Source organism: Hermetia illucens, chromosome 2 (genome assembly GCF_905115235.1).
Source record: "Hermetia illucens chromosome 2, iHerIll2.2.curated.20191125, whole genome shotgun sequence".
NCBI classification, from domain to species: Eukaryota; Metazoa; Arthropoda; class Insecta; order Diptera; family Stratiomyidae; genus Hermetia; species Hermetia illucens.
The window spans coordinates 106392893-106453840 of record NC_051850.1 but is presented as its reverse complement, the minus strand read 5'-3'; the positions used below and the strand labels follow the sequence as shown (position 1 = coordinate 106453840).

The window sequence follows — 60948 nt, the reverse complement described above, 5'->3', positions numbered from 1 at the left end:
ATTCGTTTCGTCAATTCGATCAACTTATACTCGTACATACCAACCCACTTAAAAACCATCCCCACTGTGAAATTTCTGCTACACAAATATTGCTATCTCGAATTTTGCCCGAGAGATTTTTAATCCTCGCTATAACTTCCGAAACAGTTGCAAGCACTCATACCTTCATTTAAAACATCTGCCAGGCATTCAAATTGTTGAACATCTTCCCAGTTCCATGCATCTTCCTTCAAATGAAATACAGTCATATTAGGGGGATACTTTTCGGCATGAAAGATGTCAACCATGTCTTGAGAGCCTTTGAAATGAGTGTGAACGAATGGCTTCAAAAATATAGAACATGAAGATTTTCACTAAAACTAGGAGCACTATCCTTGTCCTTGTGCGATGCTGGTTATGCAATTAGAAGGCAGGAAGGAAACGACGACAAGTATCATATTGGTTCCTTGCAAATTTCTTGCAAAGTTCCATGTTTCCATTTTAATTGCTTGCTATCTTATCAAATAAATTTCCCAGAAACCTTTTTTCGAATAATAGAGAAATTGCCTGCAAAGACCAATGTTCCTGCGGTAAATGTGAGGGAGAAAAGATAAAACTGGAAGTGTCAATGCGTTGTCGTATAGCCATGAATGAAAAAAAACTTTTCGATGGACTACGGATACAACGCTTCCATCGTCCTATAGTCCTTAAAGCCTCAAGTGAACGACTTTAATTTCATCACAGTCCAGCCAGCCTGCACCGAAACGGTCACAACACCAAGGGTGAGCGCGCTCTTCGATAATATGAAGGGACTGAATGAATCCATTCTATACGAAGTCCTTTACGAAGGATCCGGCTGCTTGGGTGGAACCCTCGTTCATGTCAACATCTTTCCTAGAAGAAAACAAGAAAACGTTGTACGTGTATTCCCTACTTATTCCAACAAATTTTGCTGCCTGAAAATGAAGAGTGAAGCGCTACGTATTTTAGGCTTCCAACACTATCGACTCATGTTTGCCGGCGGTCCTCATTTTAAGGGCTCAGTCGGTCGTTTGGGTAGCCAGGATACGTACGAATCTTCGGTCGACTCCGCTAGAGTTAGTTCTACGACGTTGCCACAAAGCGTACATTCAGGCGTGTAGTTGGAAAGAGGAGTGTGTTGGTAAATCGATATCACTCTCTACGGCTTTGCGGCTCTGCGAACCTTTGCGGCATCTGTGTAGTCGTTGCGGAAAAATGGACGAGTTGAGCAGTATCTCGCACATGTTCGAAAGAGGAAAAACATTTGATGTAAGGTTATTTGGAAAAATTATTGATAATTATATGATGGAGCATATTTGGTTTACTTTGCAGAGTTCCGGTAACGTTATACGGAATAGGTTAAATCTTGAGCAAAGGATCAACGTATTAAGGCAATATGACCAGACCCCAGACATTCGCTTCTTGGCAGAGAAATTTGAATGCGGACGGAGGCAAATCAAGACTATTTTGCGCAAACGCCAAAAATACTTGATGATGTGGAAGCAGACTAAAAAGCGGACTCCTAGACCGGACTCATCTTTTCTGGACGCTATTGGGATAATTTTGTACGAATGGGTCAAGCGGGCGCGATGTTATAATATAAACATCACGGATGATATTCTACGGAACTTTGGACAGGAAATCGCTGACCTCATCAAGTTTCAGGGGTTCAAACCGACCAGCGCTTGGCTCATTCAATTTAAACAAAAGTACAGAATTCTCGACATGGAATTAAACATTAAACAAGAAACCGACATGAACCCTGCAGATCGAAAACCTTTGGGTGTTAGTATTATAATTGAAGATTTACGTCAGGAATATGGAGACTCCCTGATTCTACCTGACGGAGACTCGAACGAAATTGAGTTTCCCGATGAAGACTCACAATCTGAAAATCCTACTATGGAAAATTTCCGATCGGAAAGCATTGATTCTGCAATACAAATGGACATCGAAAAGGACCATATAGGAACAGAAGCTGCTAATGAAAATGACACAGAATTTGCGAAGGAAATTTCGAACTACCGCGAAGCATTGAATCAACTTGGACCATTGGAGCAGTTTGCTTTGCTGAAAGAGAATATTCGAGCGGTGGGTCTCATCAACCAACTAGAAAACCTTTTCAGGGAGGAAATGCTAAAGGATGAAATGGATTAGACTTGAGAATCGACGTCCTTATGATGTACGCCCCATGGATTTGTATAAAGTTTAGGTTTAGATACCAATAAAGTTCTGTTTAAGATGGCGCCTTTGTTTTCATTCCCTCCTCGTCAAATCCCAGTGTTAAGAGCACTTTAGAATTATTGCGACTATCAGCTTTCAGGTCAGAGTTTCGAACGGTATAGTTGCTTTTGAAAGGCTTATGGAAAAGCAAATGAGTGAATGGATAGACATTGGTGAGCTTAAATTTTGCTTGATATATCAGGCTTGGTGTGTTTTGATAGAGCGAACATACAAACATGCTTGGTAGAGACTGAATAAATCTGTAGAGGTAATTTGTCTGCAGAATATCGTGGAAATATTGTGCAATATTGTCGGCTTATGCTTGTTTTGTGTTTTATTGATTAATAGCTATTTGGAGCTCAATTATTGACTCCTCACCCCCACATATTTCCAAAGAAAGTGCCAGGAAGCTTGAAATTGTTGGGCGTTTCAAGTTAGTTTTTATTATTCATGGCTGAGATTTACATTCACGAGTATAGGTGAGGTCCTCAGAGATCCTTGGCTTTGTTTGTTGCGTCAGATCAAAAGTGAATATTTTTACTTTAACTATTCTATGTACATAAATCACTGTTCATTTTTAAACCAATTTACTGTCTGTCTGTCTGTCCGTCTCTCCGTCTGTCCGTCTGTCCATCTGTCCGTCTGTCCGTCTGTCTGTCTGTCCGTCACACGCATTTTTCTCCGAGAGGGTTATAGCGATTGACATCAAATTTGGTAGAAAGGTGGCAACTGTGAACGCTCAAGCATATAGTGAGTTATAATACATCCTTTTACGACGAATTTAAGGGGGGGGGGGTCCCCATACACGCAAAAGGGGGGTGTACATTTTTTTTTCATCAAATATAGTCATGTGGGGTATCAAATTAAAGGTCTCGATTAGTACTTTTCGAAGCCGGTGTTAGTTTTGACTTTTGTTGAAAAGGTGGGGAGTGCGGGGGGTTGAAAGTAGTCATTTTTTTAACGAACCCATTCTCAGAAACCACCAAACCGAAAAATCTGAAAAAAATCAGGGGGCTGCCACCATATGGTACCTAGGTTTCGAAATACCCTCCATACCGATACCTGTTCAAATAAAGTTAATAATAGTACATTACTATAATTTTTAGTAATTGACAGGAAAACCCCCCTTAAGTTCACTCTAGAATCACAATATAGGTTACAGTATAGAGCATGACCCTGCCAAATTTAGTGAAAATCGCACTATTACTAACAAAGTTATGCTAGGCCAAAACTGTCGCTCCTCTGCAAAGTCAAGAGTATGAATGTCAATATCACTTGAAAGTGGCCATTTTCACATAATAGTTTTGCCACCCGCAATGAACCGCGTCCTCCAAATGGTAACGGCGAAGAAAGGCCGAGGAATCATCAGTAACGGACTAGGCTCCTCACGGAGGGGGATGCAGGTCACGACGGTACGGTTACAGCGAATCAGTGGACGTTGGCGCCAGGAATGATTCTCTCAGAAAGCAGAAAAATCGCCTACCTCCCGTCTCTAGCTTATGGTCCTAGAGGATTTAATCAGGAGCCTGTAGTCGATCATTGCGTCGCTCGAGGCAATTATTAAATCAGCGTGCGGTGGCCTTAGCCCCAAGTAAAGCTATTGCTTCACATCAGCACTGCAGCCGAACTCAGCAAGAAGCAACAGACTCCAGCGCCACCGAAACAGCAACACCTCGGAGGGAACAGCTAAGTACCAGGATTTCTGCTATTGTTGATGTTGAACTCACGAAGAATTTCAGGGTTACGCAGACTACCATCTCCATTGTCGTCACCACGGATGAGAATCAGGAGGCTGTAATCATCATATACTCCTTAAATCCAAAGAGGGGTCTACCGCTTCGAAGATTCTTCTCGTGGAAAACAAGGCGAAGTTTTCCAAGTATTCTCTCGATGGTTTATGGTTCGGATCGGAGATGCGTCTCCAACGTGCTGTCCGTTAAAGTCTCCGGCACAAGGAAGGTGAAGCAAGAGGGTCGTAGAGTAAGTCTGTAGTTAGTCACATTTGTCATCTCATTTGAGATCGGTGATCTCAGCCTAGCTAAGGCGATAGATTTGCTTCATGCGCCTAAAGATTGGACATGCAGCACTAAACGGCCAAGTGAGAGCGTCATGAAGCCGGACGAGAGCCCCAAGTGTCTAAACTGGGGGCAAGCGACTACCCCACCTACTATCGTAAATGACTTTACTTCGTCAAAATGATGGTGAAGAAGAGCGCCCAAAAGCAGGCCCTTTCAGCTGTCTGTTCGCCGAGCATTCCCGGATTTGCTCAGTGCTCTGATGAACATTATGGCATCCAGTCATGGATGGTAGGGTCATTGAGTTCAACATCAACTTGATAGTTGGTTGAGCTCGTAGACACGAGCACGAATTGTTTCTAAGCGAGCGAAATCCACAAATAGTGCTCTTAGGTAAAACCAGGCTCTACTACGTACAGGCAGGCACCATCCTAACAAAAGTTCCCCATATCTTGGCGGAATCACCGCAACACTGAAAAGTTCCTTACAATACAACTGTCAATGGCCTAGAAGTTACCATCGTCCCAATAGAAACCTCATCCGACTTCGTATATATTGTTTCCCTCTATTATCCTCCTATCCTTTCCTGAGGATTAATCCCGCCCATCCTGCAAATCGTGGTCCTTGATTTTAGGAGGCAACTTAGATGCCAGATACAATTCCTGTTTTGACACGGCATCAATAGGAATTGTTGCAAACTGCACCGCAGGCTGCCAATATATTCCGCTGCTAATAATATTTTCCATGTTAGCCCGGCAGACGCTACCAACAATGCAAGGTACAATGTCCCGTTCATATGTCGACCATTTCCTGATAAGTAGCAGTATCGATGTATTTCATCAAACCGCACTGGTCAAACGGGAAGAATAAAGATAGGAGGATACAACTTTGAGACCGTTGATAATTTCTCCTATCTACGGTCGAAAATCACAACCGATAACAGCTACGATGATGAAATCCGCGCACGGTTGTTGACTGCCAACAGAGCCTATTTTAGCTTACAAAAACTGTTCCGCTCGAAAAGTCTCACCATAGGGTCAAAGCTCTTACTGCACAAGATCTTGCCAGTCCTCATGTATTCCTCGGAGACTTGAGTTCTTAGCAAGAAGAATTGCGAACTCTTGGCTGCGTTCGAGAGAAGAATCCTCCGAAGAATTTTTAGCCCCCTGTATGAGGATGAACGCTTCCGTAGCCTACATAACGACGAAATCTATGAGCGATACCATGACCGTCCGGTTGTGGATAAAGTCCGGCTCAATAGGTTACGGTGGGCGGGTCATTTAATCCGTATGGATGAGAATGATCCCACCCGGAAAGTCTATAAAGGCAATATCTATGATAGAAAAGGAAGACGAAGCAGACTCTGCCTGTGATGGAGCGATGGCGTAGGTCAGGACGCCAGACAGCTTTTAGGGATATCGAATTGGTGGACCTCGGCGCAAAACCGGGATGTCTGGAATTCCTTATTAAGGCAGGCCTAGACCGGATACCGGTTGTTGCACCGTTGATGATGATGATCGATGTATTTCCGAATAGCGTGCATTTCCTTAACGTCCTCGATGGAGCCATTCGCACACCATTGTGGCAGCCCTCCTCATACGCCAGCAAAGACTTCCACCAATAATTGTTTCTGCGGAGGTTCATAGATCAATCTCTGAAATGCAAACTGTCTCAGTCCCAACTCACAGAGAGTTTTCAATAAGACAATTACGTACGATTCGTCAATTTACTGAAGCAATTCAAAGGCGTGGATTGAGAATGCGGGGAAGCAAATCTTTCTCCTTTAGGGTTGAGCTACTTCGTTTTTTTGTGCACCCATGGTCCACGAAGAAGGCACGTGCAGTGTTAAGGCCCCCATGATACCATACCGAAACCACATAATATATATTTTTTTTTTTTTTTTATGGATGGAGGTGGAAATCTTAGAAAGACGCTGCTGCGCCAGGTTGCAGCAGTGTGTGGGATTCACACCCACTAAAACCACCCCCACTCTTCCGCCCCTCCCCGCGGGACCACCGTGAAGTATTACTTCGCGGGGGAGGCTCTGGTTCGCTATACCAGCTCGTCCATGTCACGTCTCCGTCGCGCCGCCTTCCGAGCTCGATCCAACTCCAGGAGTTTTGTCTGCACCACGGCTACTGCCTCATTTACCGCCATCCAGTTTTCCTCCGACTTCAACATCTCTTCCACCAGGTTGGAGGGCTCGATGTCCGCCCCTAAGATGCTGTTCAACCTCCTTTTCTGCTGTAGAAATCTGGGACAATAGAACATAACGTGCTCCGGGTCCTCGAGTGTAGCACCGCATTCAGGACAGTTGGGAGACTCGTCCAATTCGAAGCGATGCAAGTACTTCCTATAGCCACCGTGTCCCGTAAGGAACTGTGTCAGGTGGTAATTCAATTCTCCGTGCTTTCGGTTGACCCATTTCTCGATGCACGGGATCAATGTATGGGTCCACCTGCCCTTGTCGGAGTTATCCCATCGTTGTTGCCACTTGCCACACAACTCTCTCCTGATGGCTTTTCGGAAATCCGCATTCACCTCGGCTGGATTTGCCTTCCGTTTTTCGTAGAGCCAGTGTGCCTCGCTCGCTAGAAGATCTATAGGGATCATTCCTGCGATAACACACACTGCCTCCGTCGACGCCGTCCTAAATGCGCTGCACACCCTTAGCGCAATTGGCCGGTATGCCGAACATATCTTCCTCCGGTTGACAGCGTGGTTCAACGCTCCCGCCCAGACAGGGGCCGCGTATAGCAGGATCGACCTCACCACTCCCGCGATGAGTAGCCTGCGACTATACTTCGGCCCTCCCACGTTAGGCATCATCCTTGCAAGGGATAAGCTGGCATTTGCTGCCTTTTCTCGCGCATAATCCAAGTGTCCCTTGAAACTCAGCTTGGCATCGATCATCACCCCCAGGTATTTGACAACCGATTTTGAGACGACCTCACGATTACCAACCCGGATGGTAACCGTGTTGTTCTTCCCACGGTTGGTAATGAGGACCGCCTCCGTCTTTTCGTCCGCCAGGTCCAGCTTGGCCATTCGTAACCATGACTTGATGGTATGAATGGCTTCATTTGCATAAAGCTCCACGTCCTCGGGATACTTTGCAATTGCAACTACCGCCAGGTCGTCCGCAAAACCAATCAGCATTGTCTCCTCTGGCACGCGAAGGCCAAGTACTCCCTCGTACATTATGTTCCACAGCAGCGGTCCCAATACAGAACCTTGAGGCACACCTGCTGTCACAATGTACTCCTTCGGCCCGTCGTCCGTCTCATACCAGAGAAGTCTATCCGAAAAGTAACTCTCGATGAGCCGAGCCAAGTAGCTAGGAACACCCAGTTTGGCCAAAACGCCCTTAATCCAGCCCCAGTTGGCTGAGTTAAAAGCATTTTTGACGTCCAGCGTCACCAGAGCACAGCATTTGCCCATGGCCATCGCATTTCGAGCCAATTCCACGACCTTTGCTACTGCATCGACCGTAGAACGGGCTCGCCGAAACCCATATTGCCGCTCTGAAAGACCACCCGCAAGCTCGATGAACGGGAGCAGCCTGTTGTATATCACCCTCTCCAACATCTTTCCCATGGTGTCTAAGAGACAAATAGGGCGATATGAAGAGGGCACGTCGGGTGGTTTTCGGGGCTTCGGTAGCAAGACCAGTTTCTGCCTCTTCCACTGGGCGGGGAACACTCCTTCCGCCATGCACGATTCGAATGTGCTTGCGAACCACCTGTCTGGCCTTGACTGCCACCTTCAGAGCCCTGTTCGGAATTCCGTCCAATCCCGGAGCCTTGCTGTCCCCATTACGTCTGCAGATTTCCCAAAGTTCCTCTTCGGTAACACCAGGGATCGAGAAGACGTCCTGCTGAGCTGCCAGTTGGGGTTCTCTTTCGTCCTGCTCCTGCTGCGGGAAAAGAGTTGCAATTATTTGTAACAAGAGCCGTGGGCATGTCACCTGAGGTGATTTTCGCCCGCGGATCTTCTTCATTACAACTTGGTAGGCTGTACCCCACGGATTCGTATTAGCCTCCATGCAGAGCTTCTGGTAGCATTCCCGCTTGCTTCTCCGAATGGCCTTCTTAAGGTTGCTTCGCAGATCCCTGTATTCCTCCTCACGCTCCTGGTGCTTCGGCCTTCCTCTTGTCCTGTGGGAAAGTCTCCTCGCTCGGAGACAAGAGGATCTCAAGGCAGCGATCTCCGTGTTCCACCAGTAGTTTGGGCTCTTGCCGTGGTGCAAACGTCGTCGTGGCATCGTAGCGCCGCATGCTTCAGTTACACGCTGAGACAGCTGTGTGACCCTTTCCACCGCTGTTCCATCCGGATCATGGGCTCCCTCCAATGCGGCCAGGAATGTCTCCTCGTCGAAAGCTCCGATAGACCAGCCAACCGCCTTAGCCTTTCCACCTCCAGAGCGTCGTTGACTGCTTGCTTCCCCGGTTCCCAATGTGGAGGAAGATGGCCTGGTGGTCACTGTGGGTGTAGTGCTCACTCACTTGCCAAGCCATCCCCCTCACCAGTGAAGTGCTAACATATGTCAGGTCAATGATCGAACCCGACCCTCTTCCTCGAAAGGTGGGCACGCATCCAACGTTGGCCAGCACGATGTCCAGCTCCGCAAATGACTCCAACAGAATTTGACCTCTGGTGTTCGTCGATCGGCTTCCCCACTCCAGGGCCCACGCGTTGAAATCGCCCGCAATGATTTTAGGGCTGCGGTCTCTAGCATCCAACACCAGACTGTCTAACATCTCCTCATATTGTGCTAAGGTTGCACTAGGAGGAGCGTAGCAGCTGTAAATATGGACACCGTTGACCTTCGTCCTTATAAAACCGGTTGCCGGGGGGGCCATGACTTCCTGAATGGCCTGTCTTCCGCACGCCCAGATTGCGGCGTTGCCAGACGCATCCACCGCCCAAGTTGCACCGCCGTAGTTTCTGTATGGCTCGCAAATAACCGCGACATCGACATTCGACTCTCGAATGGTTTGCGAGAGCAGGTCCTGAGCTGCCTCACAGTGATTGAGATTGATTTGTATCAATCTCATTTTCCTGTGCGGTTCACCTCCCTCCTATATACCGGACATCTGCTGCTTCCCGCAATATGCCGGCCGTCCACGCCCTCTTTCCCACTACATAACATACACCGTGGATCTCCGGTGCAATCTTTGATGAGGTGGCCCTCTTCCCCACACTTCCTGCAACTCCTCGACCTATCATGCTGGCTAGTGCATGCCGCCGCAAAATGGCCGAAATCGAGGCATCTGAAGCATCTCTTTAGAGAGATTTGTTCCCTGAGCCTGCACACGACCCAACCTACACTTACCTTGCCCGCGGTAATCAACTTAATAGCTGATTCCGCCGGCAAACTAATAATAGCGGTCTGTGTGCCACCATATGCCTTCTTCATCCTTTTTATGGCACTCTGGTCTATATCGCCAAGGTTGAACTGCTGCTTTAGCGCAGCACAGATGTCCTCCCGTAAGGTGACTTCATCTAGGTCCTTGCACTCAACCACTATCTCCTGTTTCCGAGCTCTTACCTCAGCTTCCTCTCCAAGTACACTTTCCACCTTCCCACGGAAGTTATCGGCCGACTTGTCGGCGAATTTACTTAACTCCAGCATCAGATCCCCTTTCTGTGTTCGCCTAATACGGCTCACATTATCCCCCAAATCCTTCAATTCCGGGTCTGACTTCACCTTTCGGAGGATGTCGGCATAGGACATATTTCCCTTCTTGGAAATAATTATTATTTCCGGGCGGAGCTTCTTTTTGTCCTTTTTCCTCTTGTTGCTCACCTTAGTCCATTGTTCGGGCCTCCGGGCGTTGGCTTCTTCCACTTTTGTAGGTGTTGTGGCTGCAATCGTGAGATTACCGACTTTCGCGGGTACTCTCGCCGACTCCGCCTTCTTTGGTGAAGAGGCTTTTTTCTTCTTCGGGGCTTGCTGTGGTCCAAGAGGCTCGCTGGTACCGTCTCTAGCCCGTTTTCCTGTCTTCCCGCCTGCTTTATCACGGGGAGGCGTCACCTGCGTTTCCCTTGTGACCTTGCCAACTGACGCTTGGGAATTCTTTTCTTCGAGTGCCCTGATATAAGACAATTTAATGCCTCTTATCAAGGCTCGAATATTTTGATGGATATTCCGCCTCTCCTTGATGAACTCACACAGTTCATTTATTCGTTCCCCAAGTGTAACGAACGCCATTCCGGTATGTTCCCGTTTGCTTTCGCGCCTTGCGCCACAAGGAATGATCTCGATTAAGGGACTATTCGTATTTCTTTCAGAGTCCCGCGACGAATCTCGACTACCAAAAAGAACCATTGTTCTCGGTGGTGATCTCCCAAACTTCGAACTCCTCCTAAAGGGATCCGGTGTGGACCTAATTTCCACTCCACCATTATCTCTTGTAGCATTAGATGCCACAGTAGTCAAGTTTCCCACTACTGAGGCACTGCGGTCGTTGGATATCGACGGCCGGGAGCCCGCTTGCTCACTCCCAAAAACCGCCGGCACTGGGTTTCCGAAGCCCTGCACCGTAAAAAAACTACTTTTCTCTCTCTTCCATATTTGGTTTAATTTCTGGGTGTCCTTCCCATAGCCAATTTTTATCCACGGGTGGGCGTTTACTTCCCACCTACCCGGCCTGCGCATAAGCATGCCCATACACGCACATCTCCGGATGCGTGCATATGCATGCCCATGACACATTCGCCGAGCATTCCCTTATCCGCACGAAGGGACGCGCCTGATGGGAGATTTGGCAACTCCGCACAGGCACATAATATATATAAATAAATAAATATATGCATATATTATGTGAGAGTATTCACTTCCGGGTGATATTGCCATTTATAGTCTTGAATTTTCAAAGAAGCAACAAGTTTGACGTATTATAACTTTGTTAGTAATAGTAGGATTTCCACCAAACTTGGTAAGGTCGTGCTCTGTGTTATAGCCTATATTACTGCAAAATTAAGGGTAAACTTAAGAGGGGTTTTGCAGTCTATTTAAAAATTATGGTAATATACTATTATTAACTTTATTTGAACAGATATCGGCATGGGAGGTATTTCGGAGCCCAGGCACCATATAGTGGCAGCCTCTTGATTTTTCAGAGCTTTCGGTTTGGCAGTTTCTGAGAACGGCCCTCTTAAACAAATGATCACTTTCAACCCCCCGCACTCCCCACCTTTCTAACAAATGGCAAAACTAAGAGTGGCTTCGACAAGTACCTATCGAGACCTTTCATTTGATACCCTACATGACTATATTTGATGAAAAAGAAATTTACATCCCCGTTTTTCCAGGAACCTCCCTTAAATTCGGCGTAAAAGGATGTAACTCACTGTATGCATGAGCGTTCACAGTTTCCACCTTTCTACCAAATTTGGTGTCAATCGCTATAAATTGGAAACAGTTCCTTGCATCGGACCAATACACGACACAATTCATCAGAAACCAATTTTCCCGTCCCGGAGGCAAATCTGAAAATGCCTCCACAGGAATGTAATCAGGTCCGACGGGAGATGGGTGGAAAGAGGGGGATTCCCCGGGGGACTGGAAAAGAAATTTCTCTCCATAAATTTTACCCCAAGCCCGTTTGATTTTCATCCCGGGCCCGGATGTCCGCGTAATTTTCACCCCGGGCTAGCATCTCCCTCTACGGCCCTAAATGTAGTTTATTTTTCATGGCTGCATACAATTTACGAATTCTACGATGAACGCTTGACAAAGAAATGAATTTTCCATTGGACTGTCAGGCAGGTTTTAATATGCCTCTCAAGGAATGTATATCGCGAGGGCATTTTTTGCTGCTGTGCTGCTGTTGTTCTGTCAAGCTGCTGTTGAGAAGCAACATTTTGAAGCGTATTATGATCAATACAGTAGTTTCCTCTGTTATTTGTCTGTCACTATATTTTAATTAAGTAGGGGAAGCAATGCTTCCCTTACTTCCAATGACGCCACGCCACTGTTCAGGAGGTATGCAGGCCCAAACTCAACGGCGGAGTGACTGCGCACTGAGAGAGCTATCAAATGAAGTTCATTGCCCGGACCACAGTAGATCTACTATAGGCAGTACCCACACTAAAATGACCCGACTTGCGCATGTGCTGCAGAAGCTTATCTGTACACATCAGAGACGCCTAACAAGGAAAAGGCATAATCTTCGTCAAATCGTATTGGTAAGAGGGAGATCGGTGAGCTTTTACTTGCCGATCTCACCAACACATTGGCAAGTCCGGGCGGTATGTCAAACACAGCTGATCGGGTTTCCATTAAATCTCGCTCATGCTCAAGGGCAAAACAATTTTAAATCGTGCGTACTCGCACTGATTTCCCCCCTTGAGGGGCAAGGGGGAGTGTGGTAGCTGTCTAGTATCTAACTGTGACCCGGACTTGTATGAGGCAATATACAACTAGTCCGGTTTGCAATGCGGCACGCAGAAAAGTTTGGAAAACCGAACTTTTGCGATGCGTGAGAGAGAGTTTGTTGCCTCATTTGCAATATGGCGGCAGTTTTCGTTTTCAGCTGTTACATTTGAATGGAATTATTTGACATGAGTTCCTTTAAAAAACTGTCGAAGGCACTAATTGAATTACAGGTGACAATTAGGAATGTCACTAGCATTATTTCCGAATCTTCCATTCATAAAAATTGAATTTAAGCCGGAGGTAAGTACAGCTGCTCCCCTCCGCGTTCCGGACGAAACGGAATTGTGTTTGGGCTGACGAATAGCGCCAGCCCGCTGCCTCAACTTTTGTAACCTTATTTTTCTCCCGGACGATCTCCTGCAAGACATTCACTACATGAAAACCCTATGACGGAAATTATTTACCTTCCTTCCTACGAGATTCATGATCGCGATACCTCAATCCGTGAGAAGATCTTGACCCAGCATATTAACCACCTCTGCAATTGCCTTTCAAATTTTTAGCTAAACTCAAACACATTCAGGGTGCTCAGGTAAATTTGCATGCGACTTAGCGAAACTACCAATCGTAATGACATCCTTCCACAAACTATAGAGCCTCCTGAAAAAGCAAATGTTCTTGCTAACCATTTCATGAAACCCCATCACTACATACTTCACGTGCTTTACCAACTTTAGATCAGATCTTTCTAGCACTCTCTTCTTCCAAACAAATGCACTTGCTCAATCCGAGTGAACTTCGAAAAACTCAGAATGACCGCAATGTTCATCAAATAGAGTAAGAGTAAAAAGTCGACTGGACTTGACAAAATCCCTTCCATAATCATTAAAAGGTATTCTGAATCCATCAGTCCCTTTCTGTTAACATTATCTAGTCATTGCTCTCTGAACCCTTATTTTCCTTCAAGCGCTTTTGCAAGTTAATCCTTAGTATCCTAGAAGGACGCCAAGTAAAAGTTCAGCAATAACTGTCCTCCCTCTACACAAATCCAGCTGGGATCCCGCATGGCTGAGTCCTCTTCGACACCCTTTTCTCACTTTTTACTGCAGGTATCATGAAATCCGCTCCCACATCCGGACCAACCATGATAATTCATCATGCCGATGATCTCATCGTTGACATCCCCATCATAGAACCTGACAAGCCCCATCTGAATTTATACTTTATACTGATACTTCACCAAGTAGAAACTATAATAGTACAATCACGAATAAATTGAATGTGTCAGACTAGATAAAAGCAGCAGAATTACTCTCGAGATCATTCAACATTCACAACAGTGTCAGGGAAGGAGATGTTCTATCATGAATCAAGGATCACTTTTCCAGGCCAGGTTAGGCTTGTGATCCTTGATTCTGATGTAAATGCGAGAGGCGTTATCTTTTCTAAATTTACCTAAAGGTCATGCTGATAATATTGACATCATCTGAAGATCTGCCCGAGCTGTACAAACTGCTTTCATCCAGACAAAAAGATGGCGCGAGTTCTTGGGTTGCACATTAATGAAAAGAAGACAAAATATACATTGCAAAGGTCAGCATAAAAAAGAAAGAACAATATCAAATAGCACTGGCAAACCGCAAATGATAAATATAAGCAAATACAACTTCGAAACCGTTGATGATTTCTACTATCTAGGGTCGAAAATAACAAATAATCAGAACGGAACGATGAAATCCCCGCAAATTTGCGCTTAAAAAAACTGTTCCCCTCCCCTGCAAAACAACGGGGAAAAACTACAAACTCCTAGTCGCCTTCGAGAGAAAAATCCTCCTAAGCATTTTCACTCCCCTTACATGAGGATCGACGATTTCCTAAGCTAACGGCGAAATCTCTGAGGGATATTAGGATCATCTCTGTCTGGATAAAATCCGGCTAAATAGGTTGCGGTATACTTCGACCCTTTCCTGTTGTCATTGAGCCAAGACATACGCTGTATGCTAGTTTTGAATATGATAAACGAGTATACTATACAGTTTTCCACTTGAACTGAGTGCTGCGGTCTATATTTAGAACATCAAGTCTCCAATCATCAAGCTCGGAGGGTTTGTGCATTCGGAGTCTAGTTCAGACCCCTATGGAATACCTTCAGAGAATCCTTGCGCGTGCAGTAAGTGCCATACTAGACCTGGTTCTTGACCTCCGAGGACACCAGCGAGTTCACCATCGTGGTATGCCGATATACTGGCACTGCTGCCATTCGGGTGAGAAATAAGGTCAACTTGCATGTGATTCAGGAGATAGCGTTGTTTGGGTTCGTTGTGCGAAAGTGAGTTTTTCCATTGTTTACCTCATACCGAACGCCCGTTTTACGGAAAAAGCTCGGCGTGGTGAAGGATGAGATGGAATGCCTAATACGATAATCTGTTATGATTCGAGATGTCTAATGAATCGGATCTAGTCGGATACGCGAATTGGTGGTCTCACGCACGGTCGGACAAGTTCAGCGCACACTGGGAATCGTAATGGGGCGAGTCAGCAGATGAATGATAGAACATGTCCATAGTTCTCCTTATTAATTGTAGTGAAATTACGGTCGGAACCGCCGGAGAAAACCTCGGCATCATTATAGACATGGAGAAGAGCTTCTTTAACGAGATTCTTAACATCGCTGGCAAGGAATGTATGCGATTTGCCGGCTAATCTTCAATATCGGAGGTCCCTTAAACAGTAGGTGCCGTTCGCTTTTGAGTGCGGTTCAGTCCGTCTTTCTTCAGGGTTAGGTTGTTGTACAGCAAGTGCCTAGCCTAAGTGCAACGACCAGAAGGTTTGCTAGTTGTGTCCGCATAACGGTGGTAATGGTAATAGTAGGAGGTATTGCGATCGCCTTTTATACTGCAGAGTGGAGGTCTATATACCTCACAAAATGAACAGAAAATAGGGCAGCCGCCACTTGTGAAGGGAGAGCCCATACTCTCAGCGTGCGGCCATGGTTCAATCGAAAGAACGGTGAGGTTGACTATTACCTAACTAGCTCCTTAGCGGACATGGGTATTTTCACTCTTACTTGAACATAATCGGGAAATTAAGGTCGTCCGACTGCATTTACGATAGTATAAAATGCAGAAGCTGAAGGACTCTTGCTATTTCCTGTTGATGGAAGGGACACTATAATTGAGGCGGAGAGACAGCAAGGTAGTTGAGGCCCTTCAAACTATAGAGTATGTGCTTCTACACTGAATAGGTGTGAGGTAGGTAGGTAGGTAGCTAGGTAGGTATCAGTGGCCGCTTCGAGGAGCCCAATTAGCGCAGTAGTGGCCGTTTTGCGCCACAAACTCTTGCTGTGACTGCTGTTATGAGAGCAGGGAGGGAGAATTGGGCCTCGCAAGCTATAATGTAGAACCCACTGACCTGAGAGGAATCCAAGCAGGGGATGAATCCCTTGTGTTTCCCTTCGGTATCCAGGAGATGCTCAATGACCATCTCCGACAGCCTGCCCTCAACATTGGTCCACATCTCCAGCGCTAGTTTGCCGCCGTTTCTTAGTTGGTTTCCGGCGACCGACTTTCTTGTCGATTTTCACTTTTGAGGGATCCCCCGACTTCCAGGGTTTCGGGTAGGAGTAATATGTCTGGTACTCGCTACACACAGTTTTACGGCAGAGGACTCCAGGCTGGAAACCACTAGTCTGTCTGCCGTCTTGCTTCGGGAGATCCCTGTGGTTGGTTTCTGCACAGCGGTGCTACAACTGACATCGAGTGTACTGCTCTCGACGGCTACTGTCTCCTGCTGGATGCCAGCAGCTCTTCCTCTGATGATGCGCCTGGCATCACCTCTCTCCTTCTATCGTCGGTTTTTTTTGTTTTTAAAATTGCGTTCATGTCTTGGTCCCAGAAGTAGTCTGGGAAGAATGTCCACCGGCCACCAGGGAAGGGTGTTTTTTGGAGCTGAAGTTGCCCAAGGTATTCAGAATTCGTATACTAAAGACCAAGCTTCCCATTGGCCACGCAGCTTTCGGCGTATGCTCTTCCACCTTGGTAGAATTTCTTGAAGTAGGTGTTTAGTTATGCTTCTTTCCAACTGAATAAAGGATCAAAATGGAGATGTTAGATATGTTTCGCGTCCGCTGTTATGAATTTCCAGCGTGCCCTGTGCCTAGACTCATCTTAAAATGGATGACTTCAAAAGGTTTTGCGTTTGTGGTTTTGTGGCCTGGACACGCTGTTGTGCGGTATTATATAGGTAGGCTTCCCTTTGGTAGTTTACTTTGAATAGATCCAATCATGGAATTGATCGCAACCCAATTCCCCTGATATGCCAAGATCATTCTCTGGTGCTGGTGGTGGAGGTGGGAATTCCAAGCGCCGCCGGTGGTTTACCTATTGATTCGAATGCATTTCTCAAGTCCAGAGACACCAACACGCAATATTAGCTAGAATTACCGTTTCGGTGAATCGTGTTCTTGGCTAAGGCGGTACCCAATTTGATGGCATCAACAGTTGATCTGGCTTTACGGAACCAGTACTGCCCACCCAATTTTTGGAGCTTCTATGCTGCAGAAAATATCTCCTCTTAAAACAATTCAGTGAACATATTCGATCTGAATTTTAACGTTTTATTTAATATGCCGTCCAGGCCCGGAGGATAACGCTCCGAATTCTATCGTAGATCTCTAGTAGCTCATCCCTCATTACATGATCAGCGTCACATCCACAGGTCGAGAGGTGGCAAGTTCACTATTCTATAAGCAGTTGGATGTTCTATTGAGGAGTGTGCATCTCTTAGGCATATAGACGCGTCACATGTTTCGGTGATGCATGTGTCGCATGAAGAGCTCTTTCCTTGGAAGCGTCTACTTAGTAGGTTGGTTTAATCACATCTCTATGATAGTCTACTCATCAGCTTTATTGGCCAGAACTATATCTAACTACGTAAACGTTTATGCAGTTTGTATTTGTTTCTCTGATAGTCTTTTCGAGACTCATGCGTTGAAGAAGATGTTCAAGCATTTCCCCAAATTTAGACAGCGGCAGATTTGGTGGGGCGTGCCAACTGTACACATGTACACCACTTAATTTCGTTAATACATCATGGTAAACTGTATGGCTTAACGACTGCACGCTCATATCGCCGTTGCACCGACTGAATTTGTGACCTAGCCATTACCGAAGTTTTTATAGGGCTAACTCATGACGCAATTTCCACCTCAGATTCGTATGAGGTCCGCGACTGGAAATCCTGTGTGACCTTTATACAATATGTATTTGGAGTCACTATTGCTCTCTTTGGCAATATGTCCTTCCTCCCCACATCTACTGTATGGATCAGACGGCAGACTACCAATTTGTTCAGATGCTTCCACTGGTGATCGTACTACGGCCGTTTGAATATCGCCATAGGCTTTTCGCAAAATCCCAACAGATTCCTCCACAAATTCCACTAACTTGAATTGTTTGTTCAAGGCAGCACAGATTTCTCTTTTCGATGTCACTTCGTCGAGATCTTTCCACTGTATATATGTTTGTATTTTAAAAATGTAATAATACACTATTATTAAGTTGATTTTAGCAGATATCGGTATGGAGGGTATTTCGGAGCCTAGAGTCATATAGAGGCATTATCGTGATTTTCTTTCGGAAAGTTGGCTGAGATTAGACCCCGAAAACAGGAGATAACAATCGCTTGCATGCGTCTTGATGGAGTTATAACCTTTTCGGGTTCTGTGGTCTATCCACTGGGAATGGTCGTGCATCTGACAAGTAGATGGCCGTTACCAAATACTGCGTAGCGGTGACGCTAGATAGCTTTCAGTTGGTGCTAAACTTCGGTTTCCTGTTAGGAGTAGAAATCAACAAAGTAATACCAAAAATTGGGAAAGCAGATTAAAACAGTGCTTGCATCACTTCGTCGGCACTAACCTCTTAAAATAACCTTAGAGAGAGAATTGCTATTGAAGGTCATGAAGCTCTGAAGAAGAGTATAAAATCGCTCCTCTGAGCGTCCTGCAGCTCATCAATGCGGTTCAAGGGAAATTGATCTGGAAACAAGGATTTGGGCCGCATGACAACGGGTGACGTTTGCAGTTTACTGTCGATTTCATCACGGTTTTACTGGAGCACCGAACCTGCCGTAAGGAAGTGAACCGAGGCGCTGATATCGCACTCCAACGACATCATCACTTGTTGATTGACCGCTTTTTCTTGTTCGACAAGATTGCATTCTACCGCTGTTACTACACCTTCGCGTATTCGATGGTATTCTTGATAATGACTTGGCCGAAGGACCTGGAGGACTCATTGGACCATAACAATATTCCACACTTACCTCGACCACGCCGACCAATTCGGCTGCATTCAAACTCCAAATAGCCATTTGGCCAAATGAATGCCAAATGGCTATTTGGAGAAGCACAGTCCGATTGAAGATAAATACCAAAAAAGTTAACACTGTCAGTCTGACTGGTCATCGCACTCCTCTTATCATCACTAACGGGCAGAACATTCAAGGTGTCAATCAATTGTTGTTGTTTTGGTAGGTCTGCTTTTGTTGAATGTGGCACTGTTGTTGTGTTAAATCCATCTTAGCTGTTTAGTTCAAAATCTAGAAATGCGCGCATGAAAAGTAGTAAATCTCAAGCTTAGATCAACTGATGTCTGATTGTGTCTTCGGGGTATTCTGGCTTGCGGCAATAACAAATGAAGACCTACCTTAAAAATTTCAAAAGCAGTTTGCTTTGGCTACATTCGTTCATATTGAAGAAGCGCTAGTTACGATGTCCATTCGCCGTTGTTCAATGGGTTCTGCAAATACCGACATTTTGCTACGGTGTTTTGTCGTCGATACCTAGTTGCGACTTCAGGAGGACTTTGTTAGGCAAGCATTTGTAGACGGTTAATGGCGAATTCGTGGCTGCAATTATAATAGGTGCAGGAATCCAGAGGCTTGGTTGACTATATGTTACTGGGGTGATAGGAACTTCACCGTTTGATGCACTTGATACTTTCCTAAACCGGCGAAAAATAACTAACGATGGAAGTAGACCAAAATCAACGGAAGTATGAAAACGCGGCAAGAACTTCCTAGGCGGCTAAATTATTCTTAGATATGTCTACGAAAATATTCCTTAATAATAATAGATCATCAGATGGCAATATTTTTTTGTATTACCAACAACCTCTGTCGTGAAAGAATATTTTCGAAAAATAGCAAAAAGGTATTTTGCGGACGCGAAAGAATGACAATTTTTTTACAGTAGAGGAAAAGTCTGCAACAAAACTGATAGCGTCATGTTTACTTATACTCGGTTAACTGAACGCAATGATCCCCATTTTCAATAGGTGCCAAGGCAACACGGTGTAATTGCAAAAGAAAAGACTATCAAAGACTGTCAGTTCAACAATGGTATAAGGAGAGCCCGATTTGGCATCATGGTTTTCGCTGTCAAGACTGTTGAAAGGCGAAGCCCTGAGGATTCATTCAATCGAATTTTTACTGATAAACGAACGTCTTTCATAATTAATTGGATGCTGCTAGAGCGGCATCCTTAGGCCAAAAATATACATAGTGATATGTCAGAAAGCTGTATCTACACCTTTGACCTACCCAGGTAGATTGCAACTAGAATTATTTTTCAGCTCTTCCTCGCTCGCCTGTTCAGGTCAAACCGCCTGTAAAATTTCATCGATATTAGGTTTACCTGTTGAACGTGAGAAGGTCAAATTTACAGGTAGATCGTTACATCTATGGCTGCACTAACTGTTCCTCAGGGAAAAGGGGCTTTTAAAACCCCGTTAGAGCTTTTACCGACACATTTCTTCTTAGAATTTCATGTCGAAAAATCGGAGTAGGTGACTCTTCATTTTTCAGGCAATATGTGGGTGAAGTGGGCACCAGCTTCTAAACTGAGATGTAGTTTTCGGCTTCTTTGGACATAACATGAAAATCCTTTGGAGACATCATAAGACTCGCTGAAGCTTAAAATCGGAAACTGTCCAAATATTTACATTACAGACAATAGAATTGACGCTTTGCAGCCTGAGCATTCGAAATTGATTCATCTAGTGGGAGACACAAAAAGTCCGGGGGATGCTACTTGAGGCATGAAAAGGGTAATGCGTTATGCTATTCACAATTGTGTCAGTTATTCCTCCAGTGAACGCTTTAGCATACCCACATGAACGTTCTAATATACCTGAATAACTCTGAAAGTTTAAAGTCCTCGTCAAGTGGACCACCTCATAGTCAAAAGCGATACACCTGAGGAATTTCCTGCACTCGTTTTCATGCTGGTACCCAAGTCAACTATAAGATATTTGTGGGCTCTTTGCTACTTCTTCTCTATTAGGTCGTTGGACCAAAACCGTATATCTCAACTCATCGCTTCTGGAAAGGCCTAGACTCCTTTGATAATCACAATAGAAAGACCAGGACAACAAAAGAAAGAAAAACTAATGGCCCAATCGCGGCTTCTGAAGGACTGACTCTACGTAAAAGGGAACCACAATTATAGTTATACTTAACTAAAAAGCTTAGCATATTATCAAGGCAAATGCCTTTATATTTGCACCCTTGGTAGGATTAATTATAGATTTATAGAGAATTTATTATTCATTATACACCATATAGACTGATTGCAGATATGGTATGTGCAGACAGCTTTTAGCATATCACCGAAGGATTCGATCCAAACAATATGCTTCGTTATTAAGATAAACTGAATAAGAGTGTAAGGTTATTTCAATTCATAGGATACTTTGGATAAAGATCGGAACGTCATTCACACTTTTTCAAAACTTTCCTGTTCGAAGCAACCAGAACTTTGATTCAGTCAACCTAGCCAATCAAAACAACTCTTCTTTTGTATAAAAAACACAAGTGCCTGTGCTTTGCCGTAAATTGTGAATACAAAGCATAAAGTTGGAAGACAGGTAAACTTTCCAGCACGTCAGTATTCACTTAAAGACGGACATATTTCGAAGGACGGGTAGTCCCATTTACACAGTCCTTAAAGCCTCAACTTTAATTTTACCTCCCTTGCCCAGCCAGTGCCGTAATGAAAATATCATACCTGCTTAGGGTGAACTTGCTCTTTGGGAATTGCAAGGCACGGAATGGATTTCATCATGACCCGAAGTCTTTTCGAAAGACCCGGTAGCTTCGAAGGAACCCTCGTTTATCTCGATGTCCTTCGTGGAAGAGAGCGATGTAGGTATATTCGCTTCCCATTCCATTTATTCCTTCTGAACGAGTTTTGTTGCCTGAAACTGAAAAGCCCATTGTGTGCGTTGGGGATTTCCACGTCATGGATTTATGCTGGCAGGCAGTCCGCATTTTAAGGACTCAGTCGGTCGTTTGGGTTGCCAGGATACGTACGAATCTTCGGTCGATTCTGCTGGAGCTGTTCAATCCGCGTTCACATAAATTCTGCATTGAGAGTGCGGAGGGAGACGGTGTGGGAAAGTTTGCGAGTTAGTAAATCGATATTTTCTTTAGCTCCGCCAACCGTTGTTGTACGAGTATCTGGGTAGTCACTTGGAGAATATGGACGAGTTGAGTAGCATATTGCACATGTTTGAGAGAGGGAAAACATTTGATGTAAGATTATACGCAAAAGCATATTGATAATTATGAAGTCAAAGATGTTTTATTTTATTCACAGAGTTCCGGTAACGTTATACGAAATAGGTTGAATCTTGAACAAAGGATCAATGTACTGAGGCAATATGAACAGACCCCAGACATTCGCTTCTTGGCAGAGAAATTTCAATGTGGACGAAGGCAAATCAAGACTATTTTGCGCAAACGTCAAAAATATTTGATGATGTGGTCAAGGACTAAAAAACTGACTCCTAGATCGGATTCATCGTTTTTGGACACTATTGGGATAATTCTGCACGAATGGGTCAAGCGGGCGCGATGCTATAATATAAATATCACGGATGATATTCTACGGAACTTTGGACAGGAAATCGCTGACCTCATCAAGTTTCAGGGGTTCAAACCGACGAGCGCTTGGCTTATTCAATTTAAGCAAAAGTACAGAATTCTCGACATGGAATTAAACATTAAACAAGAAACCGACTTTCACCTTGGGGACAGAAAGCCTTTGGGTGTTAGTATCATAATTGAAGATTTACGTCGAGAATATGGCGATGCTCTTATTCTTCCTGATGGGGACTCGAATGACGTTGAATTCTCCGATGAAGACGCTAGAACCGAAAGTCTAATGGCAGAAAATTTCCGATCGGATAGCATTGACTCTGCAATACAAATGGACGTTGGAAAGGACAATATAGAAACAGAAGCTGCTAATGAAAATGATACAGAATTTGCGAAGGAAATTTCGAATTACCGGGAAGCGTTGAACCAGCTTGGACCATTGGAACAGTTTGCCTTGCTGAGAGAGAATATTCGAGCGGTTGGGCTTATTAATCAATTAGAGAATCTTTTTAGGGAGGAAATGCTAAACGCTGAGTTGAAATAAATGTTTGTATGGATGATAATACCTTTACCAATAAAATGGATGTATGAGTAAAATGAATGAAATTGTACATAGTTTTTAATTCTTATAATAATAAATTAATGTTTAAAAGATTTGTTTGTTTTTTCTTACAAAATTTCAATATATGTACAAACTGGTCCTAACTCATTTATTCTCCAAACGAAAAAAATAATTGTATCTTTTTTCCAATATTGCTCTAAATACTGCTTAGACAATAGTGAGTGTGAGGACAGAAAACATGCGTGAAGGAACTATAGCCGCAGGGCACTTGAACTGGAAAACCTGCTATAGAACAGTTTCTAAAGAGAAGGGCGAAGGTAATTTCAGGATAATTCCAAATGAAAAAATGTGATTCAAGGGACTTTGTTGGAGCGAAAGTAAATCGCATTGGTAGAGTGAATTTGCGATGCATTGAGAGTATAGTGGGAATTCAGTGGTGAATAATGTCATCTAAATGGTGCACAAGAGATAACAAGTGGTAAAATCCGGCATTTGCCGAGATTGTGACAACTTGAAAACAGAATAACTCCGCAGTAGTCGGTCCCAAGCCCAGTTGTGAATGGAGGAGGGATAGATAGCTTCAGCCTGAATGGTTGTACGCCACCGCAGCGTCTCAGGGGGAGGTGAGGAAAGTGCAGGAGATTTGCAGTCTTTCAGATTACTTACTGAGGAACCTATCAGGTATAAAAAGCAAATACAAAAATGAGGAGAATTTTTAGGTCCGGTACGGATAACCGGCGGGAGTCTTCTGTCCGCTTTACCGATAAGAGCCGCAGGCAGTACTTGATAGTTCTGCTTACAGCATGTTTTGGGATCGGAAAGTTCTAACTGATCGCCGCATATCGTACAATAAGCCTGACGTACTGTGAGTTGACAAGACGGGTCCCTTCGCGTCTATTATTGATGTTGCTATCCCCTACTATAACAGTTCTGCATTAAAATACGTGGAAAAGAAAGTGAACATAAGCCACTGGCGTGGGAAACCAAAGAAATTTGATGAGTCGAGTGGGGGGTTGTGATTCCCATAACATTGTCAGCTGCAGGTACCTAAACGCCTCACGGCTTTCCTTGATGTCCTGGGACTCTAACACAGTCTGGGTCAACCCATGCATAAGTACACCATTCTGCATACGTGTTTAATGTTGCGGGGAGTTCTCGACGGATTCTCTCATTAATCTACCACCGGCCACCGGCACCAGCGCCACTTTATTTCTTAAGTATGTAGGATCATCCGAGGCAGAATCCTTGGCACTTAGTGCTGGTATTAGGTAAAATTCTGCGTCTGCCGAGATTGTGACAACTCGGAAAATAAAAATGTTTGGGTACACCGGTGTTTCATTTGTACGTATGTGTATGTATGTGCTATGTCAGACTATTAACTTTAGGTTGATATTGATGGTTGAAGGTACAGCCTAAAAAGAATATCAATTTTCCTTCGATGCAGGCAGCCTAAAATAAATATCAATTTTCCTTCGATGTAGGCAGCTTTCCACCTCAGTGATGCTTCCGGCCATTCTAAAGATCACCCTCCTTAAGGTGCGGCGGAGTTAATCCCAGAAGGACTTTCTTGGATGCTGCCGGGTATGTGCTCATTACCGCACTGATACTTACTCCAACCTGTTGCGCTGAGTTTAGTCTTAGCTTGTCGATATGTGTTTCCAATATGCGCCTTACAGAGTAATTTTGGGTCTAGTTTTATTCCCAAATATTCGGCTCATTTTCTCGTTTCACCTCCATATCATGTAACCTAATGGCTCTCAGGTTATCAAGCTTACGCTTTCTAGTGAATAGTTCTATGCCAGCTTCGGCTGGATTGATGCACAGTCCCGACTTCCTGCACCAGGTACTAGTAATTCTTAATCTAGTTTGGATTTTATCATATAGGGTCGTTCTCATATTTACCCCTACAGAATAAAACAATGTCCCCAGCGTAACCCCGGACTCCTGTATTCTAGTATTTGTTAACTCTCCGAAGAATTGATCCACTACCATACTCTACATAATAGTTCTATTTTCCTACTCTCTAACATTTTGGCCATCCAGAAGGTCAGTGTGTTCCCCACTCCCTTGCAGATCAGGGCAACTTGTATCCCTGTGTGAGACGTGTTATCGAACGTTTCTTCGATGTCCAAAAACGCATGCAGTGCTATTTTTTTTGTTTCTATGGTATCCCGTATTACATCACCTAGCTGATATAGGGTAGTTTCGGTTGCCGGTCCTGCCCGGTAAGAGTATTGACACTGAAAAAAGGAGTTGCGCATTAAAACGTTAGCCCCGTTAGCCCTAATATAGTTGTCTATGACCTTCTCCATCGTTATATATGAGCTATGAGACAAATTGATCTGATAGATTCAGGGTGAAAAGGATTGACCTGCTTTCGGAATAATACGTATAGATGAGCACTATGGAGGCCTTTACCACTCTTAGACGAGATCCTAAGATGATTTCTAGGCCTCTCTGGAGCAGTACTGGGAAGATGTCAACTACTGCGGATGATTTCAGTGGTTTGAAAGTTTGCAATGCCTACCTTATCCTAGCTTCCGAGTGTACCTCTTTTGCTAGTTTCCAGTTCTCCTTTGTTCCCCTTCTGCTTGTTGCCACTTGCCGCCCTGCGGTAGTATCCCGAGAAATGAGTTCCGAGAAGCAGATGTAATCTGCCCACTCATCCTTGGGAAATGTCCCATCAGCTCTTACATGGTGGAGGTTTGCCTGGGTTAAGAGTGTCGCTGTCCATCTTGAGCCTAGAAGATGCAGGTCTAGGTCGTCCGGCTTTTCCTCCTCACTGGGTGGTAAGTCTGCTTCTCTGCTTGATCTAGTCTTTTCAGCCTCCATGTCGTCCTGGATTCTGTTGGGGATTTCGGTATTTTTTCCACCCCATTTTAAAGAAACGTATTTGCTCAGAAGAAACTGCGCCCTCATTAAGGGCGAGGAAAGTTTTAAAATTACTAACTTACGCTAACTTAATCTAACTAAACCTAACATGGTTACTTGAAAACTATTTTCCACAGTCAGCACATTATATTTCCAGTGCTTATCCTTTATGCACTTCCAAGCAAGGAGAAGAAGCAATGAAAAAGAGAATTTGATATTTAAGGATGGAATTCACTATTTGGCAGGCCCAAAGAAATCTGGCCAGTCGGGTTATTTTACCCTGCTGATGCAGTCTTCTAACGTTAGGATTTATATGGTTCTTTCGAAAAGCCTTTCCATGATATTGAAAATAAATTCTCTGTGGTCTAACATTTGCTCGCTAATATACTTCGGTGTTCCGACCGCACATGTTGCTCTTCCCATTGTATGACAGTCCAGTGTAGTGGCTTAGTATCTAGCGTTCGAAGGCCGTACACTTTTCCATGGCTTCCGATGAACATGTGATGCACGTTGGGGCTCCGTAACATATGATTGATTGCATCAGGGTTTTAGATCAATCTTCTTACGGAGAAAAAAGTAGATTCTATGAAACGCACTGCGTCCCTTACTGATTGCGAGGTTAAGCTGAAGCTTGAACTTTAGGAATGCATTGAATTGGATTTCTAAGTGTTTTATCGATTCTAGCTTGCTCAGTAGGGTATTCTCGACTTTGAGTTTTAAGCGTCCAGCATTATTGTGGGTGGGCCTAGAACCAGGGTATCTAGATTTTCTCCGAAAGATACAGACCCGTGTTTTGCCTCGTTTATTTTTATTCCCCATTTTTGTTAGTATTTTCAGAGAAGTACGATGTAATCCTCGGTTGCTTTAGCTGCCTTGTTAAGCCGGAGGTCTGAAGTATAAATTAATCTGTCATCGGCAAATTGAATCAGGGCAGTATCGATTTCAGGGGACGGAACGTCCACTGTGAAAATGTTATCTAGGGTTGGGCCAGAGACGAACCCTTGCGGTGCTGCAGATCGGAAATTTCCTTTCCGAAGCTGAAATCGAAGTGTCTATCTTCGGAAAGGCTGATAGGAGGGCTTATAATGGGGATAGTATCTTGATTGAGACCGCGGGGAGGTTTCTTGGGACGGAATTTGGAATTTCGTTAGGCCCGGCTACTTTTTATTGTTTAACGTTTTCACCCGGAGGGGGGGGGGGGGTTGAGTTGTGGTAAATCCAAAAAATAGGTCGAGAAAAAAGTGGTGAGTTTGTAGCAACTTCTCCAGGTTGATTGGTGATTGAACAGTCATAGTGAAATTTGGGTCTTGGTGTGGAGGAGATACATTCAGCTATCACTCGAAATATTCCGCAAGGATGTATGGACCAGCGGATGGGTTGGTATTGGACTTCATCGCCTGTATGACTACAATCGAGATTCAATATTTGTCCGTGATGGCAGAAATTTCGAATATTTTCCGCTGAAATCCATTGGAGTTAACTCGTTGAATTAAAATGATTTTTGTTGGTTCGAGCTTGCACTGCATCCGAACTCTGTAGCTTGCAGGGTTTCAGGTCGGATAACGTCTAAAATATGCATTTCTTTGAAATGGCGTTGGGATGCAAGATTCTGTTACATACATACACAGTAGATATAGTGAACTGGGAAGAGTTCAACGTCGCTGGTAGCCAGAATTGAGAGCAGTTACGTCAAAATCTAGTGTGTCGAAGTTGCACGAGAAAAATTGTACACACGTATTTCTGTTTCTTGCATTGAAAAGGTCTTGCCAGATTTAGAACAGGTGGTTCCAATACAAAAAATTAGCTGCCAGCAGGAGCAAGTAAGTTGCTTCTCAAATATGTGCAGCCCGCCATCAAGTAGATGGTGGGCTAAGGACAAGCTCATCCCAAAACAAAATTCATTTTTAAAATATTTTGTCCTTAAGCAATTTCTTATGAAAATATTTTAAAAAGTGAAATCTACTCAAGTGAAAATAAACCCATTTCTTTAGATTTGTAATCTGTTCATTGTAGTTCGCATAAAAAATCTAAAAAATATTATCTTTCAAGTATTCAATCCATACCCTCATTCACTATCTAAATGCTTAATATCATTGGCACGTTATTTCGCAATCAATAAGATGGTCAACGAATAGGGAAGGGAATCGCAACAGCAGTTGGGATATTCTTGTAGTTACGATATTGGAACTTGATTTCCCACAATGTTCAATCGAGCTTCTCCTCGAAACGAACTAGGCACTTCCATCGAATCACGAGAGTTGCACTCATTTCTCTACGGAAATATGTATACGCTCGCGTGACCACACCAACCCAATCCTTAGAGGCAAAGGATAGCTGCGTTCATCCTTCCGTAAAACCCACCTTATTACGGTGGGCAACGTCAAATATAAGCACCAGAGTGTGTGTTCACCCACTTCAACCCGTCCTAATTCCTCCCAAGCTCGTTAAAAGCCTCGGGTTTAAATTTCCACCTAAAAATCAAAAAGGTTTTTCCCATCTCGCAAGGTAATTAGCGTTAAGTGAGGATTTGGACTTACTGGTAGAAAAGACAACAACAAAATTTTCTTAAATATTACTGTATCATCTTTATTACAAACTAAATTTAAAACTATATACAAGTACATCAGGTTCCATATATTCATAAAGTTAATCTAACTCATCCCTTATCATTTCCTCCCTGAAAAGGTTTTCTAATTGATTTATGAGTCCCACGGCTCGAATATTCTCTTTCAGCAGGGCAAACTGTTCCAACGGTCCAAGCTGGTTCAAGGCTTCCCGATAATTCGAAATTTCCTTTGCGACCTCCGAGTCGTTTCCATTAGCTACATCAGCTTCTAAGTTATCTTTTTCGATGTCCATTTGTATTGCGGAGTCAGTGCTATCTGATCGGAAGTTATCCGTAATTGAATTTTCTGACTTTGAATCTTCATTGAAAAGTTCATTTTCATTTGTGTCTCCGTCAGGGCAAATCAGTGAGTCGCCATATTCCCGACGTAAATCCTCAATTATGATGCTAATGCCCAAAGGTTTCCTGTCTGCAGGGTTGATATCTGTTTCTTGCTTAATATTCAGTTCCATGTTGAGAAGTTTGTACTTTTGCTTGAACTGGATAAGCCAAGCGCTGGTTGGTTTGAAGTCCCGAAAATTGATTAGATCGGCGATTTCTTGTCCAAAGCTCCGCAGAATATCATCTGTGATGTTGATATGATAACATCGGGCCCGTTTAACCCACTCATGCAAAATGACTCCAGTAGTGTTCAGGAGTGAAAACTCAGGTCTAGGGATCCGTTTTTTAGTTCGTGACCACATCATCAAGTATTTTTTGCGTTTGCGCAAGATATTCTTGATTTGCCTCCGTCCGCATTCAAATTTCTCTGACAAGAAGCGAATATCTGGAGTCTGTTCGTATTGCTTTAGTACATTGATCCTTTGTTCCAGATTCAACCTATTCCGGATAACATTGCCCGAATTCTACAAAACAGAACAAAATATGTTTAATTTCATGATTCAAACAATGTCCAAGTTACCTTACATCGAACGTTTTTCCTCTTTCAAACATGTGCGAAATGCTACTTAACTCGTCCATGTTTCCTCAGTGACTACACAGATGCATCAAGGGTTGGCAGAGCCGCAAAGACTAAATATCGATTTACCAACACACTCGCTTTCCCACGCCGTCTAGCTCCTCACTCCGACTATACGAGTTACGTGGACGTTGAATGAGCAGCCCCAGCAGAGTCGACCGAAGACTCGTATCTCGACGACCCAAGCGAGCGACTGAGTCCCTAAAATGAGGACTGTCTGCAAATACGAATCGATAGCATAGGAAGCTCCAACGTACATAGGAAGCAAAATACGTTCGGAGGGACTAAATCGAATGGCGAGCGAACATACAACGTTCCTTTCTACAAAGGACGTTGAGATAAACGAGGGTTCTACCCAGGCTATCGGGGCCTTTCGTAAAGGACTTTGGGTCATTATGAAATCCATTCGGTCCGCTCACATTTCCAGAGAGCGCATTCACCCTCATTGTTATTTTCCACTCCAGCATTGGCTGGGTAGGGCATGATAAAATTAAAGTCGTTCGCTTGAGGCTTTAAGGACTGTGAAAATGTTGTGCTACTCGTTCCTCGGAAAAGTTTCCTGCTTGGTTGTATGCTGGTGCACTAGTTATTCTATCTGGCTTCAAGTTTCGTTCTGGCTCTTATATAGATAGCAAAGTCCCCTGCAAATGGGGATTTCCTATTCGTAGGAAGTTTTCTTAGAAAGAAAGATAAGTTAGATTGAAAGAATGGAAGGAATGATTATCAGAAGCATGGGAGGGTCAATGACACTTCAAAGACCGTCAACCTAGTATTCATCATGACTGCACAAGTTTGTTTATGATGTGAATTCAACTAATTTTAGGAAATCTTAAACTGAATATAAATCTATCATCGCTTAACTCCCAAATGTAGTTATTAGTGCTTTTCTTCCAATGTAACAACAAATTGGAAAGCAGAACTGGGCACTTTCGGTGGTTTTTTGCACAACTTTTCATATGTAGGCGTAGTCTTTCATTCTAATTGTACTGCACTTTATGATATCACAGGATGCAGGATGTACGCAAATCATTTATAAATATTGTAGTAATTGTTAATAAGAAACTTAGCCATATCATTCATATAACATGCTGGTCCCAGACTAAGGAAAAGCAGAAGGGTTTGAGGCAAGGTATTTTGTACAATTCAGTAAAATAAAGAGGAAATTCTGAAATCAGGAAAAAATATATTTTAGTATGCTGGGATTTACTCAACTATGCTTAATCCTCCTGATCTCTTTTGGTGATAGGTAACGCAACAGGTCAACCAATAAAACGCATTCCAACTTTCAAACCATGCTTCGTGGATATACAAATTGATCGACAACTTCGATGCTCTGCCTATTAATGCAGATAAGGAGAGTGCGATGACCAGTCAGACTCAGAACCTAGGTTTTATTGGCGTTTATCTTCAGTCAAATTCTACATGGCTTTCTTTCCAAATCCATAGCTATTTGGCTATGATCAACGGATCACGTGAGAGAGCAAACAGATGTGATGAACGTTGTCGAAGTGTTTGAGGAAAGATGTCCTCGTCCATTGAACTACTCCCGAAATAATATAGGTAACAAGATGGTGAACTCCGCTTTGGACCTCAAATTCATCTGAGATTTTACCTCTTTCCAGCACGGGGCCTTTTCTACCATCATATGTCGCCCTAATAATGGTTATTATTATAGTTTCTCCGGAATGCCTCCTTCCCTGCGTAAAACAATCGAGATACACTGCTGCTTCACGCTATCGGAAGCTTAAATGAAATCGATGAAGACCAGACCCTCTTAACTCCGCCCATTATTCCGCATTCCTAGGATTTTCACAGGAGTGGAAGTAGCAGATCTGCAGTAACTGCAGGCACAGCGGTAAGTAACTCGGCGGAGAGACCGTCAAGCTCAGCGGCTTTACTGCATTTGAGCCATAAATCGCCGAAATTATTTTTCTTCTGTTTGGAGGAACAGTCCGTATTCGAATGGTACTAGCTGTTTCATCCAAAAGAGGCAGAACTTCACCAGATATGATACGGCTAAGAACCTTAGTTAATTGTCCTTTCCGCTTTTTCAGTTGTTTATGAGCAAGAATGAGAAGTCGATGTTCTTCATAGGACCATCGAGGAAATTGCGAGCATATGCAATCATTTTCGTGATGCGAAATCGTGGCGTTCAGCGATATTTTCCTCTTCTCTGACCAGCGCAATAGCAAATTCTCTCTTGTCACGGCGTATACTACGCTGAACTTCCCGGGATTTTGCTTGGTATCAGAGTTTGAGCGCGTAACGTCCGTAATCGCTTGCAGTAGTCAATAAAACCTTCAACTCCTTTCATTCATCGATCCGCTTCGCTAGTCAGCCAGATCTTTTAACCCTCCTTCGGGACGTGGGCGATGATGGCGGCTCACTGTTCATCGATGTTTGCAGACGGGGTACTCAGTATAACTGACACCTGATCAGCAAGACAGCTCTTTCTCTAGCGAGCGACAGTTGGATCATATAAGCAGTCGATGTTGAACTTCGGGGTCGCAGCTCCTCAACCCTGCAAGAAGTGGCGGACGCAACATACAGGTGACCGTCAAATGATCCTTTTCGACAGCGATGTCAGCCTCTCTTCTTACTCACATCAACACACCTAAATCTACTGTTGATCGTAAAGTGGTCAATCTGATTGCTCATACGGCGTGGGTCAGTTCAAACCCAGCTGACTTTGTGGCAGACTCTGTGCTCGAATAATGTGCCACCAAGAACGAGGAGGTGGAAGTTGCGGAAATCCACGTTACGTAACACTGTGTCCCCATTACATGCCGGAGCAGAGTGTTGTCAGAATTCAGACCCGAATCTTGCAATTAGAAGTCTGTCACAAACCGGCTCCCAGTTCAGGAGGGCACGCCTCGCGGTAGCCGGTAGAAGCAACGCCACACCGCCTGCTGCGTCTGCTACCAATTGGCTTTGAAGAGTACAGAAGCACATTTCCGCAAAAATGAACGAAGTACTCTGCAATGTGCCACCATCTTACTTCTCTTATCCAGCTTATACCCGCTCAAGATGGAGAAAGCGAGCATTCTGAGGTCGCTCGATGAAATTGTCGAGAGCCATGCGCATATTCCAGAATCTAATCATAGTCCGTTTTCGATAGCGAAATGTCTTCGGCGTTAGGTCAATCCCTATCCAAGGCATTATTGACGTTTCAAAATGTGTAGCCCAGAAATGTTGCTTTTAGTCGTATTTTACGACAAGCAGGGTAGACTTTGAGCGTATTCTTAAACCTCGAGTCAACGGGCTCACAATCTTAGATCAAATCATTAGTACAGTAATCGTAAATCGCTATCAGCGCACTCAATGTTGATACCCTCGTTGGTAAGACGATGGAACTTTCAAGAGCCCCCGCAAGAGGCACATATATCTATGCTCGCGCAGCTTTTGGCAGCGATATAGAACGCTAACGCGGTAAAAATGGCAATAAACTTTTCTACTTTTGTAGTTCAAGCATTCAATATAATAATAATAACATTTGGCCTCGCCGTAGTCTGTATGAAGCCCGGTTATGAAATGAGGAGGGATGGACATATTCAGTCTGAATAGCTGTACCCACCAGAGCGTCTCATGGGGTAGATGTGGCAAGTGCAGAAAGTCTGTAGTCTTGCAGCTTACTTTCTGAGGAAGCTATCACCATACCTGGCAGTTAGATATAAAAATACAAATCCAGAAATAAGAGGAAGGGGGGACTTAAGGTCCGGTACGGATATCCGGCGGGAGCCTTCTGACTTGATGATTAGGTCGGGCTCCCGTAATGGACAGCCCGGCGTCGAAACTGCTAAATATGGGGTGTCTCGATGACTAGGCGCTACGATGACCAGGAGCATAGCTCTGCTTGCTTCTACTTTACCACAATTTGTGCCGACCACTATAGCAGGTTTACGTAGGCAGCGGATGAAGACTGGGAAAATTAACCTATTTATCATCCGATCGTACTATAACATAACGTGAAAAGGAGGGGAACATGTACAACATTTTACCGCGCCTCGGTGCACCATAGATTTGTTGAGCGTTTCCCGCAATACACGGACGTAACTGTGCAGCAGGTTGCAGACCAGTACCGCTTTATTGGTCGCAGCGACATCGTGGAATTCATCAGGGAGGGTGTTCGAATTGAGGTCATCGGGGAAACAGGTGGCCAAAAGTCGATGGGGCAGAGGTGGTGGCATCAACAACACCACGTGGCACTGCAGGCAACAATTTCAGTACCCACCAAAGCACTCTTCTTCACCGTTCAGCTGAAGTCACCTCAAGAAAAGTTTTGAAAAGATTGACAATTTGGAAATCGAAAATCTAACTGTCTGTTGGTTCAGGTGCTCAGAGGTGGCAGTGAGGAAGACGGGGCGGCAACCCTGTCGGCCAAACCAAAACCAAGTGGCCGAGGAGAATCTCCATAGTAGTGGCACCGGGAGACGCTGTATTCGCTTTGGCTTGCCGGCCGTGATGCAGTAGGCGAATGCTCCAAAGGCTTAATCAGGGCGATCAGACCCTAAAGTGGCAAATTAGTCACGAAACCTTACCAGGGGTATACTGGTACCATGGGAACTGGGTTAGCTCCTGCACTCTCATACTTCGTGTGAACTCCCGTTGTATGTGAGTGCAGCTCGGTTATTTGCGGTAGGCTCGCTAGTGGGAGTTTCATGGTGGTTGTGGTTGTGCTCAAGCGAGAAGAGATCTTAGGGCCTCGGCGTGGTGTTGCGTTTCAACACGGGTGCCGTACGCCTTAGTTCGGTAGAGATTTAGGTATGTCTTGCATCCACCAGTATGAATTCTAAGCCATGCACTTGGTATAGACTGGTACCGTTGTTGCTTGTCTCAGCGGGGCTCTGATTGTGGTCACAAAATCAATCCGTGTTTTAAGAAGGCCGTGGGATTAAGTCGCAAGACAGGTGCTCACGTTAAACCCTCAAGGACTTAACTGTCTGTTAGTTCAATATATTGTTCTTGTTGCCTTTTCTGCAATATTTAATGTTTTGGTTAGCATTTTTGTACTATGATACTTCAGTCGGATGAATAATTATCTAAAAATAGAAACAAGCTTGAAAATATTGTATAATGTGTGTAATAAAAAAATAAATAAACATTAAAAGATTGTATCTTTGTATTGTGGAGATTCGCTTTTGCGTTACTGGTTAGTAAGACCGAAGAAACCGACGATCGAAAATTCGTTTAGAACGTCGACGTGATTCATTACGGCAGGACATTGTGTCCACGAAGCAGCCGAGCCTCTTCAAATCATTCAACGCATTCCAACAGAGCGTCAAGACAGTACAGTTTGGCAATTTGGTTTAGGCAAGTGTCGAATCTAAGCCGTCCCCAAAGGTAATCACGAGCCACATGCCGGACATAGCATTGCATTGGTGGGCTCCACATTCAGGCTTCTACAAATATCTAGGACTTCTGCAAAGAAACCCTGCCCGAGTTGGTTATCTGAAGCGTGCTCTGCTGTCCGAATTCCTGCGACGTAAACCTGTTACTGAAATTGTATCTCTCGGAGAAACATGAAATAAGCGCACGGAATGTGTTCGATATCCTTTCACTGGCTTGTGCATTCGGTATACTGGCGTGGGCGAAGACCGATTTGAAAAACGTCCGGCGGTGGAAACGGACTACTATGTCCAATTTCCAAATACATTACCGACGTTGCGGCACATCATCAGTCGACTCGCTACGTGCTTATTTTTTCAGCAAACAGCTGACGAGTCCCTTGCATCCGGCTGTTTGTAAGGCAGATTCCACTTAACTTGAAGGATCGTTTCAATCCTCTGAGTGGGGTCACACCAGGAGCGTGTCGATAAATGGAGCCATGACACAGCGAACATGTGGCGCGGCAGGATTCGCAGCATTCGAAATTTATTTCGAATGTTGCGAGTGCGAGCGAATAGATGGCGCGGATCTATCCACTTTGCGTAGCACGCCACGGGAGTGGAAGATCGCAGTAATTATGTTTTTCAGACATGTCACTGATTTTTATTATTAAGTTGGGAATTGATAAAAAAGACGGAAGTCCTTTTTGACTTGGAAAATAGAATTGGAGTTGAGTTCGCTGACTAGAATTAGGACTAATAATATGTAAAACCGTTAATATTAAATGTTCACTTAATTCTTCTTCTTCTTTTTCTTCAGCCTTTGTCCCGTTCACAAGCGGGGTCGGCTCGTCGTGATCGGCTTCGCCATTTGGCTCTATCGAATGCCTGATCTGGGTGCAATCTCGAGGCTTTCAAATCCCCATCCAGCGTATCAAGCCACCGTTGCTTAGGTCTGCCTTTTGGTCGTTTACCATCGACTTCGATGTTCAGACCAATCTTTGCAAGTGAATTCTCGTTTGCACGAATTGCGTGACCATACCATCGAAGACGCCTCTCTCGCAACTTTTCCACGATCGGTGCAACCCCATAACGATCGCGGATATCCTCATTTCGGATGTGATCTAAACGTGTGACGCCACTAGTCCAACGTAGCATCTTCGTCTCCATTACCGCGAGACGCCGTTCATTGTCTTTTATGGTCGGCCAACACTCAGAACCATAGAGAGCGACTGGACGGACAACATTGCGGTAAATTTTAGATTTGAGACGTTCGTTGATACGTCGATCACAAAGGACACCAGTTGTGGAACGCCACTTCATCCAGGTTGCGTTAATGCGTGAAGCAATTTCATAACGCAGCTCTCCATTGGCTGATAGCGTTGACCCGAGGTATTTAAATCGCTCAGATCTGGGCAGATCACTGCCGCTGACAGTGATTGTGCCTGTTTCATGGGGATCGGTCGTCAAAAATTCAGTTTTGTTTAAATTCAATCTGAGACCGTGTTGCATGAGGCGATCATTCCATTTTTGAACAAGTTGCTCGAGATCATTTTTGCTATCAGATGCTAGGAAAACATCATCTGCATAAAGCAGTGTGTAGGGCGCTGGACGTTGGATATCCCGTGTGACGGTGTCCATAACAAGGACAAAGAGGAGTGGTGAGAGGGCACTTCCTTGATGAACTCCAACAGAGACACGAAGCGGTTTTGATACACCCGCCATACTTCGAACTTTACTTTTCGGATCGTGGTAGAGCAATTGAACCCAGCGCACGAGTTCTTCTGGTACGAAGTGTTGTCGTAAAGCATACCAGATGAGTTCGTGTGGTACACGGTCAAACGCTTTCTCTAGATCCAGAAAGGCAATGTAAAGAGGGCGATGCTTCTCACGGTGTTTCTCCATGAGTAACCGCGCAGCGTGTATTGCGTCAGTAGTTCCGCAGTTCTTGACAAATCCGGCTTGATTCACGGTTATTTCAACGATTTCGCGAATACGGTTGTCAAGAATGCGTTCAAAAATCTTGATGGTATGGGAAAGTAACCGGATCGGACGGTAATTTGAACATTCTGCTGGACTACCTTTCTTTTTCCATATTGGAACAGTGGTACTTTCTTGCCAGTCAGATGGTGTTCTTCCTTCCTGAATAACCCGGTTAAAGAATTCACTCAGCCACGGTGTTGGGTCCCAGCTCTTTGCTTTCCAGAGCTCAGATGCGATGTCGTCAGGTCCTGTTGCTTTCCCCGATTTCATTTGTTTTATTGCCTCCTCGACTTCAGTTGCGCTGACTGGTGGAACTGCTCCAAATGTCGGCAATGATTGTGGAAGTGGAGGATGAGCAAATTCTTCAGTTGAAATCTGCTCGAAGTGTTCTCGCCATCTATCCGTCGCGGCTCGACGATCAGTAAGCAAAGTACCGTTCTTGTCATTAACACAACAGAAGTGTTCGATATCCTGTGTGCGTTCATCACGGCTTTTAGCAAGTCGGTACAGATCTCTCTCGCCATCCCGAGTGTCCAGTTTATCGTAAAGATTTTTGAAATGGTTCGCTCGGGTGACAGCGACCGCTTTCTTTGCTTCCCGGTTGGCATTCTTATAAATTTGCCAATTAGCAGGCGTTTTATCGTCGAGAAATTTGTGGTAGAGGCGTTTCTTTTCACGGACCTTCATTTCAACATCATCATTCCAATGTTCACTTAATTATTTTAATAAAAATATAAGTAATGTTAATTACTTAATTGGTGACCCCGGAACTCGCACCAACAGCATCAACAACTAAGATCCCGAATTCCCAGAACCTGCAAAATTGAAAAACTCAAGCACATCATCATCCCCATCAACAAATCGCAGTCTGCGCAAGCACAATCGCTCAGCAGGCAGCCGCAACAACCGATTGGAGATAAGTAAGAGTTCCGCAGCCGCAGCCGCCATCGCTGCCGCAGTCACTTTCGCCGCCGCACTCAACTCCACCATCGCCGCAGAGGTCGAAGCCGCCGCCGTCACCGCCGTAGCCGCTACCGTCGCAGCCGACACCAATATCACCGCTGCAACCATCGCTATCGCAGCAGGAGCCGAAGGCTCCGCCACCATCGCCGCCTCCTCAGCAGGTGCCGCCGTTTTAGTTGTTATAAGTTAATTGTATTTCACTCTAAGTCAATATTAAAAGTGAATAATTGTCCACCATCGCCGACATTGGTGAAGTTCTATTAACGACAAAAATTCGTCCGAGCAACACGGCAGAAATAGAACTTCCAAAGACTGAGAAATCCTTCCAAAACATCAGTAGACCGTACGGCAAGCGATTTTCACGCGTTCGCATCTACAGTTGAGTGTGGAGTGATGTGGTAAACATCACGAAAACGTGTCGCATCTTCACATCCCGAGTCGGAGCAGAGGCAAGAAAAAACGCGAGAAAACCTTCTCTACACAGTGTACTGCGCGACACACGTCGGACCCTCTCCAGAAGTAGATTTTTACGCGACTTCCCGTACGCACGCCCTCCTGCACAACACCTTTCACGCACCGGACTAGTCATCATTGCCACAACGATCAACAACAGCAACAAACGGACGTCCCCAGCACCGCCAACGCCGCAGCTACAGCCGACAAACTCGACCAGCGCCGCCGTCAAGGAGTTATACTTAAGTGAAATTATTATTCATTTATATATAATATTTATTTATTTATTCAGTTAAAAAAAATAGTAATAAAAAAATTGAAATCGCTGCAAGAGACGGCGTGCAGGTGTTTAGCATCGCGAGTCCTCCATTCTCATTGGTGGTGTTTTTGGTCTGCGCTGGATAGCGTCCGCTTCGTTTTTTCTCGTTTCGTGCGTGCATTTGTGGGTGCGACCTGCCGTGTCGGTGTAAAGTTCACCGCGTTTCAGTATAAACTCACCGCGTTTACATCTCAATCTCGTACTTCTCTGTAAGAAAAATGTCTTTTGACAATAAAGACACGGCAGGCCCATCGGACCCGCAAGTGACCGCCCTCGCCGTACGCGTTCCTCCGTTTTGGCGGCGGAACCCCGAACTGTGGTTCGTGCATTTGGAAGCACAGTTCCAAATGTCCGGCATCACATCGGACGCGACCCGTTTCAACTACGCGGTGGTCGGCCTGGACGAAGAGTCCATACTTCTGGTGTCCGACGTGGTGAAGTCGACATCGTACGTGCAGCTCAAGAGCGAGTTGATCAGGCGCCTGTCGGCAAGCGAGTCGGCAAAATTAGACCACTTGCTGGCAGGTTTAACGTTGGGTGATCGAACTCCCAGCCAATTGCTTCGTGAAATGAGGCAATTGGGTGGGAGCAAGATCGGCGACGACCTGATCAAGTCGCTCTGGCTGCGTCGGCTCCCGGAGGGCACCCAGGCGATCCTCGCTTGCGTCTCCGGTTCCTTGGAGGAACTGGCAGCGACGGCCGACCAGGTTCAGGAGGTGTACGTACGCCCAACCTTGGCGGCCGTTCAACCACCGTCGGATGAGGTGGGTGAATTGAGGCGCGAAATTGCTGCATTAACAGCCAGTATGGCCGAGATGCGGGCGACGTTGGACGCTCAGCGTTCGGGCGCCAGATCGCGAGCACGCTCGCGGTCTGCCATCCGAAAAGGGCGATCAGGTAGCAGGTCGTCAAGACAGTCCACGGACCCAGGGATTTGCTGGTACCACCGCAGATTCGGGGATAAAGCGACAAGATGTACGCTACCGTGTAGATTCTCTTCTACCGCAAAAAACTAGGTCCGCGGGGGGTCTTGGCGGCGGCCACCCAGAACGCAGCGCCACGTCGCCTAACTATTTTCGACCCCCTCAGCAGGCGCAACTACCTCGTCGACACGGGTGCGGAGGTTTCGGTTCTTCCCGTACCGTGGCGGATGTCAGCTTCCCCATACTAGGTGCAGACTTCCTGTGTCACTATGGATTGCTGGTGGACTTGCAAAACAAGTCTCTTATAGATTCCACGACCAACCTTAATTCGTCGGGACATATGGTATCTCACCCAGGCAATAATCTTTCCGTTCTTTTAGAAGACATTACCGACTCTCGTGTTCGGGCACTTCTCCAAAAGTTCAGCCAGATTACTACCAACTGTAGTCTCTCCAAACCAGTGAAGCACAATGTGCAGCACCACATTATCACTACTGGTTCCCCGATCTTCTCGAAGGTGCGTCCTCTACCATCTCAGAAACTGGCAATTGCACGGAAAGAGTTTGAACAACTCGTTCAACAGGGTATCTGCAGGCCCTCAAACAGCTGTTGGTCTTCCCCACTGCATATGGTCCCTAAGCCAAACGGCGAATGGCGCCCATGTGGGGATTACAGAAGGCTAAATGCACAGACTGTTCCTGACCGATATCCAATTCCACTCATCCACGACTTTGCGCATCACCTCGCAAATTGCCGCATCTTTTCGACCTTGGACTTAACCAAGGCTTATCACCAAATTCCAGTAGCTCCTGAAGACATTCCAAAGACGGCAATATGCACACCCTTTGGACTCTTCGAGTTCACCCGAATGACTTTCGGATTGTGCAATGCGGCGCAAACCTTTCAAAGGTTCATTCACTCAGTCCTGCGAAACCTCGAATTCTGTTTCGTATATTTGGATGATGTTTTGGTCGCTTCTTCCTCTGAGTCTGAGCACTTAGCCCATCTCGAGTGCATTTTTCAACGTCTCCTTGAGGCCGGTTTAGTCCTAAACGTTGAGAAATGCAAATTCCTTCAACAACAGGTGAGATTCCTCGGCCATTTCATTTCCCCTGAAGGAATACAGCCCGACCCAGACAAGGTGCAAGCTATCACAAGCTTCCCGCGTCCAAAGACAGTGAGGGAGTTGAGGAGGTTCTTGGGCATGCTAAACTTCTACCGTCGTTTCCTGCCCAAGGCCGCCCATCTCCAGTCCATTTTGAACGCGTACTTGTCTGGCCCCAAAACTAAGGACACACGAGAGATCGTGTGGTCTGAAGAGGCTATCTGCGCGTTTGACAAATCTCGTCAACAACTGGCTGACGCTACACTTTTGGCATTCCCTCTTCAAGATGCACCCCTAGCCGTTTTTGTTGATGCCTCTGACATCGCAGTAGGTGCTGCCCTTCACCAAAAGGTGGACCAAGTTTGGCAGCCGTTGAGCTTCTTCTCGAAGCAGTTGAATCCCGCTCAACGGAACTACAGCACCTACGATCGCGAACTGCTCGCCGCATACCTGTCCATCAAATACTTCCGTTTCTCCCTAGAAGGCAGGCCGTTCACAGTGTTCACGGACCATAAGCCTCTCACGTTCGCTTTGAAACAGAAGCCCGACAAAGCGTCCCCTCGTCAGCTTCGACACCTGAGCTTCATAAGCCAGTTTACGTCGGACATCCAGCACGTGTCCGGGAAGGACAACATTGTTGCTGACGCTTTGTCTCGTGTCTCCGAAGTTAACATCCCCGCCTCACTCGATTTCTCGGCTATTGCCAAGGCGCAAGTGGATGACGCAGCACTTCAGAGCCTCAGGTCCAACCCCAAATACAAATTTCGGGAGTTGCCCATCTTCGGCTCAAACCTCTCGCTCTGCTGCGAAGACTCGGAAAAGGGACCTCGGCCATACATTCCGGCCACATTTCGCAAGGAAGTGTTCCACGCAGTTCACGACTTGGCGCACCCCGGCATCAGGACAACAAACCGGTTAGTCACCGGAAAATACTTCTGGCCCTCCATGAACAAAGATATTAATTCCTGGGCCAGAGAGTGCATCGCATGCCAAAAGTGTAAAGTCTCCAGGCATGTTGTTAACCATAAAATCCTAACTGACCATTACTCTGCTATATTTAGTCCATAAACCTTACGTTTCTTGAAGAAATGCAACTAAAGGCTTGGCTTCAATTCTTACAATTTTAGCGGAGCCATTCGAACGTCATTTGGACCGATAAATACCCACTTTATTACGGGGATCGACATAAACCTGGATGCGACATTTTACTTGTTTAAGGGGGTCATCCCGTGTGAAGGCCGTTTTTTTTCGCTTTTTTAGAAATTTTTTGTGAAGAACTGGATAAAGATACAAATTTTCCACCATATATTTGTTAATATCTTGAGCATGCGCAACAATTTTTCCAGTCCGCTAGCATAGTTCATTATTGAAATACAGTGCAATTTATGCACCCATCTCCAAAAAAGGTATTTTTCTGCTGCCACGCTAGAGGGCGCTGCGATCATCTTAAAGAAAAAAAGTAAACGGCATTTTAACGTGCAGACTTATCAACAGTACTTAAACTAGGATTATTAAAAAATATTAAAAACTAAATTTTTGGTGCCTTGTTAAACTTTTTTTGTGAATTTTGGGTGTTTTTTCACGGCTTTTTCAATGAATTAAAAAAAAATACTGAATGAATCGCAATTATCCCAGTTTGCGGACCGTAGAAATATGTTCCTCATAAGTCGTGAAAATTTCAAAGAATTTGGTTGGATAGATTTCGGGCTATGCTGACAGCTGATTTTCAATATGCAGTTTCGAGAAAAATGCATTTAAAAAGTATAATGTGATTTTTAGCCATAAAATATTAATTGATCATTAATCTGCAATACCAAGTCTATAAACTTTAGGTTTCTTCAATAAACACATATACAGCCTTGGCTTCATTTCTTGTTCTGTTAGCGAAGTCATTCGAACGCCATTCGGACCGATAAATACGCGTGTGACTTATTACGTGCTTAACACTATAATTTCCGGACGACTCCAAATATCAAAAAATCATTTTGCCTATCTGAAATAATAAGAAATAAAGATAATTAATCGTTGGAAACATGTTGCCTATATATTCTACACTATATCTAGATACAATAGTAAAGTAACCCGACATAACCTCCCGTATAATGTGATTCTGAGAGAAAGCAGCTTTCCAACTAACTTCATATGGACATTCACTCAACGATTTGCTGATGATTGGACCCTCCATCCAAAGGACTCTCTTTGAAACACTGCTATGGGGCCGTCTATGCAAAATCATAATAGCCGGTGACATTGCAAAAATGTACCGGCAAATTGAGGTGGATCCTAGAGATCGTGATTCTCTTCAAATCGGCGACCAAGGAGGAGGATTAGTTCTAGCATCACCAGACTATTCGATCCAATCGGGTGGTTACACCCATCAATCCTCATCGGTAGCACAATACTGGAAAAGCTATGGCAGAAAAAGCAGATTTGGACGAGGCGCTTCCCGATGTGATAAGCAAAGATTGGCATTCATATATTAATGACTGTAAGTAGTTTGAGAAAGTAAATATAACTCGCTGCCGTATCACCCGAAGTAACCTTATTGAGTTACATGGCTTCTGCAACGCCTCCATGGATGCCTACGCCGCTGTCATATACTTGAAAATTATAAATGAATTCTGCGACGCACAGGTGCAGCTACTGATATAAAAATGAAGCGTTACTCTTTTGTAGGTACAAAATATACCAGGACTAAAATTCCGTGGAGCAGAAATATTCACTAGATCAATAAAACAAACCATAAAAACAATAAACTTTGGCCAAGATGTTAAGAAGGTGTTCTGAACGGATTCTTCAGCAGTATTGGAATGGCTTGACCATCATCCTAGTAAATCGAAGACATACGTTGCCAATAGAGTTAGCCTGTCATTCTCTCAGCGACCTAAGCCATTGGAGGCACGTGGAATCTAAATATAATCCGGCTGACAGCGCTTCACGGGGGTTAAGGGAGTCATCCCCTGTGTCGGATTCGCGGAATCGATTTTTTTTGGCATCAATTGTATCTAGTTATAGTGTAGAAGGCAAAGTGATTTTTTGATATCCGGAGTCATTCGGAAATTATAGTGTTAAACACATAATAAGTCAAGTCATTTATCGGTCCGAATGAAGTTCCAATGACTTCGCTAAAAAGACAAGAATTGAAGCCAAGACCGTACATGTGTTTCTTCAAGAAACCTAAGGTGTATGGACTAGGTATAGCATATTAATGGTCAGTTAAGGTTTTATGGCTAAAGATCGCATTTTACTTTTTAAATGCGTTTTTCTCGAAACTACATGTTGAAAATCGGCTGCCACCATAGCCCAAAATCTATCCAACCAAATTCTTTGAAATTTTCAGGATTTATTCAGAACATATTTCTACGGTCCACATATTAGGATAATTGCGATTCATTCAGTAGATTTTTTTTTATCCATTGGAAAAGCCGTGAAAAAACGCCTAAATTCAAAATAAAAGTTTAACAAGGCACCAAAAATTTAGTTTTTAATATTTTTTAATAATCCTAATTTGGGGACTGCAGTTAAGTCTGTACGTGAAAATGCCGTTTACTTTTTTTCTCTAAGATGATAGTAGTGGTCTCTAGCGTGGCAGCAGAAAAACACCTCTTTTCGGAGATGGGTGTATAAATTGCTCTATATTTCAATAACGAACTATGTGATCGGGCTGGAAAAATTACTATGCACGCTCAAGATAGGATTGGAAATTCTCAGGGTAGGCGGAAGACTCGAACATGCAAAAATGTGCGAATCGTTAAAATATCATAAGCCCAAAATGCAAATTGGTAGAGTTGATCGTAAGGGAATTCAACCGTAAAACAATACATGGAAGTAGCTAAATTATGATAGCCACCCTGTGTACAGAATTCGAGATTCCCCAGCAACAAAAGTTAGTTAAGTCGTGTATACACAAATGCATCATTTGCTTCAAAATAAACTCTCAAATACAATAACAATTCATGGGCAATCTACCAAAGGTCCGAGTAACTCCATCTAAGGCTTTCACCAAGACTGGACTAGACTTTGCAGGACCAATAACCATCAAATGATCCTCTGGCCATGAGGAGCACGAAGGCGTACATCGCCCCCTTTATTTGTTTAGCGGCAAAGGTGAGATATATGTGGAGATAAAGAGCGCTCTCACTGCCGAGGCATGTATTGCTACAATAAAACGATTTGTGGAAAAGCGTGAACTCTACCGGAATCTATATAGCGATTGAAGAGCCAATTTCATCGGAGTAAGCCGAGAATTAAAGGACTAATTTAATAAGGTGCGTTCAGAAACGAGTGCGTATTTTAATCCACCTTCCAGTGTCCTTATTTTAAAGGTCTATGGGCGGCTGGCGTTAAATCCGATAAATTGCATATTGTCAAAGCAATTGACACCACATAAATGATGAAGAGGCTTTGACTCCCGGACATTGCTTGATTGGTGACGGTTAATGATTATATCCCAAGAGACTACTACGGAACCCACATACCCACCCCATTCTTGTAATTCTTGTAATAATTTTTGTAAAAAACAGGATGGAGATGAGGTATCAATCATCTAAATGGAACTGTACCGATTCATAATTAACGTAAGAACTTAAGTTCTTAGTGGGCGGTCTAATGAAATTTATCGCATTTTCAATTTATCTAAATCTACATTTGGTTCAGGATTATTTAGTTTTAAATTATAAATGGTATATTTTTCACATTTCTTTCAAAAGCATTAGGTCATTTGTTAAAATCGTAAGCAAGGAGTACTACTTACTTAAACAGAATATTTTTCACAATATTTCAAGTCCTGTTAAGTCATTATTTAAATGTCACAAACAACAAGTGTGTCTTGATCGTTTTATAATTCAAATATAAAGTGCCTGGAGTGGTGTTCCTTATCGTTGCACTTGAATAGTGAGAGCACAATGTAGCTTTTTGAAATTGAAAATTGAACAAGTGATTATGACTATTTTTATACTCATAAATTCGCCTCCAATAATTTAAGGATCATTGGACAAACAATAAACCCGATAATTTTAGGATTATTAGTGAAACAAATCCAGTACATCATCCAGCTAACGTGGAAGCACCATATCCAGGAATAATATCAGAAATCCTGCAGATTGTTCTGGTGCTGAAGGGCCGCGATTGGTAAGACCTGGGACTTTTACCAAAACAGATTCATTTGATGTATACATCTGTAATAAAGCCCATTATAATGAATGCATGTATCATCTAGTAGCGCAGAATGAAATAGCTGGCGCAGATACAAAGGCTCGGTTGCCTAAGTATTACTGGTGCAATGAGTATTACGCCGACTGCGGCAGTCGAAGCTATCTTAAATCTACCTTCCATTAATTTGGAGGTGGAAACGGAAAGTAGCCAACGACGCATGTAGACTTGATACCATTGGCGTGGGTAAAGGCGACCAATCATGCGTTGATGCGTCCATCTGGAAAGTTCTTCATAAACAGCCGGTGGCTTTAATGCGACCGATTACATGGATAATGTTCTCAGACTTGCAAAAAAAATTTGAACGCTGCAGGCGGAAAGCCATTGAATAGGCTATTTACGGGGATAGTACAATAGGCCTGACGAAGGCCTATATGCCCGGAGCAGCGCTTCCCCACTAAACTAACCTAACTAACCACCGGTCCATCTTCCGCAGCCGGTCCATGGTTGACCCTAACCTTGAACTTCACATTCAATAGTTTTTTCCCATTACGAAAACAAATTCTCATTCACCCTAGCCAGATACAAAGAACGAACGTTTGCTCATCCAAAGATTTTGCAGGTTTCATGCATGATAGCTCTTTGCCCTGTGGTTCGACACATGTCTCAAAGATGATTACCTGGTGATCGCTGTGAGTGTAGCGTTCGCTGACGCACCAGGACATACGACGCGCCAGCGCAGGGCTGACAAAAATCAGGCCTACAACCGACCCTGCCCCCCCTTTCTGAAAGGTGTTTACAGCACCCTCGTTAGTCAAAACTATGCCCATCTGCGCAAATGCTTCTAATAAACTGCGCCCCCTAGCATTTGATTCTCCGCTACCCCACTCTAGGGCCCAAGCATTGAAATCACCAGCAATCACCTTTGGACTTCGCCTCATTGCGTCGAGAAAAAGATTATCAAGCATTTGCTCGGATTCAGATAGTGTCAAACTATGGGGGGGGGGTAACAGCTGTATACATATACACCACTTATTTTCGCCCACACAAAGCCACTGGCTGCCTGATTTGCAGTACATTGTATGACCTGTCAACCGCAAGCCCATATAGCCGCTCCCCCAGTCGAATCTTGGACCCATATGCCACCGTGACGGGTTCTATACGGTTCACTTATGATGGCAATTTCCATCTCAAATTCGAACGTGATCTGCTCAAGTAAATCCTGAGCGACCTTGCAATGATTCAGGTTTATTTAAATAAACCTCATTTTCTCATTGCAGTGAATGCCTTCCTAAATTCCGGACATTTACGACTTCCGGCAATATGCCAGTAATCCGGCAATATGCCAGTTATCCTGTCCCTCTTTCACTTCGCACAATAGGCATTTGGGGTCTCTATTGCACTCTCTGACAATATGGCGTTTCTCCCCACATCTTCTGCATCGATCGGAACGATCAATGCTGCATGTCTTCGTGAAGTACCCAAACATGAAGCATTTAAAGCACCTCTTTAGTGAAGTTTGTTCTCTGAAACGGCAGACAACCCATCCAATCCGAACTTTTCCGGCAACCAACAACATCTGCGCTGCTTCCGCTGGTACTCGTATTATGGTCGTTTGAGTACCACCAGGCTTTTCGTAAACTCACAACAGACACCTCGGTAAGTTCTTCCAACCTGAATTGCTCTTTCAGAGCAATTCCTTTCGATGTCACTTCATCGAGATCCTTACATTGTATTTAGATCTCATGTTTTTGGGCACACACTGCGGCATTCTCCCCAAATGAGTTTTTCACTTGAGTACGAAAGTCATCAGTTTTGCCTACGCTGGATCTTTTCAGCTCGAACACGAGATTTTCTTGCTGGGTTCTTCGGATTCTGTTTACATTTCCGCTCAGATCTTTTAGGTCGGGATAAGCTTTGGTATTTTTGAATATCTTCGCGTAGGACAGATTGCTCTTACTGGAGATAACAATCGCACCTGGACGAGTTCGCACTTTTGCTTTTCGTTTGGTGCTGGTTTTTAGAATGTCCTGTCCACCTTTTTTTCTATTAGGCGCCTGCTGATTATTTATAGGATTCCCCTCTTTTTCACGTAGATATTATGCTCACCCTAAATAAACAAACATTGCCTATTACCGAATACTGTATTCTATATACATAAATTGATCGTACACCTATTTTTGATTTACTTCGTGCATAAAAGTATACACATAAAATACATGTAAAGTACGTATATTGGATACCGATTGTTTGAATTGGGCACTGACCCAAAGCTTTATCAACATATACACATAAATACAAACATATGTCTGCCTGGAGGAATTGATATTGATATGAAAATGATTAAAAAGCTAAAAGGAAATGTTTCCGTGCGACTTCCCATTCACGTGGGCTGACTTTGTTGTGATATTGACGAATTGATGATGATGATGACGTCATACACGTTTTAGAGTGAACGAAATTTACAAAAAATGTAAAAGTTTCACCTTCTTCTTTGTTAATAATATATTGATCGAAATTTCTATATACACAGTCTCATTTTTCCTCTTTTTCTTAAAAAATGCATACAATGCGAAGATTGTGTGATACAATTGAAGGGAATATAAGTTCCTTGGTTTCCTGAGATTTCGTTATTACAACGGCATTTAGTTCAGCTGTAAAATGTTGTATGATATTTTGCTTATGGTCGAAAGCAATCATTTGCAAGTGCGCAATTTTTATAAACTCAGGTAGTTTTTAAGGTCTATAAAATTACTTTTTTCAAGTTTTTTTTGTAATTAAAAGGTGTGACGTCAAATTTTGTAGTGTTCTGCGTAAAACAGTCCTCAACTTTAACTTTTTTAACTTAGATTATAGCGATGAATCGTGGAAAAGTGTTAACCGAAGAAAAACAAGTCGGAATACCGGAAGCTCGTGCTTCGGGTATAAAGGTTTTGTGTTCATCTTATGTAAGAAATTTCAAAGCACATTTTTCTATCCGTGTATAACTACAAATTCAACATAATCTTTCATATTTTTCCAAACTGCGAGATATACGTACATATTTTTTTTTATTTGCCTTAAAATAAAACGTTCGTCTCGCGGTGTCAACTTTTTTCGTCCTAAATTTCTCGGCTTATTTCCCAGCATATTCTCCGACTTGTACTTTTGAATTATATACTGAATCGTTGATTTAGCTCGACCAACGATATTACTTATCTCGCTTAACGATTTTCCCTGATTATGTAGGGATACAACGATTTCACGGGTCTCTATTGAAGTTTCCTTGCCTTTTCTGCCCATCCTGCACTTTTTATCACTTCGAACACTTGTTTCGACCTACAATGACGTTTTTGAGTGCTAGAAAAATTCTAGAACAGAAATCATGTCTAAGAATATACCCAAAAATTCAACAGCTGAAATATAACGGGACATTTTTTGCTCGTACGAATACGAATGCGTCGTCGAGTATCGATCATGATTTTTGTTAATTGCTGTTCTTTCGTCAAGTACAGTTTGTGGTGAATTTAGGAAAAAAAAAATTCACAGCATAAGTGATCTTCTGTATATAACTAAGACATAAATGAATTTAGGTGTGCATTTTCAGTTATAACTGTCGCGAAGAACAATTTTTATTGTATAGTGTCTCAAAAGAAATATTTCATACGAATACGATTGCTGCCGACTGTACATATTACAGCCGTAGATATTCCGCTCACCCTAAACAAACAAACTGTCTATTTCCGAATACTGTACACATATATGCACGTATATAAATGGATCGTACCCATATTTCCGATTTACTTCTTATATCTATTTGAATTAGGCACTACCCGCAAAGTTCATTAGCACGCATATATTATATACCTACATACACACATGTCTGGTTGACAGATAAGTAAAAAACTAAAACAAAATAATTCTCTGCGACCCAATTCATAAGAACTCATTTCGTTGTGATATTGACAAATTGATATGTGATGATGACGTCATGCAGGTTGTAGAGTGCACGAAATTCACAAAAAAATGTGAAGTTTCACCCCCTATAACTTTGTTAATAATATTTAGATTTTCTTCAAACTAGTCCAAACTGTGCATGATGTTCTTCATTACACGCATGCCAAATTTTGTACTTCTGGGATGAGCATAAGGGGGGTGCCGGGTAAATTTCTAAAATGTGGAAATATACTATTATTAACTTTATTTGTAGAGATATCGGAACCGGATATATTTTGAGGCCTAGATTTCATAGAGATACATCATTGTGATTTTTTTTTAGATTTTTCGGTTGGATAGGTTCTGAGAACGAGACCTGTTACACTTTTTGGGGGTCATATTTTGAGCCCTCACTCGCCTATGTTTCATCCAACATCAAATATTGAACCAGTTTTGAAAAGTACTAACTGAGACCTTTCATTTGATACACCACATGGCTACATTCTGTGAAAAAAAATGTTCACCCTCCATTTACATGTGTGGGGAGCCCCCCCTTAAACTTAACACAAGATGGCGCCACTTACTGCATGTAAAGGGAACACCAGATTACATACTCTCATCAATTTTCAATTTTTTAAAAAGACCAACTTACCAGAATGGAGGATTCGGGCTGCACAATGAGAGCGATGTTGAGGGAAATCGATAGATCCGACGGATCTATAGATTAAAGGGAAAATACGGTACAAAAAAGCATCCGCGTGGAAATAAAAAAATCGGGAAAAGAGAAATGTCTTTGATTAAGGAGAAACCCATTAGAAATAAACTGATGCCGCATTTAGATGGGAATAATAACATTGACTGGAATTTCCCACATGACAACGCCACGGTACACACTTCTACATACACGAAATCATTTTTAAACGACAAGTAAATAAAAATTTTGTAGTCGTCAGATCGAAATCCTGGTCTTAACCCCATAGAGAATATATGGTGGATACTTGCAAGGACAGTCTATGCAAATGAACGCCAATTTAGCTCCTGCTGGGATGCTGGAACCAAATCGAAGAAAATGCCTTAAAAATTTAATATCCTCAACGTCAAATCGAATTTTCGAAGTCGTAAGGTCCAATGAGGGCAAAACAAAATTTTAGCAACTAATCAGATTGCGCAATAAAAATGCAATTTTTGTAAATTTAAAAAAAATTAAGATGTAATTTGCTAATTTATTTTGTTATTCTAAACTTAAATAAAGATACATTTACTATCATATAAACTTTATATTTCTCAAGGCTTCTATATAGTCACAACGAGCAATATATGGGGTGGGTATATAGAAATTGCGCGCACTGTAGTTGGATTCCGTTCAAACTTAAGGAGGGCTTTCGGCTAAATTTCTAAAATATGTTAATATACTATCGTTAACTTTATTTGTGCAGATATCGGAACGGGATGTATTTCGAGGCCTAGATTTCTTTTAGATTCACCAATGTGATTTTTTGACATCTTTCGGTTGGATAGGATATAGACTTGTTATACTTTTTGCGGGTCAAGTTTTGAGCCCTCACTCTCTCACATATCAACAGATGTCAAATATGGGACCAGTTTCGTAAAGTACTAATTAAGCTCTTTTATTCAATACCCCAGATGGCCACGTTCTGTGAAAAAAAATTTGCACCCATTCGCATGTATGGAGAGCCCCCCTTAAACTTAACACAAAATGGCGCCGCTTACTGTGTGTAAAGGGAACAACAGACCACACGCTCTCACCAATGACACCAGTGACAATCGGTTGGGCAGTTTCCGAATAAATCGGGTGTGACAGACAGACAGACGGACAAACATACGTCGACTCTATTCTAATGAGGTTTTGTTTCACACAAAACCTTAAAGAGAAACTGGATTGTTAGTTGACATCGCGAAAATTTTAGTAGCAAAAGTGATGGTAACACCAGCGGAAGATTCCTTGCAAATCGTCAATCACCTATCGACATAACAAAAATAGATTTCAATTTAATATAGAGCTTAAATGTTTTACTGGAAAACATCTCAAATCATCATAGAAGAGACGTTCAACAAAGCAAAAAATATGTCATGTCGACAGTGAAATTATTGATGGTTCGACTATAATTGAAAGTATCTTATTGCCATAGGACAATTGTCAGAGGAGGTAATAGAAGCTTGAAATAGACACTTTTGTTTACACGGCGAAAACTACGCTTGTTCTCTAGCGAGGAGTGTCATATATTATGATGAAAGTCAGATCCTTAAACATCAACCAAACAAATAGAAGGACCAAATCAAGATTATTTTGCTCTGAGGCAATCAAAATGTTACTGTCAGCTAATCCAAATACCGAACTATATTTCAGACACTAATTAAGTTTTACACTTGATATCAAAACTAAGTAGAAAAGTACATGTGACAGACAGACAGTTAGTTCATCGATTTTAGCAAGGTTTGGTTTTCTAAAACACCTTAAAAATGCTATTTAAAACAAATATTGTTTTGAATGACATTTGGGTTCAGTTTGTTTGCTTGGTTAAAGTCCTGTTACAATTGTTATGTCTATGATCAGTATCTATCCTGTTGTTATATTTGAATCGTTTTTTCTAAACAAAACAACAAACGTGCATAGAACGTATTAAGCAACTAAACATACATTTCTGCTAAAGAAACATCTCAACAAGATGCTACTCATGTACGCGCATCGTACTATAACGAGAATGAACAAAATCAAAAGGTGTGTTGCAGGTAGAGAGATGCTAAGCCCCTCTGAGGATTCCCAAGGCTATGTTTTGTCTGTAGCCGCGAGGTTCTATGCGTGGGAATCTAAGCCTGGGATGAATGTCAGGTATTCGAGCTGGCTGACATGCTGTTGCTGAGCATAATTCAAAGCTTGTTACGGCCGGTCAGTGGTCGGCAATGGTATTGATTCGGGCAACTTGCATCTGCCTGTGGAAGACTATCTTTCGCTCCCACGTTATTTTCTGCAATTTTACAATTACAGCGCCTTTGATGTATGCATGCCTTCGTGACTTCGTTAATAGTCATAACTATCACCTGTACTGTTGCCCTCAAGAATGGGTTTGAACTTGATAAACTTGAAATCCGAGGAAAACGTTTGCAATCACGACTTTGGTTGCGTGGGCAGAAATGCAACAATTATTAAAAATTTCAAACCATGGAACGGTAAAAAGTTAAGTGATTGCCTAAAATAAATATTTCGGTTTGTACCCTTTGGAAACTCTATTACATATATAAACACTTCTCTTGTTATATTTTCGGGACTGTTTTTTTCAGGTTCCAAACTCTCTCTATCTTGAGTTAAGAGCGGCGAACATACTCCGGATTATTAAAGGTCGCCTTTATTCTAGTTGGAAACATTGTTATTAATTACTAGGATTTAGCATAATCGCAAAGTACAGTTGTTGCCTACGGCTTGCGTATAACGCCTATGTACATACATCACGCGACCGGCACTTAATTGGTAATCGGATGGAAATACGAATCCTGTATTTTGCAAACAAGTAGATATCATCTTATCATTTGAAAATTCTCATAGTTCTAAGTATCCTTCCTGCCTTCAGGACTGTCTTTGATGAATTGATGATTGATATCCTGACAGATGAGATGACGAATATACACTCATGGACAGATAAATAAGAACACTTCTTACGTAAAACATATATCGTAATTGAATACTTATTAGGCGGTTTATGTTTTTTAATATTAATGCATTAAATCTCTCTCATGTAAAATAATTATTAAAAGAACTTACATTTTCACAGCTTCCAAGATATCAGTGGCGTGATGGTAATGAAAATGAGATACATTTGACCAACGTCATACCAAAACAAGTTGGGGAAACTGGAAGCTGAACACTTCAGGTATGAAGCATATTTGAATGGTCTTTTGCTTGTACCTAGGTCGTAATGTTTTGCATTTATGATAGTTTTTAGGAGCTTGTATTTAACAACGTTCAATACACAATTTCAAAAAAGGAGCTTGTATTTAACAACGTTCAATACACAATTTCAAAAAAGTAGTCCTATTATAATTCAGGGATATTAGAAATTATACTGATTTCCGTCCGTAACTATTTTCTTTCTGCACAAAACTCGTTCTTTTCACAATGACTGCCAACTATCTTCTTCATTCTTTTTTCTTATTATTATTTTTTATCTGACGTTTCTCGCCACCTATTCTGTTCCTCACTCTTGTAGCGAGGTCTGAACTGAGTGCAGCGCCGGTGGCGTCATCTGTCCGCTGGTATTCGCGAATCCTGCCGCGTCACAAGTTTACCAGACCATTCGCTTTAGTTTGACGCTGCCAACCAAAGCCTTAGAATGCAAGAAATTGGCACAAACGTGACAACTTAACTTATTATAACTCTGTTAGTAATCTGATCTATAGTATGATCTATAGGTGGTTTTAGAATAAATTTAAGGTGGGTTCCCAGGAAATTTCAAGAAACGATACTTATAATTAATATACTAATATATTATACTATTATTAACTTATTTAAACAGGTATCGGTGTGGTTTTGAGGCATAGAGACCATGTTCATGGACCACTGTATTTTTCTCAGATACTTGGGTTGGGTAGTTTCCAAGAATGGGTCATTGAAGTAACTGACCCTTTTCGGTCCCCCTCTCCTTTGCAACTGATGTCCAAACTAATATCGGCTTAGTAAAGTACTAATCGGGACTTTTCATTTGATACCCCCAAACGACGATACTGGGGGGAAAAAATTTTACACCCTCCTTTTGCATGTATGCAACTCAAAGTGTGACTATGTTGCGTGACTGCGTGCAATGGGATTCACAGGTCCTACCTTTCTACTAAATTTTGCATCAAAAGGAGTAACTGCTTCTGAGATATAAGGAGTGAACCGATTTTAATAAGGTTTTATTTTACACAAAACCCTAAAAACTGGCATGGGTCGTAATGCTGATTCCACTATGTTTCGCTGTTTTTTACGTGAGCATAGCGTGGAGTTTTTGCTTTTATTCTTGCACACATGGCCTGCATAATCAAACGAGAAATTAACAAGTCGGGAAACCGGAAGCTTGACGCTTCAGGTATAAAAAGTTTTGTGCTTCCCTATGTGAGGAGCATAACGTAGTTTTCCATTGGCTTATAGCATTGACCCGAGATATTGAAATCGCTCAGTTCTGGGCAGGTTACTGCCATTGCCAGAACAGAGCGATTTAAATATCTCGAAGGGCAGGATGAAGTGGCATTCCCCAACTGGTGTTCTTTGTGATCGACGTATCAGCGCACGTCCCAAGTCTAAAATTTACTGCAATGTCGTCCGTCTGCCGCTGTCTATAGTTCTGAGTGTTCGCCGACTATAAAGGACAATGAACGGCGTCTTGCGGTAATGGGGACGAAGATGTTGCATTGCACTGGTAGCGTGACACTTTTTGATTACGTTTGAAATGAGAATATCCCCGATCGATATGGGTTTGCATCGATTGTGGAAAAACTGCAAGAGAGGCGTTTTTGATGTTGTAGTCACGTAATTCACGCTAACGAGAATTCAACAACCAGTATTGGTCAGAACATCGAAAGCAATGGTAAGCAACCAAAAATCCGGCCAAAACAACGGTGGTTTAATATGCTGGATGGGGATTTAAAGGCCTCGAGATTGCATCCTGATCAGGCATTTGATAAAGTAAAATGACGAAACCGATCACCACGAGCCGACCCCGCTTGTGAACTGAAGGCTGAAGAAAAAAAAAAAAGATTTGAGGAGCGACGAGTGCACGACAGCTCCGTGTAATATAGCTAAAAATTCCATTGCCCTCTATTTTCTAGAAAGCGATTTAAATAAATCATATGATGGAAAGCCCTGTGTTGATAATGGTCAACCTCATACGCCTCCCACCCTGAGTTTAATATTATTAGCAAATGCCAACAATTTAACCAACATCAAATATGAAAAAGGACTAGGGAGAATTAGATTCTTCTTGAATGGAATTTTAATATTTCACTCGAATTTCAATTATTCTTGTTAATTATGTCAGCATCTTATTTGTATGGCTTAGGATGCTGTTAATTAGCACGAAATTGAGAAGTTTGAACTTCTATAACTTTCCCGATAATAGTTGGATTTTCATGAAACTTGGCATGTGTATGCACGAGACTGTCCTCTATGCCGGTGCAAATTTAGTACACCTACGATGAGCTTAAGGGGAGTTTTTTAGCCAATTTCTAAAAGTTGATAATATACTATTAGTAAATTTATTTGAGCAGATACCGGAATGGGACATCTCTCGAAGATTAGATTTCACATAAGTGTTTTACACAAAACCTTAAAAAGGGCTGCGGATAAATAGATTCTTCATAAATGCGATTTTAATATTCCACGCGAATGTCAATTATTCCGGGTAATTATGACGTCAGCATCTGATTTGCCTGGCTTTGGAAGCAGTAAATTCGCGCGAAATTGCTAAGTTTGAACTGCTATAACTTTGGCGTTAATTACCAGATTTTCACGAAATTTAGCACGTATGTACGAAATATTGTCCTCCATTCTGGTGCAAAATTCGGAAGTCCTAAGATGAATTTAAGGGGGGTTTTTCAGTAAATTTCTAAAAAGTAGTAATATACTATTAGTAAGTTTATTTGAGCAGATATCGGAATGGGACATATTTTGAGGCCTAGATTTCATCTAGGCGTACCACCCTGATTTTTGTCGGATTTTTAGGTTAGGTGGTTTCCGAAAATGAGTCCTGTCTCACTTCAAATGCGTACATTTTGACTCCTTACTCACGCACTCTGCAATTTATTCCAAAACTAATGTCAGTTTCGGAAAGTACAAACCAAGACCTTTCATTTGATACTCTACACAACTATATCCGGTGAAAAAATTTTTTGAATCCCCCTTTGCATGTATGGAGAGCCCCCCTTTAAGCTGCACCTAAATTTATGCCACTCGCTGTATGCGTGGGATTTCATAGTTCCCATCTGTCCACCAAAGTTCGTTCGGATCGGTTTAGTCGTTTTGGAGAAAAATGCGTGTGACAGGCAGACAGACAGACAGACATTGAATCGATTTTAATAAGGTTTTGTTTTACACAAAACCTTAAAAATGAACTTGTCAGTACATAAAATATTTCAAAACTTTTTCTCTCATCAAAGTTCTTTCCGCACCAGATTACCTCTGGCTAACTTTCGCCTACTTCCAAAATGGACTTTCTAAGTGGACGTAACAAAGAAACTGTCCTAGCTATTCTTCCGAGTAGATTTTCTATCTTTGCTTGCCACCGAAGCGTTCTTTAAGATACCACATGGTTTACTTTGGCAGAAATCCTCCTCGAAAACATTTTCATTATTTATTTTCTTCATCTACTTACTTACTTACTTACCTAACGGGAAGGCAGCAAAGGAACTTGAATACTTGCAAATTTTCAATAAATTAAAAAAATTAAATAAATTAAAAATTATTCAACAAAAGTAAACAATTGTGTTATTATTAGTGTTAAAAATTAACATCATCACAACATTAAACATTAATGTCGAATGATAAATTTGAAATGCTTATCAGAATCTTTGGAACTTCCCAGCAGCACTAAAATCCCATTTAGTAATTATTTCATTACGTAAATTGTAAATTAAAATATACATTAACCTTCTATTTTTCTCCTAATTGCATATCATTGGGTACATTTTGCCTAACTGCGAATTATAAGCAATAGAGAATTTTTTACGTAATCACAGTTGTCAAACTGTGCCGTATGCGCAATGTTGCCTTGCAATTCTTAGGTGACCAAGAGAATCATTGAACCTGGGGAGGATGATCAATGAGAGGAAGCTTTCGGTGAATGATAGCCACGGTTTTTGATAAAATTTTGTAAAATGCTATTTTAGAATTTTTGCAATATCAAAAATAGTTCTACATAATATAACATCAATATTTGTATGTTAATTGACAACCTTGAATAAATGTCGGAGCCAATACTTAGACAATGCGATTGGAAGATTCATCATTATTTTGAGTGTTTCCACATAAGGCCCTCACGGTTGCTAAACGACAGTTTATTTTCACACACTGCCCAGTTAAATTTAGTGAAAACGATCGCAACAATTATATAAATGTGCAGCTTGTTGCAAAATAGAAACTAAGGATCAATGTAATATTACCAACAGAACAGAATAAATCTTTCAATTCACAGTACCAGCTCCAGCAAAGGTTGCGGTTCAAATCTCATTAGCGGCAGTGGAATTTGTATCGTGATTTGAAGTCAGATACCAACCGACTCGGCTGTGAATGAGTACCTGAGTCAGCGCAATGCTGACCACATTGCTTCTACAGGGTACTGTAATCCTTTAGTACCGTTACGGTCTTGAATGAAGCGCTCTTACACACTTCCAAGCCAATTGGATTGTTGCACCAACGATTACAAATATTATTAATTGCCAATTTGATAGTCTCAGCCGTCCAAGTAGGGCTCTGACTCACAGTCATACTCGTTGGCGGAGAAGTGCGGAGATTCCGCCGAGAAATATTCCGGTCCATCTTTGTGACATTTCTGAAGGCTTTGTAGACCTGTAGAATGGCTAGCTGATTCCACTGCAGATCCTCGAAATCGTTATTGAGAAGACTGTGCACAATGTAAAAACTAATTCTTGCTAGAAACCAGTCGTGGGTAACTTTTCAGCAATATCTATGTGATTTCGAAAAGCAGGTTCTTAATTTCTATTTTTTCTAATCACCTTTCAGAGTAATACTTTGAGTGTATTCTAGTTCTTAGCTCAAACGATAGTCATTATCCTAGTTAGGTATTTGCCCCTTGAGTCGATAGCTTTTGCAATTAACAGTATTTGAGATTTCCTCCAGCTATTTGCCGAGATCCTACTCTGCCTCTCTCTCCATTTTCAATTGAACTTGAGCCATTTATAGACTTTAAAATGCTTGTAAAGATTATATCAAACAACTCCTCGTTTGATATTCGTACTTATTTCAAAATCGTGTGGCACGACCACAAAAGGCACCCGTTAAGATACTAACAAGGGGGGAAACCGGAAGCTGGACGATTCAGGTCGGAAAGGTTTTGTGTATAGTTGAAAAATCCCACGGACCCTCTTCCGCCCAACCGGACCGAGGGGCGACCAACCTAAGGATGGGCTGAAGGCAACATCCAAAGGCCCGCATCACAGCGATGATGCGTTTTAACGCAAAGTGTGTGCGACCATGCGAAAATGTATTGCTACATCCCGATTGTCGCAAACACTTCAGCCAATGACGCGGAGGTCCTACACTACAGAGACATGGATCTTATATTGAAGACAGTGCGGATCAAGACTGAAACCCATTAGGTCAGATTGTTACCGGACAGGACTCTTCGGACTATAGCACAGGTTGCAAGGATAACTGCTTTTTGCATCTCCATGTATAGTCCAGCCCTAAGATCGAGCGTTTTCAGCGCTTTATGTAAGTTCTGCGGGACTAATCCCGTCGCTGAAATTATTACTGGGACTACTTGGATCTTTTGTAGTCTCTAAGTCTGCTTCATATCATCTGCCAAGGGGCCGTAGTTCCGGATTTTTTCGTGCTGTTTTTCAACAGTGTTCCGGTCCAACGGTACGGCTACATCGATTATAAAGCACGCTCGTTCTTCCTTCAGAAGCAGAACTAGATCGGGTCTGTTATGATTAACACTGTGGTCGGTGGCAATAGTGTGGTCCCACAGTAGTTTGACCCGATCATTTTCCAAGATTCTCTGCGGAGTATACTTATAGTAAGGATGGTAGGTTGCCACTAAGTTATACTTCAACGCAAGGTTTTGATGGAGAATCTTGCAGACGGAGTTATGACGATTGGTGTACTCGGTACCGCTCAACATCCTGCACGCAGATGTTGTGTGCTGGATGGTCTCCTCTTCACAGTTGCATAACCTACAACTGGAGTTGGTGATTGAGGAGTCGTGAAGAATGTACCGTTTATAATTTTTTGTTGGGAGCTAAGCATCCTGAATTGAAGTTAGGAATGCTTCGGTCTCATAGAAAAGTACACCATTTGTCAACCATTTGTTGGAGGCTTCGATGTCAATGCCTGACAACAACAAATTTTTTATATGACCTCCGTGAATGGGTTTCTCTTTCCACATGTCGATCTTCTGTTGGACTGAAGTAACATTCGACATGGGATCCCATTCTCTGCTTCTCAAGTTCAAAGGAGATAATTTATTATCTGCCATGACGGTAGCCTGATGTATTTGGCTAGAGGATTGTTTCTCATAGAAAAACTCACGAAGAGAATGCACTTGATTGTAGTGCATCGTTTTTAAATCAAGTACCCCCCTTCCTCCCTGATGACGTGGGATAGTGATCCTCAATTTTTCGGCAGCTCTATTGTGCATGTTGTTGTTTGCAAGAACTACCCTTACCCGTCTATTGACAGATTCTAAATCAGTATTACTCCACTGTATCACACCGAAAGTGTATAGAAGGACGGGAATGGCAAAGGTGTTGATTTCCATTTTTCCCGTACAGCTCAGTTTTAAGGACAAGATCCAAACGCCGCTCAAATTCCCCCAGCAACTTAGATTTAATTATTGGCACAGCAGGTGTTGTTGCTTGCAATATGCCGAGGTATTTGTAGACGTCGTCCGAATCCATACCCTCAATTCGGATGTTATTTTGGCTGTATCCTTCATTGTCGGTGTGTTTTCCCCGAACAATTGTTTTTATGCGACATTTCTCCAAACCCAACTGCATGCCGATATCCCTGCTGAACTGGATGGTGATGTCCAGCAAGGAGCGAAGTTGGTTCTCGTCTTTGGCATACAATTTGATGTCGTCAATGTACATTAAATGGCTTAATGTACATTTCGACAATATGCCATGCTTGACTTGGAACCCGTATTTGCTTTCATGCAAAAGATGGGATAGTGGATTCAAAGCCAAACAAAACCACAGTGGGCTTAGAGAGTCGCCTTGGAAAATGCCACGCCTGATTGGTATCTCTCCTGATGTTTGCGAAGATACCGATAGCTTCGTGCTCCAATTTTTCATTACTGTTCTCAGTAGAAGAACAACATTCGGGTTGATTTTATACAAGCGTAACACTTGTAGTAACCACGAATGTGATGTGTGGCTGTCGAGATGTTTCGTTTTTGGTGGACAGCCTGCTTTACAGCTACCGTATCGATTATAAGCTGTTCTTTGCAGCCTCGAAAGCCTTTTGCGCATCCTTTTTGCTCCTCAGCTATCAATTTATGAACATCA

The 60948-nt window shown here is 43.0% G+C and overlaps 3 protein-coding genes across 3 annotated transcripts; 2 read left to right on the top strand and 1 right to left on the bottom strand.

Annotated features, from left to right (window-relative positions):
* Positions 1–1011: 1011 nt before the first annotated feature.
* Positions 1012–2218, top strand: LOC119648698. Its single transcript, XM_038050505.1, has 2 exons — positions 1012–1269; positions 1333–2218. Exons 1-2 carry the CDS (start codon positions 1216–1218, stop codon positions 2155–2157), a joined length of 879 nt encoding a protein of 292 aa, XP_037906433.1. The 5' UTR covers positions 1012–1215; the 3' UTR covers positions 2158–2218.
* A 19684-nt stretch (positions 2219–21902) lies between these two features.
* LOC119648699 lies at positions 21903–23214 on the top strand. Its single transcript, XM_038050507.1, has 2 exons — positions 21903–22215; positions 22280–23214. The coding sequence occupies exons 1-2, from the start codon at positions 22162–22164 to the stop codon at positions 23102–23104; spliced, it is 879 nt and encodes a 292-aa protein (XP_037906435.1). The 5' UTR covers positions 21903–22161; the 3' UTR covers positions 23105–23214.
* A 5386-nt stretch (positions 23215–28600) lies between these two features.
* LOC119649210 lies at positions 28601–29779 on the bottom strand. Its single transcript, XM_038051267.1, has 2 exons — positions 29526–29779; positions 28601–29464 (listed from the first exon to the last, which is right to left on the bottom strand). The coding sequence occupies exons 1-2, from the start codon at positions 29577–29579 to the stop codon at positions 28640–28642; spliced, it is 879 nt and encodes a 292-aa protein (XP_037907195.1). The 5' UTR covers positions 29580–29779; the 3' UTR covers positions 28601–28639.
* Between the last annotated feature and the right edge of the window lie 31169 nt (positions 29780–60948).

Bases quoted from the DNA above. Each gene is read 5' to 3' on its own strand.
- LOC119648698 (XM_038050505.1), top strand. From the start codon at position 1,216: ATGGACGAGTTGAGCAGTATCTCGCACATGTTCGAAAGAGGAAAAACA. The intron at 1,270-1,332 runs GTAAGGTTATTT...TTTACTTTGCAG, and splicing joins AAAGAGGAAAAACATTTGAT to AGTTCCGGTAACGTTATACG.
- LOC119648699 (XM_038050507.1), top strand. From the start codon at position 22,162: ATGGACGAGTTGAGTAGCATATTGCACATGTTTGAGAGAGGGAAAACA. The intron at 22,216-22,279 runs GTAAGATTATAC...TTTTATTCACAG, and splicing joins AGAGAGGGAAAACATTTGAT to AGTTCCGGTAACGTTATACG.
- LOC119649210 (XM_038051267.1), bottom strand. From the start codon at position 29,579: ATGGACGAGTTAAGTAGCATTTCGCACATGTTTGAAAGAGGAAAAACG. The intron at 29,465-29,525 runs GTAAGGTAACTT...TCTGTTTTGTAG, and splicing joins AAAGAGGAAAAACGTTCGAT to AATTCGGGCAATGTTATCCG.